The sequence below is a fragment of the Kogia breviceps genome, chromosome X, assembly GCF_026419965.1.
Source record: "Kogia breviceps isolate mKogBre1 chromosome X, mKogBre1 haplotype 1, whole genome shotgun sequence".
Classification (NCBI taxonomy): domain Eukaryota; kingdom Metazoa; phylum Chordata; class Mammalia; order Artiodactyla; family Physeteridae; genus Kogia; species Kogia breviceps.
Window position 1 is genome coordinate 103,160,442 of NC_081330.1, and position 72,089 is coordinate 103,232,530.

The window sequence follows — 72,089 nt, forward strand, 5'->3', positions numbered from 1 at the left end:
ATAGTTTGCATCTGCTAATCCAGTATGGGGCTTTTAAAGCACCATCTGTAAGCAGACAACTTAGAAAGACAGTGAGGTGGTCTTGGAGAAGATGAGTTCAAGAACCTGTTCCGTCACTTACCCACTGCATGGCTTTAGGAAATTTCTAAGCCCCAGGTTCCACATTGAAAAAACCTCTAAGTCTTTTTGTAAAGATTGGGTATAGTCACATTTATAGAGCTTAAGTGTGGTACATAGTGGATGCATAACAAATCCTAGTTTTCTACGCTATTTGAAAGCTTTTCTGTAGCATTCTGGTCCTCATGGGACTCATTAATGGTGTGCATTGGACACATCTCTAGTATTCTCCAGGTGTTTAGGCCATCTCCTCTCTAGCCTCCCTATCTCATTACTTTTTTAAGTTGGCATAGATTCAGATATGAATAGATCCCTCAAATATAATCTTTTTGATACCTTGCCTTGCATAATGGTCAACTGAACGAATGTATAGACAACACACAGTAGAATTAAAAGATTAAATAGAATTTAATTAAAGATAATAAATAGATAATTTGAATATCAAAGGGCAATATATCTGAGAGAAGTAATTAAAATGAAAACAGCCAAGATAGCAGAAGAAAAGACATTAGAGAATTGGGCAATATAAAAGTTTTGATGATGAGTTTACAATTCTAAAAATGTTGCCTTCTTGGAAAAACAGTGACTTTTGAAAGATATCTTCATCTATATATCTTAAATATCTATAAAGTCTGTCTGTCTATCTATCTATCTGAAAGAGAGATGAGGAATGCAGGATCTGAAATACTGTGGGATCTCTCAGACGCATCAACTACTCTCTTGGGGCTATATTGAGTCTTCCTATCAACCTCCCTAAGGGGATTCTGTGAATTATGTAGCATCTGCAGGAACATTTACATCTTCTTTTGAAAGACAGCAAGGTATTCCATCGTCCTATCATGAAATAATTTTAAGACATTTACAAATATTTAAATGAGAAGGTATTAATATAGTACTTTCTCTAATGAGCATATTTGGCATATGTGTTAAATATTTTTATTCTTCTTGTCAGTCATATTTCCTTGTAGCCCTTCAACAATGCAGGCCAAATTATGAGGCCAGGTTGCCAAGAAATATGATTACAAGAAGACATGTACATGGTGGCTAGAAAAAAAAAGTCCACAAAAGAAAGAAGGAGAAGGTTATGACAGAGTGACAGAGACTCCATCACCAAGAAAAGGAAAGGAGGAATCTTTTCATAAACTAACGGAGAAAGTGGAAGAGAGAAAGATAGCAGAGGTCAGTGTCTTTCTTATTCCCCAGACTCCACGGGTTGAAGGAAGAAGGGGGAGAACCTAAGAGTCTAAACATTCACCAGAGAGAGTGAGTTTACTTAAAAAAGACTGTTTTAAACTACAAAAGACTAATACATTTTTAATTATCAAGCTTACTGTTTTTTCCTGTTACATAGCAGAAAAAATTTTTGACCAATTGAATAAAATTAAGAAGCCACAAATTATTTCACAATTTATTTTAATGTTAAAATATTGACCTAATATGCTTTTTATAACACTCTTATAGCTATGCAGCTGCCTTGAAAATTCCATTCCCTGGGAAGTTCCATTAATCAGCCTTGTGTGTTCCCACATCAGGAATTCTAAGCCCTACAACTGGTACAAAGTTTACAAACACATATTTTCTTGGCGCCTACCTAAATTTGTGTTTTCCAATTCCAGCCAAATACAATACCTTTTCTATTTGAATTTTGTCAGTTCCATCTTCCTTTCCCTCCAGCAGTTATTTCAACCCACTGTGCCACTCTTCAAATCTTACTATATCTTTTCTCAGCAGATGAAAATATAAATGCAACTGCTCTTAATTCCAAAGCCCCTCTACTACCTACAATTTATCTACATTCACATTTGTTTTAGCTTACCTCCACCTGTTCAAAAGTAGAAATGCCCCTCCTGTTCATAGCTCTTCCTTCTACCTCAACTCTGATACCAGTCCTCCAGAGCCTTGGCCCATCGGTTAAACCCTATGTCCTTTATAGCTTTAACTCTTTCTCAACCCTGGCTTCTTCCTTCTGCTTATATATATGCTCAAGTCTCTTCCACATTAAAATACTGACTTCCTTGAGCCTGCAGTCAAGTTTTACTAAACAGCATGTCTCTCCTCATCATAGCCAAAGTATTCATAAGGGAATTTTACATGAGGTGACATTATGTTCTTAATTTTTCTTATTTCATACCACAAGCATGAAGAGATGATCAGAAAAGATGAGAACTCTAACAGGTAAATGATAGTGTTCAGCTTCAGCATTAATAAAAAATAGAAATTTTGCAATGATGATAAGATACAATTTTCCCACAATGAGACTGCTGGAAATTAAGGAGAATGCTGATACTCAGGGCTTACAAGGTTCAAGAAAATAAGTAGTTATGTCTGTAATATACTCCTGATGGCAGCATGAAGTGCAATAGGATAACCATTCAGGAGAGTAAATTGGTTATTTATATCAAAAACCTTAACATATGTGTTCCTTTTAGCCCTGAAATTGAACTTTCTAAAATGGATCATCATTGTAGTAGCAGTAGTTGCAATTTTAGTAGAAGTAGTAAAAATAGTTGAAAAGTTAAAATTATTAATGTTCAACATTACATTTAAAATGTGTTTCAGAAAACTTATAATTAGTCGATTTTTATTTCAGACCCACATTATTTGGTCATTTAATACAAAGTGATCAAACATTTCACACAATTGAATTTAAAAACATGCATCTTCAATATGACATGAAAAAAGGAACAAGCTTGGTTGGGGCAAAAATTTAATCCAAATAAGCTGTCTACTTACATAGAAAAGGGGCAAAGAAAACAAAATTAGAACACTGGAATTTTTATAAACTTTGAGGAATAAACATTGGCATATTTGAGTAATAGCATAAGAATTGTACAAATTTACTGATTTACATATTCAGGCTTCCAGATAAAATTAGAAGAACTTGACTTGGTACACAGATTCCTAATTTCTGATTCTGGAGTTTAGAGCTGTGATTTTGGCCATGATACTTCATATCTTACATGTTATGCTTTTAGAGTTGGATTTAGAGTTGTGATTTAGAGTTGTGATTTTGGCCATGATACTTCATCTCTTACACGTATGCTTTCTCTTTAATAAAATGATGTTGTTGAACTAACAGATCCCTGAAGTGTCCACTACCTCTAAAATGCTTGGACTCTATAATAGAATAAGTGTGATTAATAATTACAAAATGGGCTTCCCTGGTGGCGCAGTGGTTAGGAATCCGCCTGCCAATGCAAGGGACACGGGTTCGAGCCCTGGCCCAGGCAGATCCCACATGCTGTGGAGCAGCTAAGCCCGTGCGCCACAACTACTGAAGCCCGCGTGCTGTGCTCCGCAATAAGAGAAGCCACTGCAATGAGAAGCCCGCGCACTGCAAAGAAGACCCAACGCAGCCAAAAATAAAAATAAATAAAATAAATTTTTTTAAAAATTACAAAATAACATACGTAAAGTAAAAGAAAAACAACTTACCTGTTAGTATGATATCGATTAAAACATCTTCTTTGGTGGGATTTTGTAAAGGTATAAGAACAGATGATTGAAGACAAAGGTATGTGGTCATTCTTTCTATTTCTAGAGGCTGGGGGAATAGTCCTATTCCAGAGATGTAGAATATCCATTCTTTAAACTATATAAAGAAAAACATCCATAAGATATATGTACTAATTACATACTTTTTATTTGTACCACTTAATAAATATAGTACACATAAAATTTTTGGCAGATAAGTATTTTGTTAATATTTAACATGCACTGTTTTTATCTTTCCTTCCTTTTCCAAATTCCTTTTGATTTTATTGAAAAAATCAATGTGTTTTTACACTGAAAAAAAGGCAAAAGGCCAATGTTCAAATATTAAACATATTCAATACATACAAGCTTACTGATAGCAACATGAAAGAGAAAATTTAATGAAAGCCATGCATTTCTGCTCAAGATTTTTTAAAAAATCAATTTGTCTAACAAACTGGGTACTAAATGCTCTATGACGTTTCCAAAATATTTATCACAGGAAGGCAAAGAAGGTGAGACAAAGATTGCAGTCCCATTAACAAGAAGTTTATACAACTTATTGCCATATTATTTACGCCCATCATCTAGTACAGTGCATGTTTTATCACATGATATGAAAAAATGGCTCAAAAATTATGTGAAGAAGATTGAATGTGGCCATTGTTCTTATCTGTGTTTCATAAGCCTGCAAAGCTCTGTTTGAAAATGTTCCCTTTGTATTCATTTAGAATAAAAGTCCCTTGAGACTCTGTTCTACACAGAACACTTTGCTAATGTTACCCATGAATGACAAGGTCATTAACCAAAAACCAGCGAACAACGTCCTGGTTTATCACCTCTCAAACTACATAGATGTTTCCAAGCTTAAGTTCCAATAAAAGGAGGGAAATTTGCTCTGTTTCCAAAGTAGGATGGGTGGTGACAGGAAATTCATAAAATGCTGTCTCAGTAAGTGAGGATGAAAAGGCAAGTTTTATCTGCATATATCTTCAAATGACTGTATTACTTTTAGTTAGAGAGTCTACAAGCATAAATTCACTATATTTTCACTTATGATGTCTAAATTTGATCACACGTAATTGACTGCCTGGAATCAAGTGTCAGGGTTCAATTATAGTAACAACTGTTTTATGTAAACTACTTACTTTTTGGCTATTTTATAAAATAAATCATGGATGACAGAAATTAGGTTAATTTAAACCACTGGAAATAAGCCAAACTACAAAAACAAGAAGGTCATGTTTTCATGTTTTGCCAAGTGGCCTGAAATACTGGAGGTTCTAAGTTAAACCATTTCCTACCATTCCTGGACACTAGTATCCAACAATTACCCTAGCATTGCTTAAATCATCCACCTGGGTTCACAGAGGGAAATTAAAAAGTACCCCAGGGAACATATGCATTTTAAAAAAAGGTAACATTAAAAAAAAAAAAAAAGAATAGTAGAATACTAGAGAATGAAAAAAAAAAAAGGTAACATTTTTAGTCCATCTTTAGCACAGACTTCTTTGAAAGGAGAAACAGTAAAACAATTAAAGATCCAATTCCAATGTTTCTGAAAGAAGAAATAAGTGGAGGTAAAAGATAGTAGATCTGGCTTGCACACTGAGTAGAGCTCAAGGGCATTTGAGCTTGCTAAGAATCAAGAGAGTCTGCCATAGACACAGGCTGCAAGGACCATAGACACATGCTGGGTAATAAAATCACTCTGATTTTATCTCTTTTTCCTTTATTTTCACTGTTCTGACCTTTAGATGCAGTGAGTCCCACATCAAGTATAAATGAAATAAATAATGGCAACTATTTGAAAATAAAAATGAAACGACTGAAAACCAAGAGAACATCTCAGAACATAATGTTTGATATCAGAGAAGTCCTGTTTATCACATTTGCTGCTTACTATTGTTTCTCTTATCCTGTTATACAGTAACAATCTCATTGATAGATTCTGGTAGCATATTATGAGTTTATGATATCGGTGGTTGTGATGCCCTAACCAAATTAATCTCAGGATTCAAAATGTATACAAACAACTTTAGCCTAAAGTTAGATTTTTTACAATGCAGAGTTCTTCACATGGATACAAACTGGAAACAAATGAAACAAGTAATAAACCATAGCCATTTCCTTAAGTTCAGCAAAGAGTCATATTCAGAAATAGTTAAAACTTATCCTACAAGCACTACTATGCTAGATTTTTGATTAATCAGCTACTCAGTTGTGTGTGTTAGTTCAGATATATTTATCAGTGAAATCAAGAGAGGGACAGAAATCTATGTGAGTTTTTCCCTAGTGGTTAACCTAATTGCAAACTCTCAGACTTAGAAAAGTAAGCCCTAAAATTTTCCTCTTAAAAATATCTTCTTGGGGACCTGAATTATTCAGGGATAGAAAGGAAAAAATATATATAGAGAGAGGCAAAAAAATAAAAAGAAAAGGCAAGAAAAATCACAAAGGTTAGGGCAATACATTGAAAAGGTTGAAGCGGTCTGGACTCAGTAGCTAAAAGAATGAATTATTGATTCAAGTCTAACCAGAGATAAAGCCTTGGATATTTGCTACAACTTGGAAGGAGAGGCTTAGAGTGACTGAAATCAAGCCCCAGTGTTAAAGTGATTGACAAAAAGGTTTGAGTGGATTACTTACTTGTTTGAGTTATTTTGTATTTGATAAAGAATTTTGAGTTCAGCCTCTAGGCTAGGATTTTCTAAATCTATTAAGATGGAGAACTGATCATTATCCTGCTGATGTGCCAGACCACCTTGAGTAGATGTAATTTCCACCAGAAATGCAAGCAACTAAGTTATCTCCAAGAATTAAGATGAAAGGCCTGACCCTGCTATGAAGCAATGATTAAAAAGATCAGCTGTGTTAAAATTACTTTTGTGAAAGAAAATATCTCTACTATACCTGCCCTTCTTTATGAGAAGGATTACTGGTTGTCTGTTTTCTTTAATATCTTTGAAAGTCAAGCATACTTCCACAGTATTGCTTCAGGTCATGTATAAGTCAGTAATCATGTAAAAAATTTATTAGCCTCAAAAACTTTTCTCTAAATTACACATTTTTTGGGAAAAAGAGGGTACTTCAGTTACATACAGGCCTTGCATTGACATGGGGACCTCTGTATTATATTTGATTTCACTCCCTCCCAGATGGCAGGATTTTGTAAGCTCCTTGGTGTCCCATACGATATAAAGTATATAACTCCATTTACTTTACTCCCGCATCAACACTTGAAGAAGTAAAAAATAATAATAACTGTAAAATTTATGAAAAATTTTCATTGGCAGTAAGAGAGTTATATGTAGGCAATCTGTCAGTAGCTGTAAGAATAGTCATGAAGATGGGTTGAAGCCAGATGTCCTGGGTTCAGGTCGGGGTTCGACCTCCTACTAGTTGCCTGGTCTTAATTTCTGTGTGTCTCATATTCCTGATTCATAAAATGGGGTTGGCCATACTTCCTCCATAGGACTCTGGACAATGAATTGAAATAATTCTTAGAATGGCATGTAGCGAGTTTAGAGATACTTAAAAAATAAAGTATTTTTTAAAATTCTTATTATTCAGATGAAAACAGAGTGAAAAAAATAACACAATACTTGCACGATTACATTTTATACAGTTTTATATTTAAGTTCATGAAAATTTGAGTAATAAAATCCAAGTCAGAAAATTAACATAAATGCTAGCAATTTAGCATTTACATTAAAGTCCCTACATTTTAAATCTGGGTGTATATTCTCTTTCAGTCAAGTGATCTAAGGATTTAAAAATGCCTTCTTAAATGCCTGTACATACATAATGCATACTGTATTTTCAAAAGTTCATTTAAATAATAATTTACAATAAATTTGTTTTGCTTGCAAAGATGTCAAGTGGACAAATTAGATTTACTTGTGTATTGACTTTAAAATTTAATTAACTTGTCTTGGTCCAAGAATACTCTATTGTACCTGAGCACAGTGGAAGGTGATAGAAGGATGAAAGTGAACAGATATGTCTTTGGTGGAGTGAGGTGGTATGATCAGCTGTGTAAATTAAGAAACAAGAAAGAAAAACAAAAATCAATACTTTTGTTTGAGTCAGCATCTTTGTGTGCTAGGTGTATACCAGGTTGATGTTCATCTGATTAATGTGTTGCCTTATACACATTAACCATTCTCAGTATGCCTGCTTGGGGAATATTGGTGAAACAGCCCATAGTAAACAGTGTTTATTAGTGCTCACACAATGTTCTTCCCCCAGACAATGACCACATCGATTGATAAAAGGAAATCAGGATGAATTTTTTAATCTGAGTTGGAATCCCCAATAATAGAAATGTACATTTTATTTAAAGAACCCATAGCTTATCATGCATCCCAAAATACATGTCAAACCACTGGGAACCTAATTTGTAGTGTTGGCAAGGTCAAAAGAAATGAACTGAGTCTAAGTGCAGATGTAAGACATGCTTCTTTACTGTACAATGAAGTTTTTTCTTTGTCCTATTACATAGACCCTCAAGGTGTGACCTGCTAGAATAACTTGAGTCTGAAATGTGTTAATCTGAGTTACCTCTTTAGAAACTGTGAAAGAAGCTAGAAACTCCATCATAATATAATGAAGGCTTGAAGATCTTAAGTAATCAAAAAGCTACACTGTGAATAATGTAATATTTATTATCAACACTTATAGTATGACAGAATGAGTGGCACATTTGAGAAGTTAATTATTTTTTCATTAATGTATTTTACCAGATAACTTTTGAAAAAGGACACTTGCAATTTGGCAAAGTCATTCAATCTTTGTAGAATACAGTACTTGCTCTTCAAAAAACTCTGAAAACGACCATGAAAAAAAAATTAAAAAAATACAAACTTAATTTGAGAACAGAGTTACCTCCTTATTATACATGTGGTTTATCTACAGCAAATATTTTTAATCTCAGGCTGGGTGTCCCTCTGATACTTCATTATCTGATAAGTTAATAATAAGTTTTGACATTATCAGTTAATGCACACTTAAGGAGTTCAAATTAATATCAGAATTAACTTTAGCAAAGGAAAAAAAGACAGAAAAGTTGCAGTTCATATGTTCTTTCAATTTAGCAAATGTGACAAAAATATTTCTCTCCCTCCCCCCATATATATAAAATAAATCATCCATTTCATCAGAAAAATGTATAATACTATATTAACTTAGATTTTTAACTCTAGTTCTACCACTGACTAATCATGTGGTTTAAATATTTTAGCCCCTCTGGCCTCAAATTCCTTTTCTATAAATACATGTCAGAGGCATGTGGTGAAAACTGAGGTAGTGTATACAACCAAGAAATAACTCAATTCCTTTATTTCCACCTAAAATTTACTGAAAAATGCATCTGCCCTTGTTTCAAGGAAAAAAAAGATAAACACGGTTGGATGGAATTTAACTGTAGCAAACCTACTGGTTTAGTGTAATGGGATATATAAATAATATGTTAAACACATCAGCTTTTGAAACTTAAAAACATTTTATTATAAGCAAGTGTCATCAGGAGTACCAATTCCCATGTTTGAGCTTACACTAGATCCTAGTTCAAGAGGGAAAGATATTCTTGTGACAGTTAGGTAAACTGAAATTTGGACAGGATATTAGATGATGGAGGAGACTAATATGCTCTTAAGAAATATAATCTAAAGTATTTACTGTTAAAACAGCATCTACAATTTACCTTTAAATTGAATAGTAAGAAATGTAAGAGAGAAAAGAGAGGAAAAAATGTAACAAATTGTTACTATAAGAACAAAGATAGACGGTATAAGTTTGTGCATTATATTATTCTTTCCACTTCTGTATCTTTTTGAAATTTCTCATAATATATAGATGGAGGACAGTAAATTTTTAATATCATTATTTGCCTTGATAATCAATCTATGCTTACTTATTGAAGCATTTACAGGTAATCATCACTATTTAAAAATCCTTACCTATATAAACATGAATATTACACAACAAAACCAGGAATAAAGTTATATATACATATCTATTTAAAGTATATACATATATATAATATACTTTCCATTTATTATCATTACCATTAATGTATGTTCCTATTTGTTCTATAACATATAATAGTATTTTTCTCACCTGTAAATTTATTTTTGAGTTGTTTCCAAATATTAAATTAATTGCATATTCTGTGGTCAATAATATTTGATAACTGTACGAAAGAATGAATGGACTAGAAAACCGTGGTTGGAAATGTTAAAGCCGAGACCATCTTTCTCATTATGCAACATTAAGATGGCATCTGTAATACAATGCATTTGTTTTCCCTTGGACCACAGTTTACATTCTCTGTAAAAGTAGTGATACGAAGCATATGAAAACACCACTAATGAGTAATTTCTGTTAAATGTAAACTATAGCCTGAACATCATATTCTGTTTAATTTATGGAAAATATGGTGTTAAGTAATACAAACATACATGTATATTTAAAAATAATTTTTCTAAGATTACACTATATACACCAATTTTAGCAATGTAATACTTAGCGATATCTGATTTGACACATCATGGCAGTTAAGAACTAATTTCATATCATATTAGTTGGCAACCAGTGAGTGACAAGAGACAGGTATTAAAATATAAATAAAGAAATCACATTGTAGATTTCGGTAAACAATCATCAAACAGCAAATCATAAAAGCCTTTTTCTAAATACCATGATTTACTGTGAGGTCCTCTGAGGAAAATAATCTATTGCAATTATCATTTTGAAGTTTACTTGAAAGCAGGGTTTTGGCATTCACTATACATATTTGGTATCGTATGCTTTGGAAATACAGACAGGGATGTTGAACCTTCAGATCTTGTTTTGCTACTTGGGGGAAGATAAAGTGATTGAGGCCCATTGACTGGCTCTAGTCTCTGCCAGGAATGAAGGAATGAGAAAACGAGGTAGAGAAAAAGAGAAAGGGGCAGAGCTGTCAGCAATGTCTGTGGGGAGGGGGTTATGGGCAGAAACTAAGGAAAAGCTAAAAAGAACTGGCGTCCTGGGACCTGGACACATGGAATAACCATTGAGTCAAATCATATTCCTGAAATGCACCACTTTGGTGGGGACATTGACAGTTGGGGAGACGCAAGAGCGAGGGTGGGTCTCCTCTGTGGACTCTTCTCACCGCTCTACACTCAAGGGTCAGTGAGGTTTGGGGTTTTCTACTTTTCTGTATACACAGACCGCCCCCCATATACTCCCCAAATTTCAGTGATCATTTTGGTGCAGATGATCCCCCAAGTCTTCATTTCTAGCTTAATATTCTACCCTGAATTTCAGAGCCACAGAGCCAATTGCCCAAGAATATTCCCTGAATTTATGTTCCTTTGAGATACTCTCCAAACCGTACGTATCTTAATCAGTGTTCTTAAAGTGTGCTCCTTCTCCAGCAGCAGCAGCAAGAGAACTTTTTAGAAAAGCAAATTCTCTGTGCCCCATACACACTACCAAATGTAAAACAGATAGCTAGTGGGAAGCAGGTGCATAGAGCAGGGATATCAGCTCGGTGCTTTGTGACCACCTAGAGGGGTGGGATAGGGAGGGTGGGAGGCAGACTGAGGCAGGATGTATATAGGAAATCTCTGTACCTTCGGCTTAATTTTGCTATGAACCTAAACTGCTCTAAACAATTGTCTCTTTAAAAAAAAAAAAGACCACTCCAATTAAAATCAGACAAAAAAATCATATTATTGGGAAACTATTGCAAAAACTGGTTACCAAAGCGGTCAGAAATAAAGCACAACCAATTTATTTAGGGTTCAGTGAAAATGAGCATGAATCTAGCATATATAATTTCAAAAATTTACATGAATATGATACTGATTTTCTTGATAAATTAAACTTGGAAATGTATATATTATATTTTAAAATTTTAGCATTTGAAACTTTATTAATAATTCAATTGCTAATACTCCATGGTGTCCAAAAATCAGAATTGGAAAATGTTCTAGTAGTGGTAGATTACTCGGCTTTCTGATTATACTTACTGGTGATCTGTTAATCTCCTGGACAAAATTATCAGGATTACTGTTTGTTGCTTGCAATTCTAAGGTTTCGTGTGTAGGATTATCTAAAGGAATTACCTGAGTGACAAACCTGGAAGGAAGAACAAAGCTAGTAAAGTTGTTCAATGATAATTTCACAAACTTGATGACTATTATGGGTTGCACTGCATCCCCCCAAAAGTTATAGTAAAGTTCTAACGCCCAGTACCTCAGAATGTGACCTTATTTGGAAACAGGGTCATTGCAGATGTAATTAGTTAGGTTGTGGTCACACTGGAGTAGGGTGGCCCTTAATCCAACATGACTGGTGTCCTTATGAGAAGATGATGTGAAGACACATGAGAAGGCCATACGAGAAAGGAGGTAGAGATTAGAATGATACATCTACAACTCAAGGAACACCAAAGATTGCTGGCAAGCACCAGAAGCCAGAAGAGCCAAGGAACGATTCTCCCTTTTGGGTTTCAGAGGGAGCATGGTCCAGCTGAAACCCTGATTTCAAACTTATAGCCATTCTAACAAGTGTGAAACAATATCTCAGTGTTTCCATATTGAAAGAGACCCCAACTACACAGAAAAATGTACGAAAATGGAGCCACACCAATGTATACCATTAAGAATTTTAAGGACATTAGGTACAATTAAAGACCATGCAAACTTCAGAAGAGGAAAAAGATCCAAAAGACTGGTTAGAAATACAGTAACTATCAAACATCTTTTAATATTATGCAACTTTAAATTATACACAGTATGATTTAGATAAAAAGTAGTTGTTTTAGAAAACCGTAAAGAACAACAAGAACTTAAAAGAAGGGCTTCCCTGGTGGCGCAGTGGTTGAGAGTCTGTCTGCCGATGCAGGGGACACGGGTTCGTGCCCCGGTCCGGGAAGATCCCACATGCAGCGGAGCGGCTGGGCCCGTGAGCCATGGCCGCTGAGCCTGCACGTCCGGAGCCTGCGCTCCACGACGGGAGAGCCCACAATGGTGAGAGGCCCGTGTACCGCAAAATAAAAAAAAAAAAAGACTAGCACTTTTAGGTAGAATGAAAAAAACATGACTGTAAAATTGGTTGAGCCAAATATTTTCACAACACTGACATATTTATTAACAATTGTATATATTTATAGTTTTATATATATATATATAGTTTTCATATATGGTATATATTTAAAACAAGAAAAGCTTAAATCTAGAAATAAATTTGTAAATAACTTGTAGCAGACACTGTCAGTGCTCCACCTAGTTTCCTGCCCCCATCCCCCAACTTCCGCATGCTTGCTGTTCATCTTCCATCTCAGACTTTCAGATGATTGCCTTGGGATCCTGAAGTCCTCAGCCCTAGAGCAGAAGTGCCTGGGAGTTTATAGCTCATCCAGAGGAAGCTTATACTGACTAGTATGGGAGTTCAAAAGCCCAGAATCTTGGCATCGAGACAAGACAAACTCTGAGATGTGATTTATGCTCCAAAGCTCTCCACAGGAACAGATAAAGTCTGGGACTGAACCTGCAATCACATCCTTGCTTAGCTTCTTCCCTTTGCTTATTCTGCTTCCCTCGTTCTCTTACTAATTTTTCCTACTGGGATCACACCTTCTTAATAAATTGCTTGCAGTGATGTTTTGGCTCAAGATCTGGCACTAGGAGACCTGAACATTCTTTTGGTGCGCTGAGGGAGAGACATTAATGAGAAGGCACTGATCTGCCAACCGGTACACGTACTCTTTAGAAGCAGGAAATGTGACTTGATTATCCCTATGCGACAGCGCCAAACTTGACGCCAGACATGTACTAGGAACTCAATCACCTAAATATAAAGGTCATATTTCAAGGGCATATGGTATTAACCAAATGAGCAGGTATTCTCAATTGCCCAATGCTTACCCTCTGCTTTGCCTTGACCAAACTTTAGTCAGCTTTCTATCTTTCCCATAGGCCCCTGAATTCTGCTTGTCCCCAAGCCTGAGCAAGCACCAAAAAAGTAGAATGTGCCTCCCTTCTGGGCTTCTCTTGGGAATCAACTGACCACGGCAAAACCCTTATTCCTATCAGTCCCCACCGGTCATTTTCCCTTCCTTGTCCAGCTTTCCCTCCAAAGATTCTGCTTATTTCTGCTTGCCCCTCCTTTAGCCTATAAAAGAAAAAGCTTGCTCGGTTTGATATTGAGTAGCTTGTGGATTTCTGAGAGGGGAATGTCCTCCGAATTGCAATAGTACCCCGCCAACTATTTCAATAGTCCCTTTTCCTCCCTTGCAATAATCATTTTGAATAAAAGCCTCTCCTTACTAAGTCCTGACTTGTTTTTCTTTTCACAAAAGTTTTCCACAAGGTCGTTTAAATATCAAACCTCGCTGGAGAAGAAAATCAATTACTAAAAACATATTTATGTCTTATTTTAAAATACTAAACGCATTATAACAATATTCTTTTAGATAAACTTTTTTTTCTTCCACGAAATAATTTTATCTATTAAATAGAACTTACTTTCCAAGATCACAATGTATTTCTGGCATAATGGTTGGTTTTGGTATGTCAGTAGTTACTTTCAGTAAATACCAGAACTCTAGAGCTGTATCAGGCTGAAAAATAATGCTGGTGGAGAGAAATATACAAAATCTTGTCAGCAATTTAGTTTGTATGTAAAATACATTTGGCAGGAAAAATATCCCAGATAGGTGGCTCCAAATACAACATTTGACAATTGTTCTGTGATAGTCTACTCTTGTAGATATATTTAATATTTTTTCATTTTTGCTGAGAAAATCACTTTGTATTCAAGAAGAAGTATTATCATTAATATCTGTTTAATAAATGCCTGTTGAATCAATGAAAAATGCTTAAACATAGGTGATTCAAATATCTTGCAGGAGTTAGAACAAGTAAAGTCCTGCATTTGAACTGTGGTTAAACCAAATGTAGTTTGTTGAATCGAACACGCATGCATTTTCATGTGAAGGCTATCAAGTGACATGCAGCTCTGGAGAGCTTCCTTTATCACCAGGACGTGCTCATCTTTGGGGAGACAGAGAGTGTGTGACACTCTAAAAGTAAAACTAGGCTGGTATCCCAGCTCTGTCATCTTTCATTTGTACAGCCTTGAACAAGTCACTTAACTTTTTGAATTTCAATTTCATCATTTATAAAATGGGAACACTTATGGTTACTGTGAGAATTTTAGGTGTGTATGTATGTAAAATACATGCTCCAGTGATGATAACAGAGAAAGCAGTCAGTAAGTATCAGCCCAAAGTGTGTCTTTTAATGTATGCTGACAAAGAAAATCCAAGATTCAGTCTGCGTTCACAAAGCCTCTATAGTCACAATGCAGAGAGGAGACAAGCCCGCGTTTCTAATGGTAATCTAGCAAAATAGTGTCTTTTATATATATTATGGTCTTAATTTTCATGCTTCACATTATAGAAATGTTTAGCCTTTAAAATTTCACAAATATATTTATTCATCATTCATTAAAATAAGAATTATTCTAACTCTGAAAGAGCATATAAACTAGCAAAAGACATTTTCATGGAGTAATGGAATGCATTGTACACACCAATACTAACTACAGTCTTTAAAACTATAACAGATAAATTGGATATTACTGTTAAAACAAAGAAAGTTGATTATTTTACTATAAACTGAGTTAATCGTGAGCATAGAGGCTATATGTTTGTGTGTGTGAGAGTACATAGTGCAAAGTTTTTCATAATTATGCCATAAGAACACTCGTCATTGCACTGTTAATATATGTGTGTGTATGGGTGTATGTGATTTGCATTTAATTGAGAATATAAGATATAAATGAATTTTTATCATGAAAATTGAAAGTTTAACCCCTAGTCCTTACAGAATAATTTTCATTTGGTGCAACCCAGAAAAATATGGTTAACAAAAAGCGAAGTGAAAGAGAGTATATAAGGGGCAATTTAGGAATTATTTAACTTGATATTCTAATAAATAGTATCTTTGCATTAAAGAAAACAATGGTAATTCTAAATTAGTACATTTTACCAATGAATGGTATTAAACAAAGCTAAAACTATGAGCGAGTGTAATCTCAATGATTATACCATGCAAAGAAATAATTTTAAAGGTTAATTTCAAAGGATCAGCAATAAGTATAATGCCACACTCAAACCATACCTTTCGTCTCTATAGCCTGTAGTCACTGGAGAATACCGTACAACACAGTTGAGAGAATCTAGTGGAAACAGTACAAGTTCCTTGAGTCCACTAACGGCAGCACTCGATAACTGCACATCTAAGTGAATAATTTTCTCTTTTGGATTAAAGAGACGTATTTCAATACAAACACTCTCCTAGAATTACATAAGAAATATAAAATTAGCTCTTAGCGTCAGCATAGAGTCATTGTCCTATGGAAGCCGCTAAAACAATGGCCAAATGTATAAAAGTATATTTTTCTCCTTGACCCACTACTGAATGTACCTCACTCTCTTTTAATCTTATATATTTGCTTCATTTAGCCTTGCTAAATGGTGACAATATTTTTTTCAACAACAAACAGTCCAAGAGATCCACCTACCTAAATGCTAAGGAAACTGCAAAATTACATTTAAAATATATTTGTCTTCAGTACCATTATTATTATGAGGTCTGTTTGTCAATGTTTCTTCTTGCTGTGGTACTCAGACTTATCATCCGTAGAGGTTGCTAAAATATAGATTACTGGCCCTATTCCTCAAAGATTCTGATTCAGTACATCTGGGATGGGGCCCGAAAATGTATCTTTCTAAAAAGTTGTGGCTGCTGCTGCTGATTCCGAGGACACACTTTAAAGCAGTTCTGTACATTAGTAGCAAGTTCTAGAGACAATCTGAACTAAGAGGTCAAATTATGCTGATGACATGACTAGCTTCCTGTTTAGATTCCTCCCTTCTGTAAGGTTTCTCCTGTCCTGCCTCCCGGGCTACATCCACTCAGCCATGGAAGGCACACTTCACGTGCCAAGACATTTCCTGATTCTCATTCTGATCCATTCTGGCTAATGACATATCTTTTTCTAAAAATTTTATTGAAGTATAGTTGATTTACAATGTTGTGTTAATTTCTGCTGTAAAGTAATTCAGTTATACATATATTCTTTTTCATATTCTTTTCCATTATGGTTTATCACAGGATATTGAATATAGTTCCCTGTGCTCTACAGTAGGACCTTGTTCATCCATCCTGTATATAATAGTTTGCATCTGCTAACCCCAAACTCCCCATCGTTCCCTCTCCCATCCTCCTCCCCCTGGCAACCACAAGTCTGTTCTCTATGTAGTGACTTAAATCTTATCCCATTACAGCCATGATCTCCAATACAGTAAAAGCCATTAATTGAAACAAATGTGTCAAAGGTGATAAAATAGACAGGACATATCTCAATCTTAACAAAGACCAATTGTCTATAATGCCTTAACCTAATTAAATGGAGAATGTTGGACATTTTAGTCATAATTTAAAGTTTGGTAATGGATGTACTTTGGGACATGGAGCTATTTTGAAATTTATCAAATCACATTACAGGTGCTGGTGGGGACAGGTGGTGACGGGGAGAGAGTTATTCACACAACGTATCTTCAAGATAGACATTACAGGGCTTCCCTGGTGGCGCAGTGGTTGGGAGTCCGCCTGCCGATGCGGGGCACGCGGGTTCGTGTCCCGGTCCGGGAGGATCCCGCGTGCCGCGGAGCGGCTGGGCCCGTGAGCCGTGGCCGCTGGGCCTGCGCGTCCGGAGCCTGTGCTCCGCGACGGGAGAGACCACAGCAGTGAGAGGCCCTCGTACCGCTAAAAAATAAATAAATAAATAAATAAATAAATACAAAAAGATAGACATTACAGCTTTGTCCATGAACAAGCATTTGCTTGATTACCTCTGTATAAATAAATGAGTGGATAAATATTATATTTTAGGGGGATGGAAAAAGCATTTAGTGTGGTGAACATCATCTGGCAAGGAAAGATGGAAATCAAGGATATATACAAGTTTACAATTACTAGATGCGAGAAGATATCATTTACTACAAATCAGATTTAACTATGAATGCAATTGAAAATGGCCATCTACAATAGTTTCAGGAGATATTAGAATCATGGATTCCTAAAATAAATGGATATTAAATTCCTACAGTAAAATATCCATGCTCATAATTATAAAGAAGGAAAAATAAGATATAACATGCAAAAAACTCAACAGTGGCATTACATCACAAAATTTACTATTTCTTAGGCAACCTGACATATTTTATAAGACTGTTACAGAACAGAGCCTCCTAGGAAGTTTCTGAGGGTCAAGCAAATCAACAACTAACCCAAAGGAATATGCCATGATAACAAATACCAACCACCATATATTAGCCTAGAAACTTTGTCCAGGTCTTTGGACAGAAAATTGAAATGAGACATTTCGGACTAGATATGTGTCCTGGTCTATTACTCAGATATTCTTCAGAGGAAGTGTCAGTTTAAGACACTGCTATAGCTTCCCCCCTTTTTTCTCCTGTTAATTTTTGGCTGCACTGGGCCTTCGTTGCTGCGCACGGGCTTCCTCTAGTTGCGGTAAGCGGGGGCTACTCTTTGTTGCGGTGCATGGGCTTCTCATTGTGGTGGTTCTCTTGTTGCGGAACATGGGCTCTAGGCGCACGGGCTTCAGTAGTTGTGGCACGTGAGCTCAGTAGTTGTGGCTCGTGGGCTCTAGAGTGCAGGCTCAGTCATTGTGATGCATGTGCTTTGTTGCTCCGTGGCATGTGGGATCTTCCCGGACCAGGGCTCAAACCCGTGTCCCCTGCATTGGCAGGCAGATTCTTAACCACTGTGCCACCAAGGAAGTACTACAGCTTCTTCAAAATAGTAAAATGCTAAGATCTAAACCACTGATTATCACAGTAATTCATTTTTACATTACCATCAGCTCATGTACACATACTACTGAAAAGGAAGTTTCACAAAACAGTCCCTACTCTTACCACATGTGATTTCTATGATCTATTCTATTCTACTCTACTCTATTCTAGTCATCTCTTTAAAAAATAATGCTCATGTGTGTATGTATAACTGATTTAGTTTGTTGTAGAGGGAAAACTAACACACTATTGTAAAACAATTATACTCCAATAAAGATGTTAAAAAAAAAATAATAATGCTCATTTTGTCCCAGTCACATTTTGAGACCTGTACATTGAAAAACTCTGGTCTAAAAAGGAAAAAAGTACTGGAATATGGAATTGCTTTATGTCTTATCACATGTAAACTATGAACACAAAATAAAACAAAACCACTTTAAAGCTACTGTTTCCTCTGTGAACTACAAGCCATATAACAGAAGCATGCTTTGTGTTACAAATGTGTGACGACATTCTACGCAGTTGGCCAAATCTCTTGGGAAATGTGGATGGCAGCTAAGGGGCACCTCTGTCACAGCTCCTCCTTGACACATCCCTTGCAAGTATCACTACCTGATCATTTCAATCTTATCCAGTAGGACTGGATGCCCCCTCAAAATTCTTCACAGAGCAGCCTTCCAGAGAGTAATCATCAACTGCTTACCAGCACTAAGTTACCACCGCAGTCTCTGGAGAATCCCTGCAACCAAATTCTCTGGAGTCTTGAAAATAGCAACAGACTCAATAGAAATGAATACTTCATTATACTAAAATGACTGAAGTTTCCAATTAATTGTTCTGTACTCCTACCATGGTAAAATATATGTCAAATTTAACTACAATATTATAAAAAATAATTTCTAACTTTCATTATGGTTTGAATATTATTTTCTTCAAAGTTTAAACAGAAAAAAATCCCTAAATGATACCTTTCATATATGGTATTATATAAATAATTTCTATTAAATATCCATCTGCCAAAATAATGTCAAAATTAATTTGGACAAGATTAATTTTCCAACTAGATTTCTTAAGGCCATAAAAATTAGATAGTTCTTTAAATATCTGATGCATTCAGTAAATTAAAGAAAAGAAATTTTTGTCATTCACCATTTTACGAGATGATCAAAATTTGTAAATTTATTCTTGGAACACCTCCTCTTGTTATCTACATAATCCAGAAATACGTAACTATTTTGAGTAAATAACATACAAAACAAAATGTATACAAAATTACTCTGCAAAAATGGTTAATAGTCTTATTGCCTAAGGTATCCTACCACCCCCATTCCATTTTTTGATAAGTTATTCAATAGGAAGTACAAAGTCAGTTAAATTTCTGTGAACACTTGATATATTAAAAGAGTTTCAAATAATGGGCTACTATATATCTTGCCAATGGCATTTTGCTCCACTTTGATGTGTGGATTTTTTTCAGTTTATGTTTAGAATTAAATATAAATCAGTTTTGACTGATTTTTTTTGAAAAATAGTGAAATAGTAATGACTGTACATGGTGACTTCAAAAGTTGTCTTTCATCTTCACATGGCCTCTTTTAGGTTCAATGATAGAGAATATTCCTTCATAAGTTGTCTAGTATTTTTCTCTTGATTGTACTTAAGGAATATTTTAGCTAACATAATGACTGTTTAAAGAAACTGCTTCCATTTCTCACAATCTTTTGTAGAGAGACCAAAGTGGGTATATTTAATCCTGTGGAATATAGGTAAAGATTTTAAAGCATGAGAACATTCATAAGATGCTGAAATTTAGACTACTGAAAAAGTTCAAATACTCAGAGAAGTCTGGAATACTATTTTAAAATATGTACAAATAATTGTACTGAATTTTGTTAAGTTATAAACCTTTTCAGAGGGAATTTGACTATCTGTGTTCATCTTAAAACAAATATAAAATATTTTCGGCATCTAAATACATGTTATATGTTTATTATTTTCTTAAAATAGAAGAATCATTTTGAGAGATTTAAAAACATAAATTAGATCAGGTCATTCCCGTCTTCACACCCCCTAGTGGCTTCTAATTGCACAAGGAATACAAACTCTCATCTTGCCTTTTGAGGTCCTACAAGATGATGTCCTATAGACACCTCTGATCGCAAATCATACCTTTACCATTTCTGTCCAAGCTCCAGCCTCACAAGCCTCTTTTCTGTTTCTGGAGTGCCTGGGCTCCTTCCTGGTAGGTCCCTTCCCACCAAGCTGATTTTGTCCTGAGGGCTTATACATTGGTTAGTCCCTCTACCTGGTTGTACTGCTTCAGTCTTTGTGTCATCCGCAATGAAACCCTGGACTATTTTCATTTGTAGAATTATCACTGTCTAAATTCATCTTGTCCATTTATTGTCACAGTAACGGGTTCACCTGGTGAACTAAACTTAGTGGAGTGTAATCTGAAAACGGTTTCTCTCCTCCACTGCTGCTCTCCAAACCAGGCAGGATCTCCCTTCCCCCACTCCTGCTGTTATCTTAGGATGGTTCGCAATGCGAGAGCAGTCTCACTGTCAGATATGTAAAGAAATACAAAATCAACCAACACTTTTCATCTCACATCCAACGAATACTTTTCCTGATTTCTCTCCCTGGCACACCGTCCCCACTTCCAGGACTATCTAGTGATTTTTCAGACTGCCTGTGAAGAAGAAGGTAGACATGATCTGTTCTTTTCAATTCCCTGCTCTGGCTTCCTCTCCTCCTGCAATCACTGTGCTAATATGGATCCTTCAGGTTATAGGATATAGATGGGATGAGAGGTAAAAGAACAAAGGCCATTTATTTAATTGATGCTGGGTGATCTTCTCCAGCTGACTTGCTAGGTCCCTCTTTCTTACTCTTTCTAGCATTACCCCCATGTAGACTCCTCTGGGTTCTTCTCCCTCTAGTAGAATGTACTTTGAGGCAGATTCTTTTAAAACAGTCCAAGCCCAGTCTCCTTCCACAGAGTAAAATCCATTTTGATCCAGAAGGTCTTATCATGTGTCAGTAGAAGTGTAGCTGCTTTCACTCTAGCCATTTTCCCTTTACATATGATCCAATCTATGGGCAGGAACTCACTAAAATCTAATGGGCATTAAACTGTCAGTTTCCACTCCTTAAAGAAAACAGCACCACTCTCTTTGTGTTCTGACCGTGGCATACACAGGCTAGAAAGTGGATGATAGGCTAAAGATTTCTCATCTCCCTAGACACAGCAGAAATATAATTTCTCCAGCAAAATTCTGTGCTCCCCTTCATAATATAAAGATATCATTGGGTAGCAGCTATCCAATCAGAGGTTACATGTCTCAGACCCTCCTGCACCCAGGCATAGCTGTGTGACTAGTTCACTCCAATAGTATGTGAGTGGAAGTGATGTGTGCCACTTCCACGCAACTAGCGGGAATTCTCTCCTCTCTTTTCCCTTTCTCCACCCATGTGCAAGAACCTTTGAGTCCCTAAAGGATGATGGATTCACCATATGGGAGGAGTCTGAATACTGGGATCTCAACATGGAGGACACCAGCCACTAACCAGGAACAAATGAACCAGACTGTTACAATTATTAAAAACTTTGATTGTGTTAAACCATTGAAATTCTGGAGTTTGTTATATCAACTAGAGATGCCCTAACTTACACATTTAGTGAGTCCTAATTAAGTGGCATAGCAAAACCTTTCACAGCATGGAGAAAGAACTATCTATAGTACTCAGGTTTGTATTTTACTTGAAAATCTAAGACAACAGAAAAACTTCACATAGAGCATTCCATTTCAATTTTATTTTTGTTTCCTCTCTAATTCAACTAAAATATTAGCTCCATGCAAACACGAGCCTTGTTTGTATTGTTTATCACTTTCCTTAGCATCTAGAATAGTGCCAGGGATACCAGAGACAGTAAATATTCATTAAATAAGAAAATGTGCAATTTGTAAGAGGCTTTAATGTTTGTATATAAATCTAGTTGTTGATATGTCTAATATTCTGGATAATCACAACACTGAACTAAATAATACAGCAAAAACACTGATAAAATCTGACTCAGAAGGAGTTTAAGAATATCAAGTTAACTCAGGCTGACCTCTTTCATGAAAGATATTGGGAAAGAACAGGTGCCTCAGATGGGCGAAAGACACTGGGTTAACTTTATCATTTGGTTGCCGGTTCACACCTTCTCTGAACAGGAAAAATTTAATTCACTGAGTATTTGTACCGAAAACTTCATCAATTCCTATTCTTAATGGGTCAGAGAAAATGAAGATTATTATTATTTTTGCCCATAAAAGCCTAACTGAGTCAATGACAATTCAATATGCACTAGCACAAAGTATTTTTTACCAAATCCTCTCCTAGAAGATAATCATGAGTTCATTATAAAAGGATTATTTCTGAGGTCCCAAACCACAATAATATTAATTTAAATAAGGCATATTATTGAGGAATTTTAATTTTATTCAACTTGAAAACATTATCAAGTCAATAAATAAATTGTACCAAAGGGGATTTTGAAGTGTACCATGTAATTCAGAAGAAGTGATAACTATAGTCTTGTCCTAGTAATTTTTCTAAATTGAAAAGTCAGTACTAGCAGTTCAGGACTCAGAGGAATCAGGTAGACAGCTGTAAACTACAAGCACCATTGTCATTCCTCTGCTACTGCCATCTACATGTCACTGTGTCTATGGAAGTCATGCCTCACATCCCCCCTCACCAACTCCAGTCCTTCACCATCCAATCTGAGTCATACAGATTGCAGAAGTGCAACCAAAGTGGGAGATAATTCCAGACTGGGAGTGATGTGGGGTGAGGATGCATTGATAGGCACTGAGAAGTTGTGAAAAGGCCAGAAACTCCTGCAGAGTCTATAGGTTTGTTCACGTGTATTCAAGACACTTCCCACAACCTTGAAGGGGGAAAAACTATGAAAAGCAGTGATAAATAGAAACATGTCTAATTACAGGGACAAATACCTAGGAAGTACCCTCCTGCTTAGCCTGTTTAATATAGGCTCTCTCTCTCTCAAGATATAGATATAGAGGGGACCTTCAAGATGGCAGAGGAGTAAGACATGGAGATCACCTTCCTCCCCACAAATACATCAGAAATACATCTACATGTGGAACAACTCCTACAGAACACCTACTGAATGCTGGCAGAAGACCTCAGATGTCCCAAAAGGCAAGAAACTCCCCCACTTATCTGGGTAGGGCAAAAGAAAAAAGAAAAAACAGAGACAAAAGAATAGGGATGGGACCTGCACCAGTGGGAGGGAGCTGTGAAGGAGGAAAAGTTTCCACACACTAGGAAGCCCCTTCCCTGGTGAGGATGGGGAGTTGTGGGGGGGAAGTTTTGGAGCCACAGAGGAGAGCGCAGCCACAGCGGTGCGGAGGGCAAAGTGGAGAGATTCCTGCACAGAGGACCAGTGCCGACCAGCACTCACCAGCCTGAGAGGCTTGTCTGCTCACCCGCTGGGACGGGCGAGGGCTGGGAGCTGAGGCTCGGGCTTCGGAGGTTGGATCCCAGGGAGAGGACTAGGGTTTGCTGCATGAACACAACCTGAAGGGGGCTAGTGCACCACAGCTAGCTGGGAGGGAGTCCGGGAAAAGGTCTGGAGCTGCCAAAGAGGCAGAGACCACAGTTTTGGCATGCGCGAGGAGAGTGGATTCCTTCCTCGTGTGCCCACAGAAGGCAGAGCACCACCTAAACAAGCTCCAGAGATGGGCACAAGCTGCGGCTATCAGCTCAGACCCTAGGGACTGGCATGAACCTCTAAGGCTGCTACCGCTGCCACCAAGAATCCAGTCTGCAAGCAAGGTCACAACCCACACCCTTCCCAGGAGCCTGTGCAGCCCGCCACTGCCAGGGTCCCGTGATCCAGTGACAACTTCCCCGGAAGAACACACGGCACTCCTCAGGCTGTGGCAACATCACACTGCCTTCTGATGATGCAGGCTTGCACTGCACTCCAATTATGACTACTGTAGCCCTCCCTCTCCCCAGCCTCTGAGCAACAAAGCACTAATCAGCTGCTGCTTTAACTGCCTCCTGTCTGGGTGGGGAGCAGATGCCCTCAGGCGACCTACATGCAGAGGCGGGGCCAAATCCAAAGCTGCACCCCGGGAGCTGTGCCAACAAAGAAGAGAAAGGGAAATCTCTCCCAGCAGCCTCAGGAGCAGAGGATTAAATCTCCACAATCAACGTGATGAACCCTGAGGAATACCTGAATAGACAATGAATGTTCTGAATAGACAACGGAATGTTCCCAAAATTGTGGAATACCTGAATAGACCACAAATGTTCCCAAAATTGAGGTGGTGGACTTGGGGGCAACTGTAGACTTGGGGTTTGCTGCCTGTGACTTACTTGTTTCTGATATTAATCTTTATCTTAGTTTAGTTTTTAGTGCTTGTTATCACTGGTGGATTTGTTTATTGGTTTGGTTGCTCTCTTTTTTTTTACTTTGTTATTTTTTAATTTCATTATTATTTTTGAAATTTTATCATTAAAAATTTTTTTTTGATTTGATTTGATTATTTTTCTTCCTTTTCTTCTGAGCCATGTGGCTGACAGGGTCTTGGTGCTCCAGCCAGGTGTCAAGCCTGAGCCTCTGAGGTGGGAGAGCCGAGTCCAGGACACTAACCACCAGAGACCTCCTGGCCCCACATAATATCAGTCAGCGAGAGCTCTCCCAGAGATCTCCATCTCAACACTAAGACCCAGCTCCACCCAACAGCCAGAAAGCTCAAGTGCTGGAAGCTCATTGCCAAACAACTAGCAAGACAGGAACAAAACCCCACCCATTAGCAGAGAGACTGCCTAAAATCGTACTAAGCTCACAGACACCCCAAAACACACCACTGGAAGTGGCCCTGCCCACCAGAAAGACAAGATCCACTCCCACCCACCAGAACACAGGCAACAGTCACTTGCACCAGGAAGCCTATACAAGCCACTGAACCAACCTTACCCACAGACACACAGACCAAAGGAACAGAATTGAGAGCCCAGAAATAAACCCATGCATATATGGTCAATTATTTGATAAGAGAGCCCTCAGTGGGGGAAAATTCTGCATTATAAATGGTGTTCATCACTCCCAAACTCATACTACAAGGCCATCATCACCCTGATACCAAAACCAGACAAAATGTCACAAAAAAAGAAAACTACAGGCCAATATCACTGATGAACAGAGATGCAAAACTCCTCAACAAAATACTAGCAAGCAGAATCCAACAGCACATTAAGAGGATCATACACCATGATCAAGTGGGGTTTATACCAGGAATGCAAGGATCCTTCAATATAAGCAAATCAATCAATGTGATACACCATATTAACAAACTGAAGGATAAAAATCATATGATCATCTCAACAGATGCAGAAGAAGCTTTTGACAAAATTCAGCACCCACTTATGATAAAAACCCTCCAGAAAGTAGGCACAGATAAAACTTACTTCAACATAATAAAGGCCATATATGACAAACCCACAGCCAACATTGTTCTCAATGGTGAAAAAGTGGAACAATTTCGTATAAGATCAGGAACAAGACAAGGTTGTCAACCCTTACCACTGTTATTCAATATAGTTTTGGAAGTTTTAGCCAAAGCAATCAGAGAAGAAAAATAAATAAAAGGAATCCAAATCTGAAAAGAAGAAGTAAAGCTGTCATGGTTTGCAGATGACATGATACTCTAAATAAATAATCTAAAAGATGCCACCAGAAAGCTACTAGAGCTAATCAATGAATTTGGTAAAGTAGCAAAATTAATGCACAGAAATCTCTTGCACTCCTATACACTAGTGATGAAAAATCTGAAAGAGAAATGAGGGAAACATTCCCATTTAGCATTGCAACAAAAAGAATAAAATACCTAGGAACAAACCTACCAAAGGAGACAAAAGACGTGTATGCAGAAAACTATAAGACACTGATGAAAGAAATTAAAGATGATACAAACAGATGAAGAGATATACCGTGTTCTTGGATTGGAAGAATCAACATTGTGAAAATGACTATACTACCCAAAGCAATCTACAGATTCAATGCAATCTCTATCAAACTACCAATGGCATTTTTCACAGAACTAGAACAAAAAATTTCACAATTTGTATGGAAACACAAAAGACCCCCAATAGCCAAAGCAATCTTGAGCAAGAAAAATGGAGCTGGAGGAACCTGGCTCCCCGACTTCAGACTACACTACAAAGCTACAGTAATCAAGACAATATGGTACTGGCACAAAAACAGAAATATAGACCAATGGAACAGGATTGAAAGCCCAGAGATAAACCCATGCACATATGGTCACCTTATTTTTGATAAAGGAGGCAAGACTACAAAATGGAGAAAAGACAGCCTCTTCAATAAGTTGTTCTGGGAAAACTGGACAGCTACATGTAAAAGAATAAAATTAGAACACTCCCTAACACCACACACAAAAATAAACTCAAAATGCATTAAAGACCTAAATGTAAGGCCAGACACTATAAAACTCCTAGAGGAAATCCTAGGCAGAACACTCTATGACATACATCACAGCAAGATCCTTTTTAACCCATCTCCTAGAGAAATGGAAATAAAAACAAAAATAAACAAATGGGATGTAATGAAACTTAAAACCTTTTGCACAGCAAAGGAAAACATAAAGAAGACAAAAAGACAGCCCTCCGAATGGGAGAAAATATTTGCAAATGAACCAACTGACAAAGGATTAATCTCCAAAATTTACAAGCAGCTCATGCAGCTCGATATCAAAAAAACAAACAACCCAATCAAAAAATGGGCAAAGACCTAAACAGACATTTCTCCAAAGAAAATATACAGATTGCCAACAAACACATGAAAGGATGCTCAACATCACTGATCATTAGAGAAATGCAAATCAAAACTACAATGAGGTATCACCTCACACCGGTCAGAATGGCCATCATCAAAGATCTAGAAATAATAAATGCTGGAGAGGGTGTGGAGAAAAGGGAACACTCTTGCACTGTTGGTGGGAATGTAAATTGATACAGCCACTATGGAGAACAGTATGGAGGTTCCTTAAAAAACTATAAATAGAACTACCATACGACCCAGCAATCCTACTACTGGGCATATACCCTGAGAAAACCATAACTCAAATAGAGTCATGTACCACAATGTTCATTGCAGCTCTATTTACAATAGCCAGGACATGGAAGCAACCTAAGTGTCCATCGACAGATGAATGGATAAAGAAGATGTGCCACATATATACAATGGAGTATTACTCAGCCATAAAAAGAAACAAAATTGAGCTATTTGTAGTGAGTTGGATGGACCTAGAGTCTGTCATACAGAGTGAAGTAAGTCAGAAAGAGAAAAACAAGTAACGTATGCTAACATATATATATATGGAGTCTAAAGAAAAATGGTTCTGAAGAACCTAGGAGCAGGATAGAAATAAAGACACAGACGTAGAGAACGGACTCGAGTACTCGGGGAGGGGGAAGGGTAAGCTGGGACGAAGTGAGAGAGTGGCATGGACATATATACACTACCAAATGTAAAATAGATAGCTAGTGGGAACCAGCTGCATAGCACAGGGAGATCAGCTCAGTGATTCGTGACCACCTAGAGGGGTGGGATAGGGAGGGTGGGAGGGAGACACAAGAGGGAGGGGATATGGGGATATATGTATATGCATAGCTGATTCACTTTGTTATACAGCAGTAACTAACACACCATTGTAAAGAAATTATACTCCAATAAAGATGTTAAAAAAAAGATTTAGATATAATGATATATTCATATCTACCTGCATATATGTATCTACCTATATATGGAGAGACAGTATCTATTTTTCTATCTATCTATGGCAGAGCTATATATATATATATTTGATTTAACATAAATAGGCCATGAGATTTTTTTTAAATCCTATTTAAGAATTTTTCACAACTTGTCAAGGTAAATTCAAAGCAGAATGCTATTTTTTGATACTTCAACATTTCATGAGGATCAAAAATTTCAATAACATGTACAAATACTCATGATATATTATCTTTAACACAGAAAAAATTAAGAATATAAAAATCTGAAGGAAAGAAGAAAATACATAAAATGTAAACCTCAAAATACAGTTTTCATATGATAGAGGCTAAAATTTTAAACTAAAAACTTATTGGAAATGTTTGGCAACTGGTACATGTTGTTATATTTGATACCAAGTGGATTAATAGTGTTTTTAACACTGCTTCTCTCTTACTAACTTGTGGAGAGGTTTCTGGGCCTCACCATTAACAATATAATGAATTTAATTGAAGGTTGATTATAGAATGAAAAAATATGTAAAGAAATGGTCATGCAATTTTCACTGACAAGAGAACAAATATTATGAAGGCTATGACTGACCTAAAATTTAAAGCCTATAAGGTTTTATTCACAAACTTAAGATTTGTTTTTAGCTCTTTGCTATATATTGAAATTATTGACTGCCAATGGGAAGACAGTAGATTACGTTCATCATTCTTCCACACCCAAACTATATGATACACAAGAGATTTTTGCGTTCAAAGAAAATGGAATAGCAGCTATTACCCATTAAAATTTCCAAGACAGTAGTGGTCATTTCATAATGTATAAAAATATTGAATCCCTATGTTGTACACCAAACAAACAAACTCATAGAAAAAGAGATCAGATTTGTGTTTATGAGAGTCAGAGGGTGGCGGGGGGAGGGGTGGCAAAAGGATGTAAGTGGTAAAAAGGTACAAAATTCCAGTTATAAGGTAAATAAGCACTAGGGATGTAATGTACTACCTGACAAAGATAATTAACACTACTGTATGTTTTATAGAAAAGTTGTTAAGAAAGTAAATCCTAAGAGTTCTCATCACAATGAAAAAATTTTTCTTCTTTTCCTTTTTTTTTTTTTTTTTTAAGGAATATGAATATTTATTAAATCTCCAGATTGGCAAGGGTCTCCATGTTTAACGGGAAAAGAGAGGGGGAAAAATCACGTAGGAAAAGAGCAATTTGTTTGACTACTTATAAAAGCGAAACCTAAAATTTAAAGGCAAATTCACACAACTAGAAATATAAGTGCCCAGCAATCGTACAGAGTGTACAATGATCAAGGTCATTAATAAGCAAAGAATTAAAAGCTCATATAGGATTCCACTTTCACACATACTCTGCATGTTTGTTTGCTTTATTTTCAGTTATACAAATATTTTTCTTTTATTTTGCATCTATATGAGATGATGTTCACTAAACTTTCATAATATATGTAAGTCAAACCATTATCCAGTACACCTTAAACTTATACAGTGCTGTATGTCAATTATATCTCAATAAAACTGGAAGAAAAAAGATTCAAAAAGACATCCTAAATACTTTACACAAAAGAGAATGGACTATTATCAACCAGTTGTTGTTTATTATAAATATAACCTGATTTTTGGAACCTGCTGTAAGAAGTAACCAAATTTATGTGCCTCGAGGATGTAAATATTTCTTACAAAAACCCTATTTAAAGAGATTCTAACCATTCATTCATCTCTAGGGAAGGTGTGGAAATTGAGTTGAATGTAACAAAAGCTGAGATACAGATGGAAAATCAGAGAAGACTTAGTGTCTTGAAACCTTCATTGCCACATCTGATGATCTAAGGATTAAGTATAGTATTTCTCAAAAGTTTAGCAAACACAGCAAATGCAGTCAAAACTACTAGGAAACTACATATAGGTGTGGACAGCCATTTTAGTGTACTTCTGAAAGTATTCAAAAAGCATGTTCTTCAAGAGGTGCACAAAGGTTTATTTGATGGGATTATTTAAAACAACCCATACCATCTCCAACGACTAAATCTTCATGTCCGAAAGTTATAGAGCTAACAAGTTTTTACCTTAGGTAATTACTATTAGAAAGGTGGGAAAACTTAGTAATTTGGTAACATCACTGTCATTGGTAGCCTATTTGGGCAGAGTTACTTGAAAATGACTCCCTTTCTCCACCAACTTCTGTTGAAAGTGAACATTTAATTAGTACAGCACATCTGCCTGTATTCACAAAGAGAGCAATCTAGCATCTGATGGTGCTAAGTCTTGCTCCTTATTAGTAAGGAAGCCAATGTCTCCCTTTTTGAGGTGCCACCTCATGGTCCCAATTTCTCCTGGACCCGTTAAAAATTTTTTTTTCTCCTGTGTCCCGATAAAGAGATAACTATTGTACTCAAGCAAAATTTGCCGCCTCAAAATGTCTCTTTGGCATGTGGATTATTTCAAACTGAAACCAATCAAAGCCCAAAAGACTCAGGAAGGAACTCTGACCTTCCTCCTAACTGCCTAAAAGAATGCAGAAAGAAAACCTATTCCAGAAAGGGATCTATCACCATAGACTAGCGTGAACTAGGTGGGTAGACAGGAGGAACCTAGCAAAGTCTGTTTGTTAAAATTTCTCTCTGTGCCCCATTGTCTCTGCATGGCCCAGCAAATACTTATTTATCAAACATTTGGTTTTCTATTTTCATGTGAATGTCCTTCCTCCTCTGAGAAGTCCCCAAACACTACCCCTAACATCCTCTTTTGGCTATAGCTAAAGATGTAAGTGGTCTCATAATTAAAGTTATGTCATTTAAAAATAATCTTTAATAAAGATTTTATTCTGCAGTGATTAACAGGGTCATGGAAATAGGACATTTTCACTGAGTGAAATGATCCTATCGTCATCCCATTAAATAATTTTCTAGGTAGAAGAGAAAGCTTTTGCAAGTGGCGCTTGAGTGCATTTCAATAGTTTAACCATTCATTTTCTATGCCTCAATGGAGATTTACCCAGAGATTAGGTGAGCAAATAATTGATTTACAGACAGAAATAATTTATTTTCTGTTGGAGCAAAAGTTGAAGATTCTATAAAGAAATTCATCTGCATATTTTAAAATGAAAATAACCATTATTTATCATAAATGTAAATATTTGATTTAAATGAGTACTAACAATAATTGAAATGAATTAAATTAAAATGCGATAAATAACAATATTGTCCTCATATTTTATTTAAATGAAGACTCAGTATTTGACTTTATCAAATAATTCTGAACATGGATTTAGTAATACTTTAATAATTCACATAAGACAATCATATTCTTTGTCAGTACTATTTAAAACCCCAAATCTATGCCAGTTGCTCGAAATATATTTCAGAGTGAAAGGCCTGCTACAGAAACCAGGAAGAATCAATACTAAAAGAGTCCAGAGAGCACAATCCTGCTTTTATCAGATGTGTGAGGAAAGCATGTAGGCTAAGGTTAATTTTGCTCTAGTAATTCTTGAGATATGCAGGTAAAATGCTTATCAGGGCAGCCACTATGATACCATTGCACTAAAAGATGTTTTCTATAAGCATTTAAGGTGCATTTTACTGGATTTAAAATAAAATTGCTGTAATTTGAATAATTTATCCCAAAATGCTCATTTAATATAGATATTTTTTAGGAATAGCAATTTAGGTTTATAACAAATGCCCCAACTGTTTGTGAAAAGGAGTCTATGAACAATTAATGAGGCTCTTACCAGAGCAATACATTTCACTTCAATAGTGTTTAAGGGTGGTACAGGAGAACTATGGATTTCAAGATAATACCAGATTTGTAAATTGCTAATAGCATCATCTGAAAAAAAGAAAAAAACATAGGACATCTTAATTTAGGTTTCAGAAAACCATATTTAACATAAAAATTTGAGAAACATGAATTAGATATCATTTTCAAACTCTTTCTGATGGACTCATTTGTCAAGAGAGCTGTGAGGAAGGTGAAAAGCTGATTTCATCACAGTTTGTGAGCAATTAGAGAAGCCCGAGCCTGCATGGCCATGAGAATGGGCTGTGAAAGCTCCCTGCCTCATGCCTGCTCCGTAACTCACTAAGTTCCCCACAAAAATAAGAGTGTTTTACTTTTAAGGATTAATATTTCAAAAGGAATAACTAATTTTTCCCCCTTAATTCCCAAAGTATTCACATATTATACGTAGAAATACCTAACTATGGTATTACAATAGACAAGGCTACATTTCTAGTACCATAAAAATTTAGCCTAAGGAAAAAATCAGAAATAGTTTATGAAATTTCTCATTTTTTGGGAGTGTGAAAGAGGATCCTAGCAATTTAGCCCCCAAAAAGCTGAAATGGAGTATGGACTGTTAAAAAAAAGGAGGAGGAAAAAAAGGAGAAGGTGGGGAGGGGGGAAAGACAAATAAGAAGAAAGAAAGAACAGGCCCAAGGTGGAGCCACTTGCCTCTGTGACCGTAAACCAAGACTTAATTGCAGTTTCAACCTCTCCCAGGAAGGGACTTTTTGCAATTTCCTGGTCAGCTCTAGTGAGGTAACCTTGCCTGAAGCAATCCTTTCTTTTGTTATGCTAATAACATCCTTGTCCATACCCCACCCCCTCCGCCAGCATTTCTATAAAACCTGGGAGTAGCTTTCTATCCGCTAGATGGGATGCCGCCTGATTAATGAATTGATGAATCAGGCCAACTAGATCTTACTCAGCTGAATTTTGTTTTTTAACAGGACTAAGCCGTGAGAAAGTAATGTTTACATCTGAGTTTTCCAACATTTTTTTTTTTTTTTTAATAGGCCTTTCTGCTGCCTGTGATGTCCAAAATCGCACCTTTAAATCCTGAAACCAGAACCCTGGTCAACCATAAAAGCCCTGTGTAGCAGGGTTTGTACTGGCCTCAAACCCACATGTTTTCTATTTGTTCTCATCTGCTCAGCTTCTCACTTTGATATTCTTTATTCTCCAATGTTGAGCTAGATTACAGTTTAAGATGACCTTCAGTTTCAGTTAATTGTTTGCATATCATATCAGTATTGTCAAGTTTTAAATATTCCAAGAACTGCAATGTTTGATTAACTTACTTAGGTAAATCACTAAGCCTCTCTGGGCCTTAATTTCCTTATCTGTGAAATAAGGGGCCCAGACCAGTGCAGTTCTCAGACTCTCTCTTCTGAAAAAGTATTTTGTTTTGCACTGCATTGCAATGCATTGCAGTGTATTATGTTGAATTGTTGAATTACATTGACTATATTGAATTGTCTTGCATGGCTCAAATAATTGGCTCAGTAAGTCCAAAATCTGCAGGTTAGTCCAGCAGGTTGGAGACCCAGGGAAGAGTTGGAGTTCAAGTCCAAAGGCAGTCTAAGGGTAGAATTCAGTTTTGTTCTGCAGAGGTCAGTCTTTGTTCTATTAAGACCTTCAACTGGTTAGGTAAGACCCACACATATTATGGAGGGCAACCTTCTTTGAAAGTCTAAAGATTTAAATGTTATTCTCATACAAAATCACCTTCACAAAAACATCAGAATAATGTTTAACCTAATATCTGGGCACTATGACCCAGCCAAGGTGACACATAAAATTAACTAACACTGGGACAAGAACACCCCCTATTTGTAATTGCTGTGTCTATCACATAAGGTAGTATTGTGATGAAGCTAATTTAACACCTACAGAGCTAAAAACATACAATGAATATGAATTTATTGGTGAGAGTGGGATTAGTGATAATTTATTAATGAGATGAACAACAAAAATAATAATTATTAAACTTTGTTTAACTACAAGCTTTAAACATATTAAAACTTTTTTCTAATTATAAAATTAGGCACTATAGCAATTTAAGAAATTACTGAAAAACTTTAAAAACTAAAAATCATTCACCATCTCATGACCAAGAGTACTTATTTTTTTGTATAAAATTTCAAGAGTAATATATCAATAAAGACATAAATATATAGACATATACATATATAAATACACTGGGATATACACATATATAATTAATAGATCCATATATATGTGTGCATTTGTATATATACATTTCTATCATTCAGAGAATATTCACTATTAAATTTAAGTTTATTACTAGTCATTAGGGAAATGCAAATTAAAACCACAATGAGATATCACACTTGTTAGAATGGCCATGATCAAAGAGACAAGAGATAACAAACGCTGGCGTGGATGTGGAGAAAAGGGAACCCTTGTGCACTGCTGGTGGGATTGTAAATTCATGAGGCCACTATACAAAACAGTCTGGAGGATCCTCATAAAATTAAAAACAGAATTACCATACGATCCAGCAATCTCACTTCTGGGAATATATCCAAAGGAAATAAAAACACTAACTCGAAAAGATATCTGTACCTTCCTGTTCAAAGCAGCATTATTTACAATAGCCAAAACATGGGAACAACCTAAGTGTCATCAACGAATGAATGGATAAAGACGTTATAGTATATTCAGTGGAATCTTATTCAGCCATTAAAAAACAAGGAAATCCTACCATGTGTGACAACACGGATGGACTATGAAGGCATTATGCTAAGTGAAATAAGTCAGATAGAGAAGAAAAAATACTGTATGATCTCACTTATACGTGTAGTCTAAAATAAACAAACAAAACAATAACAAAAAACCCAAGCTCATAGAAAAAGAGATCAGACTTGTGGTTACCAGAGGCAGAGGGTGGGGGTAGGGGGAAATGAAGGAAGTTGGTCAAAAGGTATAAACTTGCAGTTATAAGATAAATAAGTACTAGGGATGTAATGTACAGCATGATGACTATAGTTAACACTGCTGTATGATACATAGGAAAGTTAAGAGTAAATTCTAAGAGTTCTCCTCATAAGGAGATAATTGTTTTTTCTTTTTTCTTTCTTTTCTTTTTATTGTATCTATATGAGAAGATGGATGTTAGCAGAACCCATTATGGTAAGCATTTCACAATATGTGTAAATCAAACCATCAAGCTGTATACCTTAAACTTAAACAGTGATATAGGACAATTATTTTTCAATAAAAATGGAAAAAAATTTATGGGCAGGTAATACCTATTCAAAAACATTTTAAATCGAGACTTCCCTGGTGTCGCAGTGGTTTAGAATTCTCCTGCCAATGCAGGGGACACAGGTTGAGCTCTGGCCTGGAAAGATCCTACATGCCGCAGAGCAACTAAGCCTGTGCGCCACAACTACTGAGCCTGCGCTCTAGAACCCGCGAGTCACAACTACTGAGCCCATGTGCCACAGCTACTGAAGCCCGTGTGCCTAGAGCCCATGCTCCGCAACAAGAGAAGCCACCACAATGAGAAGCCCGCGCACCGCAACAAAGAGTAGCCTCCGCTCGCCACAACTAGAGAAAGCCTGCATGCAGCAACGAAGACCCAATGCAGCCAAAAATTAAATAAATGATAAATAAATACAATTTTTTTAAAAATCCAATGACTCGCCAAATCATATTTTCATTTTACTATAAATAACTCCTTACAAAATACACAAATTCTTTTGACTAGTAAAGCAGGATACACACACACACACACCACACACATACAACATACACACACACAGGAGGGGGGATAAGAGAGAAAGGTGGTGAATGAGGGAGAAAGTTTTATTTTCTTAATAACAATGATATATATGTGTGTATGTATATATATACATATATATATATATGTATATATCACTAGTTTAAAATTCAAATATGAAGCTTTTAACCAGAATATCATGGGTGGATTGGGAAGCCACTAGAGCCTTCTTCTGAAAGCAACCTAAATTCATATTCAATAGAGCATCTACGGCCTACCTTGCACTCCCAGGGAGAACTATGTCTCTGACACATGACCCCACGGCAAACACTTCCTTCAGTTTGACAGAATATATGCAGTTTTCAAATTTATGGTTTTCTTCAAGTTTGTAAATCTTCCTTGTTCTCATATTTTACTGCACTCCTGTAACTGAACTACTAAGCAATTTAAAAACTATTTTAGAAATAATTTTATTTTTGAAATGTATTGCTTCTTCCATTTGACACTGACGGGATACCTGCTGCTGTATGCCAGGTGTTGGTCTGCAGGCCAATGCTAGTCTGGCGTTCAAAGGACAGATCATCCCGTGTAAAGGCAGAAAATGCAGAATTTGTTGTCACTCATTGATCTATTAACGTGCATGAATTTACCTCTAGCCAATCACCTGAGTAGACCTTGAGTTAATACTGATTTTGATTTTGGGGTCAGGGGCAGGAAAAACAAATCTAGTGTTCATAAGCCCCCAGGGTAATACCATGCAGGTGGCTAGAGCTTTTATGAAACATCAGAGCAGAGGCTGTCTGGGAAAGCAGAGATGGTGAAAGCAAAGAGGAAATCCCAGAAGACCATGAGAGGATACAAACAAACCCAATTCATTCTCTGTGCAGTGCCTCAAGGCCCTGTTTCTTTTTGTAAACCGTATTTTTCACCTAAAAGAGCATGAAAATGCTTTATGGCATTTAAAGCAGCCAACATTTATTTTGAAAGACCAGTGGCATCTAATTGGTTTTTATGCTCCTATAACTGTGCACATTCTACAACACTGGTGGGAACAGGCCAGCAAGATCCAAATTCAGTTTTAGCCAAGCTTTTGATAGCACTTTCTCTGGCATTTTCATTGAGACAAACTAGGAGAGAGTGGAGCCAAAAGAAGCCCTAAATCCTCCCATATATCCATATCGTGTTAGGGAATTTTTAAAAATGGGAGTTAGCATATTAAGTAAGAGTGATAAACATTAGTTGAGCACCTACTAGATGAGTACTTTTCATATATTCCCATTTTATGCCTATAACGACGCTGGGTTAAGGTTAAGGAAAGGTTAAGTATTATCTATATTTTACAGGTAAGAAACCTGACAATCAGTGATGTTAAGTACACTACCAAGGTCGCCCAACCAGAGAATGATATAATTGGAGGTTGAAGTCACACAATAGCAGTACGATAAGAGATAGCAAAGGAAAAGATGTTCAATTTTGCCATTGTGATGTGCTGGTTAGCATGAATATACTGCCCAAACTTTAAATGAAAAAAATGCAAATTTAAATAGCACTACTTTTGCTCAGCATCACATTCTGAAAATACACATGACAAGCAGGCTTCTCATCATACACAATATTAGAAATTAAATTTTGAACTGAATTTCTATTTCAAAGATGGCAACTGGTAATACATATCTGTCTAGATAGTGGAGAGTAGCAGGGCGCCAGCTATAAACACTATTCCTATCTTGTTTAAACATAGGCCTAACATAAGAACTTTGTTATGCTCACATTAAACATTTCGTTTTGACATTAAGCAGAAGTTCATCAAAAAGAAATTTTTAAAAATCTTTAGCAAAGCTGACTAAAAGCTTGTTTGCAATCATTTAGAGTAGGCTTTCTTGTGCCAATGTCATAATAGATCTCATTCCAGCATAAGGACTTCTGAATTGCAAATTTGCAGAAATAAATCTTAGCTCCAATTTACAGTTGTGTTGAACGGAATGAATGCAATCACTTTTCACCAAGTGAAAAAGCACTTTCAGCTGCTGCTGAAAAAATACAAGGTAATTGTGGGCTACATCAAAATCACCATTGTTACCAACTTTCTAGAGCTATCAGCTTGTCAAGGGGCACGGATATAAGAGAGAATTTAAGACTACTTTATCATGAATGTTCAGGGTAGAGACTAAACTTACTAACATGACTGGAAACCATCTTAAAACGTGGATTCTCAGCATTTAGCTTTCTACTGTAGAATAAACAGTTGAAGCACAGTATTGAACTGTGTCCATGTAGTATCCTGAACAATTAAATACTTGACACTGTAAGTGAATGGTTTATGAAAATATCCTTTAAAATTTTAAAATATTTATTCTTTTTTTTTTTTTTCGGTACGCGGGCCTCTCACTGTTGTGGCCTCTCCCGTTGCAGAGCACAGGCTCCAGACGCGCAGGCTCAGCGGCCATGGCTCATGGGCCTAGCTACTCTGCGGCATGTGGGATCTTCCCGGACCAGGTCACAGAACCCGCGTCCCCTGCATTGGCAGGCAGACTCTCAACCACTGCGCCACCAGGGAAGCCCAATATTTATTCTTAATTGAGATAAAATTGACATATAACATTATATTAGTTTTAGGTGTAAAAATACTCTTGTTTAATGTTTAGAGATCATTTTAGGCTACCATGCCATGATCAACATATTAAATTATTTCAGTCTGATTTTAGTTCATAAATTTAAATGACTCATAGTTCAATAAATAGTCCTTGTGGACTTCCACGTCTCTGCAGACAAAGATAAGATATTCAACTACCCAAGTTTCCCCCCCCTCTTTTTAAAAATCACAAATAAATGTCATTAACAATTGGAAGGATTTCTAAAGACTTCTTCCCTGGAGATGAAAGTATGTTCCTCACAACTAGGGGATCATAAGGGATAATTATGAAGTCTTATGCTTAGGTTAGATAAAGCAACTACATTGGTTAACAGTAAGATGAAAGCTGTTTAAAGATATCTAGGGATCGCCATTTCCATAATATGTTGGAAGAGATGTGCAGAGAATCCTCTCTCAACTGACAATTTTAAGTTAAACACACAAACAAGCTAAGAAAGCAGGAATCCACTGCACTGAGCCATCACTGGAGATATCTGTTCTGGAATATGAACTACTCTGTGGTATCCTGGAGTCTTGCCTTTTGGGGTCATAATTGGGAATCAGAAAACAAACCTGTCAAACAGCCTAGGCTTGCATGAGGTCCCGATTTCACATTATATTTTGGGACTACCAAACCCCAAATTAATTATTTAGCTTCATAACTCTTCATTTCTCTTCACAGAAAGGGGGCCCTAGTGGTATGCCCACAAGTTTAGACAGTCACCTGTTTGTTTTTATTAAAATCTGCTTTTTAAAGTTATATTATCACCCTGATATTCACAAGCTGGAGGGCACTGAGCTGATTACTGTGATTTCCTCATAAGAAACTCAGAACAGTTACGCCAGAGACATATGTGTTCCACGTAGATTATTGAAGAGCAAATGGAGCAAACTATTAGAAAAAAATGATATGTAGGTTATATCAAATTGTATAACCTTAATTCTTTACTTTCTTTTTTTTTTTTGTGGTACGCGGGACCCTCACCGCTGCGGCCTCTCCCGTTGCGGAGCACAGGCTCTAGATGCGCAGGCTCAGCGGCCATGGCTCACGGGCCCAGCCGCTCCGCGGCATGTGGGATCTTCCCGGACCCGGGCACGAACCCGCGTTCCCCGTATTGGCAGGCGGACTCTCAACTACTGCGCCACCAGGGAAGCCCAATAACCTTAATTCTTACAAGTTCATTTTCTTAGTGCTATATTAGGAGTGAGTTGCTCTATGTTGTGAACATGCATGTTTATAGCCATCTCTAAATCATATTTGTGAATCATGTTATTGCAATCAAAATAAATTTAAGGATTATTGTTAGGAAAGTATATACTAACTGTTAATGCCTAATCATCTTCACTAAATATTGGCCTTGTACAAAAATCAAGTTTCTACCTGAGACTAATGGAAATTTAGTTGCATATTTCACTACTACAAATAAGCCACAGGCCATTACTACATTTCTATATCTTGTTACATACTAATCCTGTAATAATGGACAGTAATATTAGCTTTTTGCATTCTAATGACCAGAGAGGTCATTTTCTGGTTGTTAAGGAGAGAATCAGGCCATTACGTTTTAATGCATTTAGTCATTAAACATTTCTGCCTTTACACACGGTGTTTTTGTTTGCTTGGTTTTGTGTGTATGTTTCCCTTTAAGGTTCTATGCTTTCATATCTAGGTTGACTGATTCAATATTTTTCCATTTTTCTGAAATTTATTGACACAAAAAAGATAATCTTCAAATCAAGATAGAACTGGGCTTTCCCTCCCTAACCAGTAAATCTATCCTGCTGATCTCTCTCTCGCAGTTAATGGTATCACCTTCCTTAGAGTTGCTTACTATCAGAAGTACACCTGACTTGCCTTTCTCCCTTCTCTCTCCTTATTCAATCTTCATCAAATGCAGCTGTGACAGACATAATGCTACATCAACCATTTTCCTTTTCAGGAATGAAGGACTTATATTTCTGTTGCTACTAGGAATAATGCTGGAAAATGACTATTTGGTCAAGCCCTCTTTAGGCATGGCGCCTTGAGTGGAAAAAAAAAAAAAAAAAGCCTCACCCAAGGTCAAACCTCCTTCTACATGTAGTCCACTTTCTTTCCTTTTTTTTTTTTTTTTTTCAGTACGTGGGCCTCTCACTGCTGTGGCCTCTCCCGTTGCGGAGCACAGGCTCTGGACGCGCAGGCCCAGCGGCCATGGCCCACGGGCCCAGCTGCTCCGTGGCATGTGGGATCTTCCCGGACCGGGGCACGAACCCGCGTCCCCCGCACCGGCAGGCAGACCCTCAACCACTGCGCCACCAGGGAAGCCCTGTAGTCCACTTTCAATGTCTGATCAGCACAGCAGCATAAAGGCCCAGTCCCCTTCTCCTAACTTGGGACAAGTCCAGAGGACCATCCCAGCTTCAGAGGCCCCAGTGAGTTGACTAAAAGCCTTCACTCCGCCTGTCCGGAAACTCAACTTTTCCCTCCGGTCAGTATGTTTCCTTACCTTTTCCTTTCACAAGTGTTGATCACAATACATTCCCTAATAAATGTCCTATAAACTAATCTCCCATCTCAGAGTCTGATTCCCTGGAAACCCAAGCTGCTACAGCATCATTTTCCATTGTTACTTTTCTTGAAACTTCACTTCTATTTTTTTTAACCCACTATCACTGGCCTAGTTTGGTCTGCCCATAATGTTCATTTAAGTGGTCAACCTTAACTTTTTGTTCCATGGCCAAAGAGGCATTCAAATTTAAACCTCCACATAGGTACGCTTGAAACATGATTGTAGTTCACTTCAGGCTCCTGTGATAATTCCAGTTCCATCCATTTCTCAAAATTTCTACCTAACAATCAATATGCCATGACACCTACTTTAGTATATGCCACATATGACTCAGTGCTCCATGAAAATCCCCTCTGCAGACAAGTCTGCATTCACACCAGTGGTTTGCTATGACTCTCTTCCAGTGGGAATTCACTGCCATGGGAATCTGCCCTAAGAACAAACTTTAATCATTGAGGGAAAGGAGGTAGAGGATGTTTACCCCAATTTCTTTACCCTTCAGCTTGACAATTCTCTCAGCAAGTTCCCAGTGAGGTTCCCCAGGTCTCAGCAGTAACCTGATATCTAGCTCATTTTCTGACTTTTTCCCTTCAGCATCGTACTTCCCCATTTGGTCAGCGTGCTTCCTGTGATCACCTCTCAAAAAAACTACTTGCAGTTAAACTCTTTTCTCAGGGTCTGCTTTTGGGAGAAGAGGCACAAACTAATACTGAGAACTAATCAACCAGAATATTGCTAAAGGCCCCTAAATGATCTCTTAGATCTATCCACCCTCTCTTGTACCTCCTATCCATTTTATGTTACCTCCAGACTTTTCTTTCTAAAACTCAGCTGACTCATGCCCCTCAGAAATCTTCAATGGCTCCAACTGCAATAAGAAGTAAAACACAATTCTGTCCAGCAAAGTCTGCCTGTTTTTCTAACTGTATGTCACTCTGCATTGGCTACCATAAACACACACTCCAGACACACCTCTCTATTCATTATTTACAGAAAGTAACTTCTCTTTATTTTCAATAATGTTGTTTCCTCTGCTAGAATGCGTTCCCCACCATATCGACTGATAAATCCCAGTTCATCCTTTAAGGTCCAGGTCAAACCCATTATCCTCTAAGATGCCCTCTTGGACTCCCACTGTTAGGGTTAACGTTTCCCAATATCATGCTCTGCAGTGCCATGTTTAAACTCGTGGTATATCAGTGTGTACCTTGTACTGAGGTGACTTATGGATATCTATTTCTACCACCAGATATGAATTCCTAGGAAGCAAGAGCCATATGACATCTATCTTTGTATCTAGTGGTAATATTTGAAATAATTAACAAACCTATATTCCAGCTCTGACCAGTCAGGAAGGACACTGGATCCAAGCCCTGAGGCATGTGTTAACACTATTTGTTGCTGATTTGTTGGGGGGGCAAAGGGAGGGTCTGTGGTGGCTAGAGATCAAAAGTTACACCTAAGTGGAGCTCAAACAATTGAGTATTTGCCAACATACCAGGAAAAGCATCTGTGAAAATATTTTAACAAACAGAGCGTAATTGGTTAAAGATCAGCTTTGTTTATAACTACTATACTTATCAAGACTTTCCAAATTATAGGCCTTTTGTAAATAATTGTTTATATAATTAAGGACAGAACTGAAAAGGTACACAAAGTTTGTTCTTTTTAAGATGGATGATATACACATGCACATTGACATACTTCTTTAACCAGCACAAATAGGAACGTTCTTATATATTTATGAAAATTTTAGTCTAGTTTTCTTTATATTACAAGATTAACAACTGTTCAGAAGCAATTACATTTACATTGCTTAAAATATTGTAGCATCCTTCCAACAGTAATATCAATAAAAACGGAGTTTGCCTTCTTTACAGGCTTAGCTTGTCCAAATCATAATGGCAACATTAATTCAAATTTAAGGGACCGCCCTGGGAAGTACAATCATGAACATGTCTTGCAAATATTTTTCAAAATTATGAAGCCTGCAAAAGCTCTTGTGTAGCCAGCAATATTTACCAATTCATCCTCAACGATGTATCCTGAGTTGCCTTTAAGTTCCCCAAATTTCTTCTAAAGTCCTTCAAATCAGCATGCTAAGAGTCCTTATCTGATCAGTGAAAATACGTTTTGAAGTTTTATGGTCTCAGAAATGCTTCCAAAATCAACAAAAATGACTATACAAAGGAAAGATACATTAAATCTGATTAATTCTTCTTAGCTCCCTTTCTATAACTTTAAGAGTCTGATTCATGGATCAGCAGCTCCGTTTTGTTTAAAGGAGTCATAAACACTCCTAATTCAACAATGTTCTACCGTTTGAAGTTTCTCTTACGTTCCTTCTCACACATAGCAGATCTCATTGCCTTTTATAGAACAGGAAACTCAGATTTATTACTTATATAAAAAATAATAATGGAAATTATGAATCACTTGCTACCCTTTACAAAAGACTAGTTAAAATTCCAGAACTAAGGAACATTAGGATTGTCATTTGATGATTAAAATGAAAACTGAAATTTACATTTCTATCCTGTGAATTACATTAAAAATGGCAAAAAACATGCTACTTTATTGAGATGCCTGGAAGAGGCTCACTCTAGTTCAAAATCTACCTATTACATGGAGAATTGTTAATGGGCTTTGTAAAGCCAAATGTCTGAAAAGTGATGAAAAGATTTCACAAGATGCTAACAGCTATGACTATGGTGACATTTGAGGTCAAGCCAACTAGAAGTAGAGAGTGGGGATGGGCGGGTTGGCTCTTCACCCACAGCATATTCTATTACAGTGGTAGTAACTGGATCACTGTGGTTGCCATTCTGAAATTTCCCTTCTGCTTGTTAACAGCGCTGGCATTCAGCCTACTCTCTGTGTACTTTCTTATTTGGAGCAGCTCTCTACACCTCCTATGCTAGGTACAGACCCTTTCCTAAAACATGCTTTGTTGAAGCAAGCAAAGATGAGGGGCTAGTACTTCCAGGCAGTACAAGATTGCTTCTGGCTGTATGCGTTCTACATTTTTAAACTGTATCCATTTACCAACATTTTAGTAATTTCCTCAGCAGGATCTAACCACCATGGGACACTGAATTCTCTCCCGAATAGAACAATTATTCCTTTGATGAAATACAGTCCCTCAGTTCTTCCCTGTTAGTCTTCTACACCTCTCACCTCCTCTCTCATCAAAAGCTTTGCAGGAATAACCCTCACTCCCATTCCCAAGCAAGCAATTCTTTTCAGGGACCATCAGGCAATTTGCATAAATGAATGTTTTACTAGAGAGAAACAAAGAAAACTTCACATATACCAAAGCCTTTAACCTATTTTTCATGTTCAATTAAGTATATGTACATGTTTTTATAATACCTAGTCCTATAAAGAGATATTCTCATAGGATGCTGTCTGGCTCATAAATTGATATAACTATTTGAAAGTGTTTACCACAATTTTAAATGTAAATGCCTTAACTAAATATTTCTACTTCCAGGAATTTGCCCCACAAATAAATTTTTAAAAATGGACAAGAAAGTATAGCACTATAGACATAAAATGTATGCCCCAAAGCTCTGATTATTTAGAAAGGTAATGACTGAAATGGAAAACTAAATTTCCCTCTGGGTTATTTATTAGAAAGGGGAAATTTAAATTACTTTTTAATTTATTCTCATCACTCATCTTTCCCAGTATGGTAGTTAATAATATTTCATTAATTTTGTTACCTTTGAATACACCACATTTCCAAGGGCATACGTGTAGAATATAGGGAATTGCATTATCAGGGTCTATGGTGATGTCTCGGTTTCCCCACACCATCGGAAGGTCTGAGGACACCTAAAAAAGAGAATTCAAAAACAGGAATTATATAATGTCAACATTTCCATGAAATTAGTATAATAAGCTAAAGCACAGGAAAAGCTGAAATTTAACTTAAATACTTCCATTAAAACTGTTCACTTTTAAATGAAAAGCAAACCAGAAAAATGACACATACAAGTAGAAGAAAAATCTAAGACATATGAAAAAATAGAACAAAAGAACAATGTTTATTTTCTGTTGCTACTTGTAGCAAGATCACTGATGCTTAGACAATCAGACTAGCTTTTATAGGCCATGCAGAATTTTCTTTATGCAATTTGATGTACAAAAGATAAACCATTTCAATGAATTTCTATATCAATATTACTGCAGCATATAAATAATATTTAAGCAGCATTTGACCACAACTCTTGTTAGCTAGATTCAACTTTCACCTTAGTGAGTACTTTCATCTTGCCACCTCCCACTCCCCCACCACTGCCCAGGCAAACACTAATCTACTTTGTCCCTCTATAGATGTGCCTATCTTGAACAATTAATAAAAAAGAAGTCATACAGTATGTGGTCTTTCGTGACTAGCTTTTTTTCACTTAGCATAATGTTTTCAAGGTTCATCTATGTTGTGGTGTTTATCAGGACATCATTTCTTTTTATTGATGAATGGTATTAAATTGTATAACAACCACATTTTGTGTATCCATTCATAAGTTGATGGAAATTTGGGGAGTTTCCATTTTTGTTTATTATGAATAATGCAGCTATGAAAACATGTACAAGTTTTTGAGTAGACACAGATTTTCTTTTCTTATGGACATACATCTTGGTGTGGAATTGCTGGGACATATGATAACCAGATGTTTAAACTTTTAAATGACAGCTTTCCAAAACTCTTTTCCAAAATGGCTGCACCATTTTTCTTTCCCACCAGCAATGAATGATGGTTCCTGTTTCTCTACAGCTTTTCTCAAAGTTTTTGTCTGTCATTTCTATGATAGCCATCCTAATGAGTGTGAAGTGGTATCTCACTGTGATTTTTTTTGCGGTACGCGGGCCTCTCACTGTTGTGGCCTCTCCCTTTGCGGAGCACAGGCTCCGGACACGCAGGCTCAGCGGCCATGGCTCACGGGCCCAGCCGCTCCGCGGCATGTGGGATCTTCCCGGACCGGGGCACGAACCCGTGTCCCCTGCATCGGCAGGCGGATTCTCAACCACTGCGCCACCAGGGAAGCCCCTCACTGTGATTTTGATTTGCATTTCCCTAAGGATTAACAATGTTGAGTATCTTTTCATGTGCTTATTGTTCATTTGCATATCCTTTTGGGGGCCTCTGTTCAAATTCTTCACACATTTAAAAAACTGTGTTACTTGTCATTTTGTTATTAAATTGTAAGAGATGTTTATATATTCTAGAAACAAGGCCCTTATCAGATATTGGCCATGTGGATATTTTCTCTCATTCTGTGGGCTGTTTTTGCACTTTCTTCAAGGTATCATTTGAAGCACAAACATTTCAACTTTGAGTTTATTTATTGTTTTGTCACACCAATGTCATATCTAAAAAAAATCAGTGCCAAACCCATGGTCATGAAGATTTTACTTGTATGTCTATGATCCTTTTTGAGTTTACTTTTGCACATGGTATGAGTTAAGGGGTCCAAATTCATTTTTTTGTATGTGACTATAAAATTGTCTCAGCATGATTTTTTTAAAAGACTATTTTGTCTCACTGAATTCTCTTAGTAACCTTGTCAAAAATCGATTAACCATTATTATAAAGGTTTGTTTCTGCACATTCTATTCTATTCCATTCATCTACATGTCTACCTTATGCCAGTACATTTTCTTTAATATTATAGCTTTGTATTTAAGGGTTTGTAGTAAGTTTTAAAATGAGAAAGTGTGAGTCATCTACTTTCTTTCTTATTGCACAGGATTGCTTTGGCTCTTCTGTGTCCCTTGCATTTCTATAAGAATTTCAGGATTACCTTGTAAGATTATGCAAAAAAGTCAGGATTTTGATATTGTGTTCGATTTGTATATCAATTTTTTTAATATTGCCATCATAACAATATTAAGTCTTCTGACCTATGAGCATGTGATGTCTTTCTATTTATTTAGAATTTCTTTAATTTCCTTCAATAATGTTTTGTAGTTTTCAGTGTATAAATCTTGACCTACTTTTGTCAAACTTGTTCCTAAGCATTTTATTCTTTTTGATACTATTATAAATGATTATTAATTTCATTTTGTATCACTCATCACTAGTGTATAGAAATGATTAATTTTTGTATATTGATCTCATATCCAGCAAATCTTCTAAACTCATTTATTAGTTTTGATAGTATATTTAGTGGATTCTGTATAATTTTCTATTTATAAGATCATGATATCTATACATACAGATTGTATGATTTCTCCCTTTTCACTGTGCATGCCTTTATTTCTTGTTCTTAACTAACTGCACTAGCTAGTACCCTCTAGTACAATGTTGAATAGAAGTGGCAAGAGTGGAAAATCCTTGTCTTGCTCCTGACCACAGGGAAAGTTATTCAATGTTTTACCATTAAGTATGATGTTAGTTGTGGGATTTTCATGGATGCCTTTTAGCATGTTTCAAGTACACATGGAATATTTTCCAGGGTAGACCATGTCTTAGGACATAAAAGAAGCCTCAATAAATTTAAAAGGGGTAGAATCATACAGAGTATGTTTCTGACAACAACAGAATTAAATTAGCAATGAAAAATGGAAAGAAATTTGGGAAATCCTTAAATAGGTGGAATTTAAAATAACATAGTCCTAAATAACCAATATGCCAAAGAAGAAATCCCAAGGGAAATTAGAAAATATTTTGAGCCCATATAGTGAATGTTTCCCTTTTTTATTGTACTTTTCAACTGTAGAATTTATCTTTCTATAATTTCTATATATTAATACTTACTGATACTATCTCTTTATTGAAACTTTTCATTAATTCTTCAGATACCATTTCTTTTAGTTCATTGAACATATTTACAAAGGTTTTATTATAAAGTCTCTGTCCAGTAATCCTACATGTGGGCCCCTTCAGAGACACCTTCTAGTGACTGCTTATTTTCTTGTATATGGGCCATACTCTCCTGTTTCTTTGTTTCCTTTTTCTTTGTCTCATAATTTTTGTTGTTGAAAAATATACATTTTATATAAGGTAATGTAGCCATTTTTGAAATCAGATCACTACCTCCCCATAGTTTATGTTGTTCTTGTTTTTGTTGCTTTATTCTTTGTTGATTTAGTGATTTTTCTGGATGAACTGTAAATTCTGCATTCACTGTAGTGTTCGTCTAGTAAATAGCTTAGTGGTCAGTAATACAGGCATACTAGTATTGTGCTTTGCTTTATTGCATTTTCTTTTTGTTTCTTTTTACAAATTGAAGGTTTGTGGCAACTCTGCATCATGCAAGTCATAAGTGCCATTTTTCCAATAGCATTTGTTCACTTTGTCACACTTTGATAATTTTTGGACTATTTCAAACTTTTTCATTATTTTTATATTTATTATGGTGATCAGTGATCTTTGATATTATTGTAATTGTTTTGGCGTTTTTTAGCAATAAAGTATTTTTTAATGAAGGTATGTACATTGTTCTTTTTAGACATAATGCTATTGTATACTTAAACTACAGTATAGTGTAAACATAGACATAACTTTTATATGCACTGGGAAACAAAAATTCGTGTGACTTGCTTTACTGTGATATTTGCTTTATTGTGGTGGTGGTCTGGAACCCAAACCAAATATCTCCAAGGTATGCCTGTAGTTTGTCACAGTTTTCTTTACATGTCTGAAACAATAAATCTTTTACCCTTTGTCAAGGAGCACTGCATACATATTGTGACATACCTTCATCACTCAGGTAGTTTACAACTCTACCTTAGCCTTAACTTCCAGCTCACACAGTACCTCTCCATCAGCCAGAGATGAAAAAACTGGCACCCTTATTGCCTTTCCTGGGCAAGCGCACCACTCTGCACATGCACGTGGCTGGCTTGTTCCCCAGGGATATGTCAGAGTTGTAAAATCCCCTATGGACATCTTATTCCCCAGATCTTCCTTTCAAGTTTTTAGCCAAACTCTAGTTGGCCACAACTGTTACTGCAGCCTCAGGCAACTGCAATGTAAAACTACTGAATATTTTTGGCAAATGTCCTGAGGATAGGGCCTTTCCATCTGAGCAAGATATGAAACAAGTCAAAAGATGACAACACCTTGCTCGTGGGGTGGGGTGTTGCTAGAGAGCTACGAGAAAGGTCAAGTTGTGACAATGTACTGGGGATGGGAATTGTGAGGAGAGCCATACTCAGTCTGCCTCTTCCTTTGTTTGCAAGGTTACAGTTTTCATAGCTACTGTGACTGCAAGATTGCAGAGCTGAGGAGAGGGGGATAGAAATGGGTCAAGTCAAAATGCCACAAATCACCCTGCTCTTACCAGGATTCAGAGTTTTTCTTGAGTAAATACTCCTCAGATTGTTTGAAATCTTTGTTTAATTTCAAGATTTTAAAATTTTTATTTTGACCATTTTTGTCAGTGTTTTTATTGCTTTTAAGGAGGAACAGATTTATGAAACCCCTTGCTCCACCATTTTGGAAGTTCCAGGTCTCCTGTTTTCTTTATTGCATAACTATTTCCTACTCCTTAGTCACTTTGATAAAATGCCATAGCATTTCACCTGTTCTCAATTATATTCTCTGATTTTTTTATATTCTCTTTCCTGTTAGGGAAGTCTAAACCTTCTATTGCAAACTATTCTTGTAGCAATGAGATTAAATATATGTTAAAAGGCTTTTAAAAAAATACAAAGTATCATAAAAATCAATACTAACAGCAATGAAAAATAGAACAAGGAAAAGACATGAAAAGAATATAGTGAGTCTGAGTTGTTAGCAGACTGTCAAAGTGGAGGTGTACAGCAAGCAGTCAAAAATGAGGGGCTGAAGCTAATACATAGTGAGTAAAAGTATGAATTTGGCATTTGTACCTAGTTGATAGTTTGAAGCCAAAAAACTACCAAGTGGGATGCTGTACAGACATAATAATGCTTTAGAAGGTGGAAACTTGAAAAGAAATGAGAAGACTAGAGGAATAAAAGGACCAGATAAGTAACAATGCAGAAATGGCATGGAAATGAGGAATATAGAATGATGTAAAATAAAGGGTGAAGAGTGTTAAGAAGGCAGACAGACAGTGACAAACATTATAGGAGTTTGAGGCAGATAACTTGGGAAAAGAACTGTTTTTTCTTGACCAAAAGTTATGGGTGATCTTTGTGGCAGAAGTTTCAACAGAGTAGAGGAAATTCAAATGGACCACTATGAAATAAGAAGTGATCATGTAAATATTGCTTTTTCAAGAAATTTAGCAATCACGGAAAATATAGAGGGTAATATTTGAAGGGATATTGTTAGAGACAAGTTTTATCTTATAATGGAAAATCTTTGAGAATATTTATAGATTAAGAAAAATAATCCAACGATGAGGAAGGTATTGAAAGAGAGAGAAAGAGAGAAAGAGAGGGGGGAAAAGAATGAGAATCAGCCTTGAGTGCACAGAGGCCAACTTCATTTTACACATTGAAGAATGAAGATGGAGAATCAAAAGCATTTCAGTAGTCTCAAAGGAAGTGCAAGATGAATCCTGACACTATAAAGCAAAGTTTCTCAGTCTAGCCTTTCTCCTTAGCAGCACCTCAGTTGTTTCTCAATAGAATTTCCATTGAAATACCAGCAATAAGCTAAATATTATGAATGAAAAGAAAGGGCAAATTGGTAATGCTCATTAGTACATGCTGATTAAAAATAATGGTGATTTTCAAATTAAGAAAGGTGATACTTTATTCATAATATCTCTAGGGACAAATGTTTCTTCGGTCTTAAACATGTTTCTGTTCTTTTATAATTGTTGGTGCTATTTAAATATAGAAATATAGAAGAACTGGAACACATGAACAGTATTATTAATATCTTAATGAAATGACATTTAATTAATTTAATATGTAGTATCTTAATTACAGAAAGGCCTCACTGAAAACTTACACTCTAAAGGTAAAATTAACCAGATTCTTCAGTTTTATTTGTGTATTGAAACCACAGAAATATAGACTTTGATTATTATTTCCTATAAGTATAATTCTGCTATGAATAGAAATCCACTTCTAAATTTAATTAGAAAAATATAGTTAATATAGCATAATTATTATTTTTAAAGGCCTACATTTTTTTAATAACAACAAAATGAAATAACCAATGTTAAGAAATTAAGCAATTTTTTCTTTAACCTGTTTTCATCAAACTCATAAGACAGGATTTCTTGTTCACCAGAAAATTCTGGAAGGGGAAAGGGAGTGGTGGAAAAATGATTTTTTTCCTTAGTTATAGCAAGTGCAAGTAGTCATGCTTTTTTCTTTTCTTTTCTTTCCTTCCTTCTTTCCCTCCTTCCTTCTTTCCTTCCATTTGAAAAGCCATCCATTATGTTTGTATCCGTTCATTAAACAAATCTTCCTTGAAAAACTATTATGTGCTTGATACTATGATTTATGCTAAGTACAAAAGTATGGATACGAGGGGCATGCCCCTTTTCTCACAGTTCATAATCTGGTGAACAAGAATAATCTGGTGGAGAACAGGTAATAGCAATAGGATGTAATGTACATGATGGTGGGAAAAGTAAAAAAAAAAAAAAAAAATGCTGTGGAAGCACATGAAAGGCATCTAATCCAGGTTTATGGGGATGGAGAAGGAGTCTTGGAAAAGTGGCATCTAAGCTTTGCCATAAGGAATGAAAAGGAGTTAGACATACACAGAGAAGTGGAAGATAGGGAATTGGATAGAGATTTCCAGGCAATAGTAAAAGGAAATACTATATACAATGGCCTAAGTGTGGCTGGAGCCAGGAGTGCTAAGAGAGAAAGCTGAGCAGATAGGCTTTTGAAACACGTGAAAGCCACTTCAGGGAGCCTGGACTCAATCCTGAAGGCAAGAGTTGACAGTGAAGAGTTTTAGCCGGGGAGTGAGAAGATGAGATTTTCATTCATAATATTCACTCTATTTGCAATGCAGTAAGGAAAGAAGAAGAAAATCAAAGTACATATTTTTCAAGATTACCAAAAAAAGCAGAGGACAAACCCAGAGAATTTCTAAACTTCTGATGTACCCTCTAAAACTAGATTCAGGCATCTATGATGGATAGATATTTGAAGCTTCTTTGAGGATTCTATTGGGCACATAATTTGTAGATAAATATGGGAGTGAGGAGTAGAAAAATTTCTTTTCAGATCTGCTAAACAAATCAAGTGAGGAGGGCCAAGTACAAAACCTCATAAAAAATAAAGATGTAAATAATTATTCATTTCTTCACATTCCCACTATTATTCACACTGGTAAATGATAGGATGCACTTTTGAAATTTCATGCCTACAGATATCACATTACAATTTTAAAAGCTGTTTAAAAGTTTTTTTAAAAATATCTTTCATTGTCATATATAATTTCTTCAAGTGAAAATACACATGACTCAAATAAGTAACTTTTAATGTGTTTTATGATTATATACTAATATTTATATATAAAACTTGTTTGGTGTGAATTCAACTTTATAATCAAAATGGCATTTTAAAAGCTGTTGGACTAATAGAAAGAAGAATTCTAACCATCTCCTTATGTCACACTGCTTCACCTAGTTAAGTAAAATTAAATGTTTTTAAATATCATATAATTCAATATACTCCTTCTGAAAATACTTTCATACCAAAAAAAAAAATAAAACCAAAATCTTACTTTAAATGTTAGGATGCTTGTTGTATAATTGGGCACCATTATGGGTTTATCTGTTATCTCCCCCTCTTGACAGTCTATGGTGATGTGTTCCAAGGCCAGCGGTCTTTTTCCAATCCCTTTTATGTCAAAGATATGCTTCATACCATCTACTTCATTTTGTAGAGTAAGTTTGCCCTGTGACAAATCAGCCAAATTTCAGCTCTATAGGAGTGACAGCTGGATACCAACAATCTCTTCTATTTTAGTAATCTTGAATGTGATCAATGAAATGAGCTTTCAAGGAGGTGCTAGTCATTAGCTTTTCCAGTTTATATATAAATGCTTCTACTGAACGAAAAAAGATGAATTTCCTGTGAAAAGCTCTTCATTTCTTTTCACTTTCTCTAAGTGACAGTTTAATAGGCATTCTCATACATAGCAATTATATGCCTGTTTACATCCTCATCAAAGAAATATGACTTAAGAAAATATTTTCTGAAGTACAAACTTCCTTACTGAATACAACCAAAGCAATGATTTTACTTTGTTAAACATATTATGTAAAAATAATATAGACATAAATATTGACAGCCTATGACATTGTGACTTTCAGAATATTTATCCCTCAAGTTACAACATTTATTAAAATTTCAAGCAGAGTGAACACTAATGATCAAATTCATGGAAAATATAACTTTTCTTTTTTTAAAAAAAATTTTATAGTTTAATTTTATTTATTTTTTTTATACAGCAGGTTCTTATTCATTTCCCATTTCATACATATTAGTGTATATATGTCAATCCCAACCAATCTCCCAATTCATCACACCACCACCCCACCACCCCCCAGAAAATATAACTTTTCTGCAAGAAAATTTATCATAAATTATATATGTTAACATCACACATTGGTTTATTGACATATTAAAGCTAGGGAAAAAAAATCAATGAGTTCATACCATAATCTCACATTCCAAAATAGGTTTGAATGTCAGAGGATAATTCACAGTCTCACCTGGTCCAACATGTAAAACAGGAGGTCCATAAAACCATTCTCCTTCTATAGTAACTTGACATTTCCATTCATTCTTTGTGTTATTATTCTAAAGCATGAAAATAAAGACAGAAAAATATCAGAGAGAGAGAAAAATATCAGTGTAAAAAATTCAAAATTCCTTACAATTAGATTACCTTCCTTGATGCTATTATCACCCACTAATAGCCAAACTACAGCCAATCACTGTTCTTAGTGCCTATAAGCCCATCTTAATCAAATGTTAAGATCACAACGGAATCTGGAGCAGAGTGATGTGAGAGACCATGACTCTGCTTGGTTTGATGATAGGTTAAGGAAGTTAGAATTAATTTTTTAAGCAAAGAGATCCAGAAGAAGTGATTAATCAGGTGAGTAATATGATAACATTTATATTCTGGAATAAAACTGTGACATCAATATGGAGAAACAAATGGCCACACAATGCAATTAGGAATCGGTAAGAGTTCAGATGAAAGGTTTGAAGGACTTTAATTGAGACAGTGGCAGTGGGAATGAAGAAAAGTACAAAAAAAAAAAAAAAGTCTGTGCTTACTATTGGAATATTCTGGGTAAGGGCTTCAAATGCTGGTGTTTCAAAATCAAATCTGGCCTCTGGACGTTCTTCATTTACCACACCTTCAATGCAATAGACACGCACATCATACCTTGATGTCAACAAGATTTTACAAGGGTAGCGTCCAGGACTGAGAGGAACAAATCATAAAGGAACTGGAACAGATCCATCTGTAACTATCAAAACAATTAAAAAATGGTTTAATCATTTTTGATGGTATAAATCCTAAGATTCATTTTCAGGTAAAGCAAATATTTTATTTTTTTGTATTTAATTGTATAATATAATCCAGAAGAGACTAGGTTAATAGCAAGGTAACACATTACCCCTCAGTCTCCTGGGCATTACAAGCAAGTTTATTTTTTATTAATGACAGAATATATCCTGCATAGGTCAGAGGAAGATCTGCTCCATAAAGCCACTGAGGGACCCAGGCACACCACTCCTCCTTCGTTTACAGGTCAGGGAAGAGTAACTGAAAGTTTGCTCAAGGGCTTTTTAGTGCTCATCCCAAAGTTAACAAACACACAGCACAGTTAATTGGTCAGACCCAACCACGCGGTTCTATCTCAGCTGACAGGGGCTGAGAACTGAGAGGTATATAGAATATTTGGCAAGCATTATTATCTGTCACATTTCTATGACATAGAAATGCTCTGTCCCATAGCAATCAAAATAAGTTGCAACTTGATCAGCAGATAGAAATAGTTTTTCATAGTTAATAACCAAGGGAAGCCAAAAGAGGCATGTCCAATGAATACTTCTCATGTCACCTTGTTATACCATATACCTTAAGTTAATAGCTAATATCATTTCTTATGGTGGGCAGGCTGTCTATGCTGGTCCTTTCCTTCCAAGCAATACTACTTTTTCTCTGAAGGTCACCATTTTCTTACTCTCCAGGAAATGAGAAAATAGTTATAAAAATCTCTCAACCCTAAAGTAGGATGCAGTATAATACTATAATAAAAATTTCACTGCTAAAGCCAAAGTATTTAAGTTATAGATGAAAAACAAGTGCTAAAAAATGTTTAGAAGCCTAACTCTGTGCAAGGAAGTTCTCCGAAACCAAGAAGACAAATCAAGCTTATCAACCAATGGACAAATATTATATTAATTGGCTATAATTTTAATTCACTCACATTTAACACCTCAAATGTTAAAAATGGCAAACTTGTTTTCATATACACTGAAGTCTATATGCCAAGAAGACCAGTCATTCTTGCAAGAACATTAACTATTTTAAATCATTTTTAAAACATATTGAAGATGTGTACGTATGTGTTATATGTTCTGTTACATATTTAAAAAATATATTCATCATATATTATATAGAATGTATTATGTGTTGTATATGTCATATATTATATATAATGTCATAGTTATATGTTAAAAAACAATGACAGTGGATCACACTTGAAATCTATATTACATCTAACCAAAGTCCAAGATTCTCAGCTGGTCTAAGAAGGAAACAAAGGCTGTCAGAATGTTGTAATTTTTATTCCGTCCTTTTCAAGTACGAATCTAATTTTAGAATAAAATTTTTTTTCCTGTCAAAAAGGACTCCAGGCACATCTGTTGTTCACTGATTACTTTCATTCTGAGAAAAGTATTTGAATTGTGGCAACATCATTAGAACAAAACAGGTGAGATAATTATTTGATTAAAATTTGGTGCTTTATTACCAGAAAGGAAGAAACCACATTTCTCTCTTGCATGAACAGATTGAAATGAAAATACTTAGATTAGGTAATTTAAATAAAATTAAACTGCTTAGAATATGAAATTTAATAAACTTAACAGTAATTTTTTTAACATCTTTATTGGAGTATAATTGCTTTACAACAGTAATTATTATTTTCATCGATAAAAAATAACTAGCCATTTCATGGTAAACAATTGAAATGCACAAGCTCAAGTATAAAGCTTCTATCAAAAGCTTTATGTCACACACTATTTCCTTTTCCCTAAAAATATGCACTTCCTATTGATACTGAGTCTGAAAGTGAAAGCCAAGGACATTCTTCAGTGTACATTTTCCAACTCATGAAATGTTCATGAGCAAAGACCCTAAGAAATAAGCCATGCAAGCCCCTCTCCCTTACTAGTCCAAAAAGAAATTCATCGTAATAGTGGAATTCATGGAAATGATGGTTTTGTTGAAGATATATTGATAAAACAATATTTCTTTTTCTTAAACATCTGAAATAATTTAATTAATTCGTGCTAGAAAAAAAGAGTAGGAATATTATCATATACCAACATGAAGCTACTTGTGGATTAAGGTATTTATCACACAGTATCCATATCACCTTTGACGTAAAATAGCAGAGGTAGAGACTTTTCATATTTAGAAACTTGGAAATTTTCCTGGCCACACTGTGCCACCTTAACATCATTCTCCTTTAAGGACATGTCTTCTCAAAGTCTTTTCCAATTCTGCTCTGTAGCAGATGTCATCCATGCCCTGCCATGTCCCTTTGGCATTTAACCCTCCCTGCAGGCCAGTGGTTTTATGGAAAACAGCCCCTTTCTCCTTGAGGGCTTCCTCTAGTCCTAGGAAGGTGCTTAACCCTCGCATGGATCAGGCCAGAAGTGACAGTTAATGCCTGCAGTTGCAGTCCTCAACAAATAATGTATCAAACTGGTGGGAAAATAACCCAGTTTCTTTATCCTTGGGTTGGAATAAATCTGAGGTGAATTCTATACCAACTCCCAGAGATTCCCCAGCGCAACTGAGCCCAAATTGCTCACAGTGGCAATTGCTCATGAACACTCCCTGAATTGGCTTCCTCTCTTTGCTGTCTCTCACTCTCTCACACTTCTACCTACGGTTCCTGAGATCACTTCTCAAACTACTTGCTCTCAAGACCTGGTCTCAGGGTCTGCTGCTGGGGATCCCCAACCCAACACATACCCTTAGACCAAGGAAAGAAAGCTTGCTGTCCTGGGCCTCATGCTTTCTAGAGTCTTACTCTGAATCTCCTGTCATTGTCTCTCTGCATATGCAAGGAAGACATGGGCCCACTGGGACAGGCCTATGTTGAGCCCAGCCCCATCCTTGTTCCAAGTGCATGGGATGTCACAATTCACAATCCAAAGTGCTTTGATTCCATTTCCAGTGCCTGCACAGAACTCTTCCCTATGTCAGTCCTCCTGTTGGAAGACTCTTAGAATTGAAGAATTCTAAGTTAGAATAGTCACCTCTAACTAAGAGGTGGCTATTAAGGGGAAGATGTCAACCAAGATCAATTATGTGGGCTGAGGTACCTACAAATTTGTACACAAGCCCTCTTACAATACCTGTTAGATGTGAAGGAAAAAAGAGAATGGGGGTGGGCACATGCCCAGGGCCCAGCTATCCTGTGTTTTCATGTTCTAGTGCAAAACTCTGAGGAGGCCAAGAATTCCAAATTCAAATTTGGTCTTCTAGGTTGGTACAAAGCTTTATTTCTCAAGGTGGAATAATAGACTATATTCTATTTAAAAATTTGTTACTTTGATTTACCACTTTTAAAAGTTAGATATATGGTATATGGGCTTCCCTTTGTACTTTTGACCTGGGCATTACAAATGTCAGGGACAATCTGGACCTGTCCCTTCCATCCTTACTCTACTAGATGTAGCTCACCTGGGGCCTTTTCTTTACAGGTGATCCTAGTAACTATGGGAGTTGCTAGGGTTCTGTAATTAAAGATAACCAAAGATATGTAAACTTGCCAGATTATAGTTGCTAAAGAAAATAAAGGAACATAAACAGAGAATCTCTCTAATGAAAAAATACTTAATTTTATATAACATAAGCTACTGGAAGAAGTCAGTGTGACCTACTGTTTTTAAAATAACCCATAAAAATGGGCATCCAGCACATATGATCTAACAATCCCACTCCTAGGTATATATCTGGAGAAAACTCTAATTCGATACATGCACCCCAATGTTCATAGCAGCACTACTTACAATAGCCAAGACATGGAAGCAACCTAACTGTCCATCGACAGATGAATGGATAAAGAAGATGTAGTATATGTATACAGTGGAATACTACTCAGCCATAAAAAGAATGAAATAATGCCATTTGCAGCAACATGGATGGACCTAGAGATTATCACACTTAGTGAAGTAAGTGAGAGAAAGACAAATATCATATGATATCACTTATATGTGGAATCTAAAAAAAATGATACAAGTGAACTTATTTATAAAACATAAAGAGACTCACAGACATAGAAAACAAACTTCTGGTTACCAAAAGGGAAATGTGGGGGAGGGATAAATTAGGGGTTTGGGATTAGAAGATACAAACTACTATACATAAAATAGATAAGCAACAAGGTCCTACTGTATAGCACAGGGAATTATATTCAGTATCTTGTAATAAACTATAATGGAAAAGAATATGAAAAAGAATATATATATTTAAAAATATATATATATATATATATATAACTAATCACTTTGTTGTACACCTGAAACTAACACAACATTGTAAATCAACTATACTTCAATATAAAAAAAAATTCAGTGAGAGAAAAAGCTTGGATTGGGGTGTCCATGGGTCACAGGATTTCCAGGCATTCTCTCTACATAGAACATGCCCTTGTATTTCATGATTTTTTCATGAAGCATGTACTGACTTTGTCAGTACATGCTGACTTTGTCAGCATGTCAGCATGTCAGTACATCCTGACTTTGTCAGGATGCCCTAAATGTCCTATATTCAGTCTTTTCCAACAAATTGCAAAATTTTGCTGTTAGAAAAAATGTGCAATTTCAGATCCTAGAATAGGTCATGGTTGGGACAATAAATCAATACCGCTGTTTTAGTCAGCTAAAACAGCATAACAAGCTCTCCAAAACTTAGTGGTTTTAAAAAAAAAAAAAAACCACTGTTTATTTGTTCATGATTCTGTGGCTTAACCTCCTTTGGGAAAGCTTACCTGCTTCATGTGGTATTGGCTGGGCTCACTCATGCATTAGGACCTCAACTGGGAATTCTGTCCATGAGCTCTCTAATCTTCTATGAGATGAGCCCAATATTTTTTTTTTTTTTTTTTTTTTTGGTGGTATGCGGACCTCTCACCGCCGTGGCCTCTCCCCTTGTGGAGCACAGGCTCAGGCTCTGGACGCGCAGGCCCAGCGGCCATGGCTCACGGGCCCAGCCGCTCCGCGGCATGTGGGATCCTCCCAGACCGGGGCACGAACCCGTGTCCCCTGCATCTGCAGGCGGACTCTCAACCACTGCGCCACCAGGGAAGCCCCTGAGCCCAATATTTTTCATACAGTACAGAAGAATTACCAGTAGCAAAAGAATGAGAGCCCTGTGCACAAATGGTTATCATATATCTGCTTCTTTCGAATTCCTTAACAATCCATTGGCCAAAACAAGTCACATGGCCAAGACCAGGGAGCTGAGACCACATGTAACATGTGTACAGGCAGAGAGGAACCACCTGGGCTTTTATTGAAACAATCTACCATGTCTTAACTCCAAAGCAAGACACATGCATTAAACTGGTGAGGTGAAAGATTCAATCAACTAACAGTTAAAAGCTCTGTTTTCTAGTTTCAGTTCCTCTTCTACATTGTGTGATCTTGGGCAAACAACTTAGAGGTCTTTTTCAGAATTCAAGTTCTTAATCTGTTTAAATTAAGGAGTGAGATTTGATCAGTAGCTTTCAAACATTTTATTTTTCCACTTGGTGGAGCGGGGTGGGGTGGGGAATGTGTCCGAACAATACCTGAGACAGAATCTCAGTATGTAAAACAAATTAACCTAGAGTCAATCTGGTTGAAGTAAGACACTAGAAGCTCCTATTCACTTCCACAGCCTCCCTATAGACAAACTAAAGCACTTCAGAAGCATGTTACAGCTCTAAAGAATATAATTTGATTAACTGATATCTTTGGTTTCTTTCTGCTTTAACATTCCATGATTATATGAAAGTACATCAGAAAAGTGGAAGAGACTAAGTAATATAGTAAATTGGTCATTATCTTCTATAGTTAATTATATAAGGATATCACTAGCAAACAATAGTCAGGGCTTCCCTGGTGGTGCAGTGGTTGAGAGTCCTCCTGCCGAGGCAGGGGACATGGGTTCATGCCCCGGTCCGGGAGGATCCCATGTGCTGCGGAGCGGCTGGGCCTGTGAGCCATGGCCTCTGAACCTGTGTGTCCGGAGCCTGTGCTCCGCAACGGGAGAGGCCACAACAGTGAGAGGCCTGCGTACAGCAAAAACCAAAAAAAACCAAAAACAATAGTCAGAAATCCTTAAATCAGAAAATGAGGTATCGAGAGAATGAATAAATTTATGATATGAATTCATTTATAAAATGAACTTATAATAAATGGATATTTGTTATAAATTAATGTATGAGTAATTATATTTTCAAATAATGTTTTGGCCTATTTGCTAATCCCACTTCCATCTACTACTGGAAAGATTTAGGGTAGAGGGCTAAATCTTCATGATCTCAAATTTGGCAGTGGATTCTTAGATATGACATCAAAAGCAAGAACAATAGGAACAACTAAACAAGATAAACTGGACTTCATCAAAATTAAAAACTTTGTGCTTCAGAGAATACCATCAAGAGAATGAAAAGACAACCAAAAGAATGGGATAAAATATTTGAAAGTCATATATCTGATAAGGTATTGTATTTAGAATACATGGAACATTTGCAACTCAATAATAAAACAGCAACTCAACTTAAAAGATAGGCAAAGGATCTGACTAGACATTTATACAAATAAAATACATAAGTGGCTAATAAGCACATGGAAAGATGGTCAACATCATTAGACACGAAGGAAATGCAAATCAAAATCACATGAGATATCATTTCCACCCACAAGGATTGCAACAATAAAAAAGTCAGACAATAGCAAGTGTTACTGTTGATGTAGAGATATTTGAACCCTCATACACAACTGGTGTAATGTAAAATGGAACTGCCACTTTGGGAAACAGTCTGGCAGTTCCCCAGATGTTTAAACATAGAGTTACCATATGATTCAACAATTCTATTCCCAGCTATGGATGTGTGCATGTGTGTGTGTGTGTGTGTGTATATGTCTGTGTGTATATGTATTACACCCAAGAGAAATGAAAACATTTGCACACAAAAACGTGTACATTAATGTTTATGGCAACATTATTCATGGTAGATAAAAGGTAGAAACAACTCAAATGTCCATCAAATGACGAATGGATAACCAAAATATGGTATAGTCATACAATGAAATATTGTTTGGCCATTAAAAGGAATGAAGTTCTGATATGTGATAAAACATGGATGAACTATAGAAACATTATGCTAAGTAAAAGAAGCCAGTCACAAAAATACCTCATATTATATGATGCCATTTATATGAAATCTCCAGAATACCAAATCTATATATAGATAAAGTAAATTAACGATTGCTTAGGGCTAGAGGGAGGGATGAATGATAAGAGGTTGATAGCTAAAGGTTACTGCGTTTCTTTTTGAGGTCATATAAATGTTCTAAAATTGAATGTGGTAATGGTAACATGTATCTATGAATATACTAAAAACCACTGAATTATATACTTTAAGTTGGTAAATTGCACGGTATGTGAATGGTATCTCAATAAAGCTGTTAGAAATGGAATACCTAAATAAATAGTAGAATAAAGTTTTAAGAATGAATATAGGTGAAAATCCTTTTAGTTTTCACTTGACGTAAATTCAAGTGACAGGTATTAACTTATATGACTATACTTGCAAGTATTCTCAGAAGCTAGACTATAACAGAACCTATTATATTCGTAATTAAATATAAATTTAAAGACCAATAACAGAGCTGTGTGTCCCTTGCCTTACTTGAGAGATTTCGGTGTAGTATATGGATTACAAATTTCCTTCCAAAATCTATTCCCATTCTTTTATACACTGTAACCGAACTTGATGGCTTCAAATTCTGGTGATCCTCTGTGGAAAATGCAGAGGATTTGAATTATATTTCTAAGTGAATTAAAGTAATTTTATTTCAAAAAGCCTTTGCAAATTTGAAAACAGTTTCTGCCAAAACCAAATGTAATATAATAATAATACAAGTTTAACTCAAGATACGTTGATGAAAATTAATTAAAGCACACTTTTGAAATTAGGTGACCACTGGTAATGCTGACAATATAGTAGATTGTTTCAATTAAGTTTAATCACTAAAACTAACATTTTAAATGATACTCTGTTAAATGAAATTTATTTTTTATTCTATTTGAAATACATTTGCAGTTATTTGATATAATGCAGATGTAGGGTTTATTTTTCAAAGAATATTTAATAAATTTTAAGGAGGAATTTAGGTTCATTTTATTGCAACAATTTTACAGTCTTTTTCATACTGAAGGATAATTTAGGCATTACAATAATGCATTTAATCTTTGTAAAATGGGTAGAACTACCTATAGTGTTAGTTATTACTAGCAAATGTTTACTACATGTTTATGATCACTTTACATGATCATTGTCATGGAAGGATTTAGTGGATATTTGTCACCTATTTGACTGCTAATTATTAGTAAATATTAGAAAATTAGGAAAACTGGAATTAGATGGGAGGAAGGAAAGAAGGAAAACACTTCCTACAATATGCATTTCCAATATGTCTGCCATGTACCCCTTGGGAGAGAAGAAGAAACTGGGTCAATAGCACAAAGTGCTAGAAACTGAAGTGATAACCTTTAGGAATGAGGGTTTGAGCTCTGTTTAAGTTGATCAGCAAAATCAGCCCAGAGCATTTTGTTTGAGTGCCCTTGAACAGAGTTTTCATGGGTGGCACAGAACACACAGGACCTTTGACATTGGGGAGGTGACTTAGATAAGTGCTCCTGGATCCACTGGAGTTTTCTTGCTTACCTATATCTATTTAAGGTCCACAGAACTCTTCCTGTTCATAAATTTCAACACCCCCAGAACCACAAGTAGATGAGATTTTAAGTCAATATCTACAACCAAGGAAAAGTCCAGATTTTCTGAAGCCTGAGGCTTTCACAATTTAGGGGGCCTTCTTCAAGAGAAAGAATGTAAAATTACAAATATAAAAGTAGGCATAGCGTCTAGAAAGGGGGGTTGAAAAAGTGAAGACTCATAAATTTTATGCTCCTTTAGAATCAGAGTAAGTCTGTACCTAAAATCACTAAATGTTTCAGTAATATTTCACAGTCAGATTTAATAATTCTTATGCCTAGAGGTGAGGTATAAAAACGGTGATGGGATTAGAATATTATTAATAGCCAACATTTATTAGGTATACCATAAGGCATTTAAATCCTTGACATAATGTTATCTCCTTAAATTTACACCAAAGAGAGAAGAGAGAGATGTGATTATTTTATCATTTTGTGAAGTGATGATGAACACCTGAATCATAACAGTGGGAGTAGAGAAAAAGAAAAGGAAATAAACTACAGAAAAGTTAGGACTACAAGATGAATTTCAGGTATGGGCTCAGAAGAAAAAAGCTTCAAGTAGCGTGCCCAGATTTCTAATATAAGAGACAGGTCAAGTCCCACCATCTGAAACTATAAAGATTATGCAGTGAGGATCAAATAAATGGAGAATAATAATGCATTCATTTTGAGTTAGAGGGATATATCTCTATATCTTTCTGTCTATCTATCTATATACTTGTATATCTATTTGCATATATATCTAGGTAGGCATGACTCGTCTGCCTCTGTATATATAAGTTGGAAACCGAAGGAAAAGGTTAGCAATAGAAATAAATACTGGTGATGTAAATGTTAGTTGTAACTATGGGAGTGTACAAAATCCCCTAGGGGATGGGTAAAAAGTAATAATAGCCCCATTAGGGCAAGAAGAACCTTGAAGATTCCCGTATTGATGGGATAAACGGAAGAACTCACAAAGAGACTAAGAAGAAATCTTGTCAAGGGGATGGAGAAGAAATGCAGGAAACAAGGATAATGCCTTGATCTCAAATGCCTAGAATTCTAAGAGTAGATGCTTAATCATCCAGGTTAAATGCTAGAGAGATCCAGTAAGATGTAGATGGAGAATGGTCCACTGAAAGCAACTAGCTGTTTTGCCACAGGGGTAGCACAAGCCAGATTTGAGAAGTTGAGAAAGTCATCATGAATAGAAACTGCAAATGCATATCCCTCTACTGAGAAATATGTTTGCCAAGGGAAAGGTAGGAGTTTCTTTAGTTTTTGAAGTTTGACAATTGGGAGCCAAAAGTGAAGAAGAGCCCAAGAACAGGTTCTGAGATAAGATAAAAGATACACATTGGAAGGCTGATAGAGTAGATTCCTATTATTCAGAGACTGAGGTGAAAGCAATAAGGGGGTTAAGGAAGAGTGTATGTTCATGAAGTCCCTATTCCTCCATGAAAGAGTAGATGCAGTCATTGTCCAGTGGAGGTTGGAGATGGGGAAAAGACTGGAGTAAAGAGGAGGTTTGAAAAGACTAATAACACTTTGGAAAGATTGCTGTGAGAAATGCAAGAGTACACAAATTAGCAAATAGAAGTTAATGCCTAAATAGGGTCTGAGACAGAAATATCTATCAGGAGAATTAAATGAATAAATGTACACAGGACTTCCCTGGTGGTGCAGTGGTTAGGAATCCACCTGCCACTGCAGGGGACATGGGTTCGAGCCCTGGTCCAGGAAGATCCCATGTGCTGCAGAGCAACTAAGTCCATGCACCACAACTACTGAGCCTATGCTCTAGAGCCTGCGAGCCACAAGTATTGAGCCCACGTGCCACAACTACTGAAGCCCGCACACCCAGAGTCCATGCTCCTCAACAAGAGAAGCCACTGCAGTGAGAAGCCCACACACCGCAAACGAAGAATAGCCCCCACTGCTCGCCACAACTAGAGAAAGCCCGTGCACAGCAACGAAGACCCAATGAAGACAAAAATAAATAAATATATTTTTAAAAATAAATAAATTGGAGGGAAAAAAAAAGAAAGAAAATGTACACAAACCAACCCTTGCAGTGCTTTGTGTATTGTCGGTGTTCAACAAACTTTAGACCTACCCCAGTCCACTATCATAAAGGAGTCACAGGATCTCTGAGATCTGTGAAGCGGGACAAGCGATGTCTCCTTTCTATGGGAAACTGTTGTCATATATGTGTATCTGTCGCATCTACAGAGACTGATGCACCTACTATGTGCACATGCACTTTCTTTACAGCTTCATTTCCTTCTGATGAAAGCATTATAATGTTAAATGGTAGAGTGGAAAAAAATATTTTTCTAAATGATGGGGCTGAAATAAATACAGATTTAAGTAGATTATTTTTAATAATTTTGGTAATAGCTATGTAATCAGAAATGTGGAATTTTATTTATACGAATTTCAAAAAGGTAAAGACTGATAGGCAACATTAATATGAGAGGGCCGAAGACAGCCATTTTTTAATACATCAAAATTAGTTCTTTTTAATGAGTTGAGAACTTCAAGAGATTATATGACTCTACTTCCACCCCTTTCCTGAAATTAGCAGGAAGACTGGGCTACCTCCACTCCTCCACGTAAACACTTGTCATTTCTTTCTTTCTCTAAGCAACCCATAAAAAATATTTTGCTTTTACATTACTATATTTACTGCTAGGAATTTGCTGGTTTGTTCTCTTCAAATTAGTTTATACCATAAAAATAAGTTTTTTAAACGCTTAAATCTAATATTCCTTGCTTCAAATTCTAATAGAAGGTTATTTATTAAAGTAAAAATGCTTACATTCTTTTCCTTTTCATTAATCAAGTCCACTGCTTCACAATAGAATGTACTTTGCTAAGGGTATGTATTTCATTTGACCTGAGTTAGAATATTCTGTTTATGCAAACTTACTTCATTTAAATGTATGATGAAGGAAATGAAAACAGAAACTTGGGCTTAAAGCTTCCTCTATAAACTCAACTGCACAGACAATTAAGTTAGACATGAACCATGATTGGCTAATTACATTGTAAAAGTTTTATGATAATCCTTTAAAATTGTTTGCAGTTCTATTTTTTTCTTAATTTTCACAATAATTTTCTTACTAAAGTGGATAGTTAACAGTTGAAAGACACATATTAGTCTTAGAAAAATATCTGAGTGAAAGACTTTCAAATATAAGTCAAATTAGTTAACATAATCTCTTCTTTGTATTTTAATACTGCAGGTACCTGAGACAGTGCTAGATATTGCAGTCTACACGTTATTGGTTACCTGTTTTTTCTGCAGATTTAGTTCCCCGATAATGAGTCAATTTAGCTTGAGTTTCTGGAATCCGAGGAATGTAGATTGTCTTGGGGATATCAAAATGTTCTGGAAGGCTCAGCTCTGTTTTGTATAAAATGGACTTTGGCTTCTTCAACTTCGAGATATTACAGAGCATACAAATCTGCAAATAAATAGAAACTAAAATTGGAATGTAATCCTCTTACCCATTGCCTCCAAAACAAAAAAAAGGTAGCATTATGTACTTAGACTCCATATTTGGGTGAAAAGAATCCCTCAAGGGATTGAATTTGTTCATTTCTTTAGACATACTATTGTTTAATTGGTAGAAAACAACACTAACATGTTTCATAGACTCAAAAGACTCATCCTTTATTGAGAGATGCTCAATGTCACCTGCTCTAATCCTTTCAGTGTTGAGGAATTCATTGTCTCAGGAAGAAGTCTTTCCACTAGTGAACAGAACTGAGAAAGCAATTCCCTCTGTGAGTCGAACCTGGTGTTCCTTAACATTTTCCCATCAGCTCTAGTTCTTATCAGCAGTACAGTTAGTCCCCTCTCTTTTGCTAATGTCAATTTTGGGGAAAAAAATATGCATCTATAAAACTAGGTCCTACCCCTCCACAAACCTCCAAACATTCCTTTCAAATAGGTCTGATATTTTTAGTCCATTCAACCTTTACTTATACAATGTGGGTTACAACTTACCCCCATGCATATGCTCCTCTAGATACAATCTAGTTCAATACTGTCATTCCTAAAATGGAACCCTGAAGATAAACCCAGCTCCCTAAGGAAGAACCAAGCAATGCAGAGCACAGAAGTAGGCAATCGTTTAGTTTTATCTGGACCTTCTACTGCTAAACCCGTAGTAGAGCCTAAGGGTTAGACCAAGTCTTCTTGAAGCCAGACTGCCTGAATTTGTACCCCAATTCTAAACAAGCCTGGCCAGGTTATTGACCAAAGCCACAAAGTCTTCATTTGTGAAACATGGGCAATAATAGTACACATTGCCTATCCCTGGTATATTTAAAGTATAAACAAATGCCAAGTCCTTGGAGCATATTTTAAGAATTCAATAAATGTTGGCTGTCATTATCCTCACCATTGTTGTCCTTGTCATCAACATGATTGTGACCATGATATCATTACTCAGCAAAAATAAGCTTTAGTTCCTCTGGCAATTATCTCATTCGATAGTTCATTATCTATAAAATCCACAAGTTTTTTTTTTTCCCTCACAAAGCCACATTTTCCACCTGCTTTATTTCGGCAATTAAAATCATGTAAACGCAGAAAGGTAAATTAGTTCATTTACATTTACTACTGCTTTGGCTTGGTTTATGTTTCTACTTATCATGAACAAATTATCTATTCATATCAGCAACTAGTTCTTTACCCCAAAGTGGATCATCTGCCTTCTATATCTGCAAGTCATTCAAAATAATATGTACGGATACACACTTCTTGATCAAACTCTAGTCGGGCTCCTCCAAGCCATCTTCTCAACTAGGCCTCAACTTTAGCCTATAAAAAATGCAGATTCTCAGCACAAATGATTTTGTCCACCCCTTTCCCTCATACACACACACTAAGAGACTTGAACAAGCAGTAATAACGTTTCTAACAGCTCAAGGCCATATCCCTAGGATGACTCCAGTCCCCCTGAAGGTCCCTATCTGGGAAAGTTCAATGCTGCTAGGATAATTTACTGTTTGTTCCAGTCAAAATCTGGTGATAGGTAGATAGGCTCCTGAACGCATCCCAGAGCAGTTACTTTAGAAAGCTTGCAATTATAACTCCCTCCTCTCGCCTTCTGAGATGTAAATCTACCACCCAGAACTGTCTTCTGAAGGACCTCAGCGCCCTCCCTTTGAAATGCAAACATTCAAGGTGATAATGCTCCCAGCCAGGTGGGTACTTAGTTCTAACTTGCATCACTACCTCCCTCCTGTCATAAAGATTCCAGAAGTTTGTTTCTCTTTATAAGCATCAATTAACGAGTCCAGATTGCTGTGATCAACTCCCTCTTGCTTCTTGTAAACTTCACTTCCCTGACACTTCTCAGGCCCCAGCTCATTCTCTCTCCTGAGTTCAGCTTATGCTGGATCCTCCTGCCTGATGCAACAGTTACTGAATAAAGTCTATGCTTGTTTTAACTAGTGTCTGGCTTTATCTTTGACAGTATCGACAGGTACTTACTTCATGATTTGAAGTGCACTTAAATTATACAAATACAAAAACCTTTTCTCTACCCTACCGAATCCTCACCAAGGGGATCTTTTAGATTTCCTTTTTAAAAATGCCAAATATCAAAATTTCAATGAGTTTCCTCACCATTTATCCCGGAGTACAAAGCATGGCTTTTAAAACATAAAATTGAGGAAGTTAATAGAAAACATAAGGAAACTCCCTTGCAAGCTCTGAATCTTCCTACTACCAATGAGTATATCACGAGAGTTAGTTTATTAATGGCCAGGAGAATATGAATTCAATACATGAGTGCTAAGTGTAAAGTGCCAGATATTCATGCTCCTGACAAAAGATCCTGTATCTCACAGTATATAAAGTAGATACATCATAATGCTATTACCTTATAAATATTTCAACAATTCAAACTGCTCATGGCTGTATAATAAAAAAATTAGACATGTCACTTTTCTTTGGTAGAAAAGTAATTACATTTATTCAATTAGATTTTGTTCTAAACAGATTTATTTCAAGGATAATTTTAGATTTTATTTGTTATAGAGTTATTTTATGCTATAACAGAGAATTCTAGACTTTCATTTATTCCATTATACAATTTCATGGCAGTAAACTAAGAAATAAACATATGATCTGGAGGCTATGCAGGGCAAGGAAAAGAGTAATGGACTCTGGGAGGTAAAAACCTAGGCCCATTTCTAATCTGTCACAAATCAGTGGCGTCACCTTGGGCTACTATCTTACTATTTTGGTGTCTTGGTTTACAGGTCTGTAAAAGTAAGAGGTTGTACTATGTGTCTCTGAGTGTTCAGCGTTATTTATTTTCCAGCTTTAAAATACAATAATGTCTCTACCCTGATCTAGGCTGTAATCTCTGCCCTGTCAGTGAGGGCAACTTAGGTCTTTTTATGCCTCAGTCATTCCACTTGTTTTGTATTACAAGGGTAATCCTATCTTCTCTCCACTTCTCCATGGGGTCATGGAAATAATTTGAAAAGTGCACATAAAAGTATTTGGGGGAAAAAAGGTGTCAAATACCATACAAGGAGAGAGTACTTTTAAAATCAATCCTGTTTACTGTTCTGCTGTATTAGCATTATTATATATCAACAGTGCAGTGATAACTGCACTTGAAAAGAAAACTCTATGACTACATGTATATCAGCAGAATAAGATGTGCCTATACGTTCTGATTTGGTGTAGCTGATTTTCTTAAACTGGCATATTCAACCTTTCTGTAGTTATTTTTTGCATTTAGAGAGTTTTTGCTGAAATTTAAAAAAATTCATGATATTTGTAGGCTTCAAAGAAAACTGTAATCTTCAAGTGAAAATAAACTTTTCATTTTAAATTTACAGACTACTTAAAACATTTAAATTTTAAAGAAGTCAAGATTTAATCATAAATAATAATAATTATTACTATTTCCGCCAACAATTTTGGAGAAGTGGAGACATACATATACCCATCCTGCAAAGGTGGGAGGGAAATAAGGATAAGTAAACAGCAAGATGACTGTGAAAAATCAGGCTATGAGGCAACCTGGATTGACATCAGCCTATACAACGAAGACTACAGGTTTAAAGTACCATTTGTTTGTCAGGTACATGTTCAATCCAACTAAACAATGACAGCACTTCTCATGCACAAGACACTGAGGGATAGACAAAAAAACACATGACAAAAGTTTTTAGGTTTCTAGGAATTCACAATCTGATGGGGAAAATAGGTAAATTTTTAAAAATCATATACAAAACGTAATTTGGTAAGTGCAATAAGAAACAAAAAGTGTGCTGGGTTCCAGGGAGAAAGTTAAAGAAGAGGGAGAAAGATAGAAATTATATACATGCATAAATAATAGAAAAGGGATCCACCGACAAACTCCATCTCCCTCAAGCATTTTTTCATTTAAATAACATTTTGGACAAGAGATGAAAATGAAGACAACTTAAAAGAAAAGAGAGAGAGAAAGAGAGAGAGAGAGCACTATAATAGGCATAAATTTTGAAAAAAGCCACCTATTGAACATTTTTATTGTAACAGTGCACTGAAAGTTGAACATAAACCTTCCCAAATGCACTCACTGCTCTATAGTAAAAGTAAGCATTTTGGTATGAGCTGAAGAGAGAGCCACTGGCTTCTTAGATACGCAGTGTGTACAGGTCAGTCTGGAGGATATCTGAGCCTTGGGCCTTGATATTTTTGACCTTATCAGAACTTAAAAATCCAGGTCATCCATAAAATATCACCACAAATTGTTAGAAATTGGTGGTTAGACTATATTCATTCTAGCATTCTGACAAATAAAAAAAGAAATCACCCCTACAATGCCAAGGGTTTTGTTGTAACCTATGTAAATCAAGACTAACATTAAATGAGCAGGATTCTAAAAATTACTATTTATTCCTTCCATGAACAAAGATTTAGTGACTACCTTTGGTACAGTGCACACTTTTCTAGGCACTGGTGATATGAGAGTTAACTACACAAATATCTTCTCACAAATTCCCTTGCTGGAGATAAAGAGTAAACACATAAATATACTACTCTCAGATGGTAAATGCTACCTCCAGAGAAAACTGAAAGAAGTTTAGGGTTTGGAGAGTGGCTGGTGGAAGTAAGGGATTCTTTTAAAAATGCAAGCTGGTAAAGGAGAAGCTCAGCGGTAGCATTCCAGCAGACCTGAAGTGACTGAGGGACGCAGCCTCTCACATCCAGGGAAAAGCAACAAAGGACAGACGTGCACAGGCCACAGGGAGCAGGCCCTCCTCAGGTGCTGGAAGAACAGCAAGGAGGCCTGTGCACACGGAGGGACAGGAGTAAATGGCCTCCAGTGGAGATGCTGAGGTCAGGGAAGGGGATGGGCCTGACCAGGAGGGTCATGAAGACCACCGTAAAAATGTTGGTTTTCATTCTGACACAAGCTGGAAAAGCCAGGGGAGCAAAGGATCAAAGTGCGCAGGTTTCCATTTTAGAAGAATCGCTTTCGTGGCTCTGTGGAGACTCGACTGTACCTTATTTTAATTATAAGATAGAATTCAACCTGTAATAATAGCATCTACAGTAACAATAGCAACAATGCCTGCCATACATGTAGAGAGCACTTATTATATACTAGGTACTGTGCTAAATGTATATAATTATCTCACTTAGTTTTTCATTAATGACCATTATCTCCTTATTACAAATGTAAAAATCAAGGCTGGAGGAGTTTTAAGTTACCAGCTCACAGTCACACAGCCGGACAGTGTTAGAGTCTGCATTCTCAGCCCGGTATCTGACCCCAGAAATGATCCTCTCTGGATGAACAACAGAATACCCTGGACAACTTTTAGAATATGTCCCCACTCCTGCCCTTCCAGAGACTGATACTGAATTGTTCTGGTGG

The 72,089-nt window shown here is 36.3% G+C and overlaps 1 protein-coding gene across 1 annotated transcript; it reads right to left on the reverse strand.

The window, feature by feature from the left end:
• Positions 1-15,185: 15,185 nt before the first annotated feature.
• On the reverse strand, positions 15,186-56,678 carry CFAP47 (cilia and flagella associated protein 47). The gene is given in 10 exon segments (XM_067023179.1): positions 15,186-15,204; positions 15,771-15,946; positions 32,058-32,183; positions 32,257-32,286; positions 41,701-41,717; positions 44,693-44,873; positions 52,672-52,845; positions 53,610-53,753; positions 54,240-54,436; positions 56,576-56,678. Coding segments are annotated over 10 exon segments (1,167 nt in total).
• Positions 56,679-72,089: the final 15,411 nt, after the last annotated feature.